General features: G+C 44.7%; 1 protein-coding gene across 1 annotated transcript; it reads right to left on the reverse strand.

Annotated features, from left to right (window-relative positions):
• Positions 1-33,163: 33,163 nt before the first annotated feature.
• On the reverse strand, positions 33,164-41,702 carry LOC122735401 (zinc finger protein 850-like). The gene is made up of 3 exons (XM_043976922.1): positions 41,596-41,702; positions 38,949-39,044; positions 33,164-35,299 (listed from the first exon to the last, which is right to left on the reverse strand). Exons 1-3 carry the CDS (start codon positions 41,627-41,629, stop codon positions 33,282-33,284), a joined length of 2,148 nt encoding a protein of 715 aa, XP_043832857.1. The 5' UTR covers positions 41,630-41,702; the 3' UTR covers positions 33,164-33,281.
• Between the last annotated feature and the right edge of the window lie 26,552 nt (positions 41,703-68,254).

Consider the following 68,254-nt stretch of genomic DNA (forward strand, 5'->3'; position numbering starts at 1 on the left):
ATTGAAGCTTTGACAAACCAAGGCATAATTGCCCCATGCCATCATTCCCCGTGTAATGCTCCCATTTTGCCAATTAAGAAGCCCAAGCCTGGGTAATATGGAAAGCCTGTTTACCATTTTGTACAAGATCTGGTGAGTAATTAATTCCTATGTTATTCGCAATCCCATGTGAAGCAATATGCTTCACAGTGGTAGATCTACACTCTGCTTTCTTTTCAATGCCAGTACATCAGGATTCCCAATACTTATTTGCCTTCATGGTCAGATGGCTGACCACAAAGAGGAAAGCTGAACCTTAGTCTTCTGATCTTCTGGTTAGGTAAGAAATTTCCCCTACCCTGTCCCTTTGTGCCATCTGTAAGGGGCTAAAATTCTAGCTATACTGTCTAAAATATCTGAGTGGTCGCCAATCAATTATAAGCTTTAGCAAGAGTTAGACTTTTAAGCATTTATTAAGGAGAATAAGAATTTGGTGACGAGAAAGAGAAAGGCCTAGATTCATCTATCTATTAAAGGGAGAGCTCATTTTTAGCTCCCTTCTCCACTGGAGTCCTCAGGAAAGAGAGAGAGCCAGCGTGCCAGCCTCCCCCTTCCCCCTCCCGCAAGCCAACGTCTCTTCCTGACGCCAAAGAAAGCCACGTGGTCCTGCCCTCAGAGGCCCTCTCCTCATGGTGGAGCTTTTCTACAGTAAGTCTCCAGCAGGTGGCGTCATTCCAATCGTTACACCTGGAAGAATAGACAGTGGACTTGGACCAGACTCCCACAGGGGTTTGTTGACAGCCCCACACTAATCTCTCAAATTTTGCAGCAGGATTTAGCCTCCATTACCTTTAAGGATTCCACCTTAGTCTAATATGTAGATGACTTCCTGCTGGCTGCCCCTAATGCTGAGATTTGCCAAGAAGACAGTCAACACCTGTTATTCGAGCTGCACAAATGAGGCCATAAGGTCTCTAAGTCTAAAGTACAATGGTGTCTACCTCAGGTGGAATATTTGGGTTTTGTTTTGGCTGCTGGGAGCAGCTGAATATTTCAGACAATGGATATCCTCTTTTGGTGAAATTACTAAGCCTTTTACAGCTCTAACAAAAAATTCTCCCAGAACCTCGACAGCTGGATTCACAGTATCTTTCAGCTATAATAGAATTAAAATGGGCCTCGTTATCAGCACCTGCAGTAGGACTCCCAGACTACAGTAAGTCTTTTCCTCTTTTTGTACATGAACAGAGAGGAGTAGCTTCTGGGGTCCTGACCCCCAAAGTAGGACCTGTCCATTACCGAATAGCTTATTATTCTACTCAACTTGATTCTGTAGCTGCTGGAGTACCACCTTGTCTTAAGGCAGTAGCGGCTACTGCTCTTTTGTTAGAAAAAGCCTCTGATCTGGTCTTAGGTAACTCTCTAATTGTACATTGCCCTTATGAGGTTGAGGCTTTCTTACTGCATCATAGGACACAGACTTTTTCAGATCAAAGGCTCACTAGATATGAAGTAACCCTGTTATGAAATGAGAGAATCACTTTAAAGCATTGTACAGTCCTTAACCCAGCAACACTGCTCCCTGACCTGCCACTCTCAGGAGAGCCTTTGCATGACTGAACCTCCCTAATTGACATAGCTGAGAAACCTCATGATGATCTTTTTGACACACCCTTAGAGAACCCTGATTTTATCTTTTATACTGATGGATCTTGTTTTATGTCTGAGGGAACTTGCTATACAGGTACTGCTGTAGTTTCTGATTATGATATTATCTGGACAGCTTCTCTGCCTTCACATCTTAGTGCACAGGCTGCTGAACTGGTGGCTCTCACACAGGCCTGTTCTCTAGCCAGAGGACAAAGTGCTACTATTGATTTTAGATACATATTCAGTGTCTGCCATGCTGTAGGAATGCTATGGACACAGGATTTTTAACCTCTGCTGGCAAAGCTATTGTTAATGGAGAATTCATTAAAGATCTACTGTCTTGCTTTAAATTCCCATCTGCCTTAGCTATTGTTCATTATCCTGCTCATACTGGAAAAAGCGACCCTGTTTCAAATGGGAATGAATGAGCTGACACTGCTGCTAAGGTTGCTGCTTTGGAAGCCCCTGAACATGTATTTAATCTTCCTTCTTCTGATAATGTTTCCATTTCTCTTATTTATGATAAGTCTGAAGTAGAGAAGTAGAAAAAGAAATTCAAGGCTAAAGAAGTCAATGGGGTCTGGAGGGGAAGCTGCTTCTCCCCTGGAGCTTCTACCATCAGGTATGCCTATGTATTCACAGAAAAGGCCATTTTGGCACGCAAGGAATTATGGACTCAGTAAAAAGGGTTTGGATTGCCCCTGGAGTTACTAATGTGGCCTCTAGGGTTTGTGCCTCTTGTCCTGTCTGTCAGACTTATAATCAACTTGCCTTTTTGGCTAAAGCTTATGGAGGACATCCTTTAGCATATACACCTTTTGAACATCTACAAATTGATTATATTACAATGCCTAAGGTGGGATGTTATAAGTTTTGTCTTGTTATAGTTCATCAACTCACTTGGTGGGTGGAGGCATTTCACAGCCCCTGAGCCAAAGCCGCCTTTGTTGCCAAAACTCTCCTCAAAGATATAATCCCTGGCTTTGACCCATCGGCCACCATTGATTCTGACAAAGGCACATATTTTACTGATTCTGTTCTATCCAAAATCTACTCTTTCCTGGGAGTAATTACAAAATTCCATACACCCTACCACCCACAAAGCTCAGGCCAGGTAGAACAGATGAATAAAGAGCTTAAGAGCATGACTGGCAGATTGTGGCCTGAAACTCATTTGAAGTGGCCTGATGTACTTACTACCCTTGGCACTGTTCTATTTGCACAGCAGGCCGAGAAGAGAGCTACATATATCACCTTTTGAGATGCTTTTTGGCCATCTCCCTATCCAAGCAAAACCTTTTCCCCCAGTATATATATATATCATTGGTGGGGGGAGATACCTCTGTTGCTTCCTATATACAGGAATTACAAGCCAGGCTATGTGAACTCCACGAAGCAGGAGCAGCAATACGGCTTGCCCCTTGGACTTCTTACATGGTTTTGTGATGTTTAAAATCTAAATTGTGTGGTTGCTTTAAATTAGAAGCTTTAGCACCAGTCTTTGGGCATTAAGCATTTATTAAAGCATACCAGGTATTTACGTGGAGTTCAGAAAGTTAAGAAAAGGCCTATCTAGCCTAGAGTTCCTAGCCTGGTTAGGGTCTTCCTCAAGTCCTCAGGCACGAGCCTGCTTCAATCACAAACTCCCCCCAAACTGAGTGTGGAAGCTTTTTATAGGTCTGGAGGAGAGGTGGTCCTTACACGCTGCTTCAAGCTGATTGGTTAGCATCATCAAAATCCATGGGTTCACTGGACTTGAAGGTGGTTTCAAGTTGAGTTAGCTTCTGAGAACAATACCTTCTTAAGGTCCAGCCAGATGTGCTTACAATCTAGTTAACTTGAAGTAGGCTAATCTGCAGTCAATCACTCTCACTTAATTCAATCAGTTTAGATTAATCTCCAGGTGGGCCTTTGAGTATCTGCCAAATCCCATTCTTTTATCACAATTTGAAACCAGGAGACAGTGTATATATCAAAAATTGTCAGTGAAGTAGTGGGACCCAGCCAGCTTGGGAAGGTCCCTTCCAAATATTGCTGATGAGTCCAACTGCCATCAAAATTGGAAAGAAGGATTCTTGGTTTCATTGCTCCCACATAAAACCAGTACCAACACTTGATGAGTAATATATTGATGGAAATTATGTAATAATGAATAATAATGTCAGTTCAAATCTTACATAAGGGATTCTTGTTTATGCCATTGTATCTACATTTTGAAGTCAATAGTATGAGTTTATGTTCATAGAGATTTTCATTCTTTTTATATTGTGTATGTGTGTGTGTGTGTGTGTGTGTGTGTGTGTGTTTAGTGAGGCAATAAGGGTTAAGTGACTTGCCCAGGGTGACACAGCTAATAAGTGTTAAATATCTGAGGCTGGATTTGAACTTAGGTCCTCCTGACTCCAGGGCTGGTGCTCTATCTACTGCACCACCTACCTGCCCCTAGACTGTGTTTTAAGCCAGTTTGAATTTCATTGTCTTTTATTCTTCCATGTATAATTTGTTCTATTCATCAGTCTCTCTACTTTTGAACCAATGCAATATGATCTTGATTTCATAAAACAATATCAAGTCTGGAAGTATTATTCTCCCATATTCTAAACTGTTTGTTTTTCCAACTGATTATTTGATCAAATTATATAAAGTATTTACCTGGTAAATTGATTACCATGGCAAATGTAAATTAATTCTAGAAGTACTATTTTTACTTTTAAAAAGTTACTATTTGGAATTATTTCATATTGTAACATATTCTGAGTCAAAGCAAATTTACATTTTTTTGCGGTCATCATTATCCTCAATTAAATCTATATGAGACTTGGACTGTGAGAACTTACCATTTAAGACATTAATTGCCTTCATTCTGAGTTACCAGATGCCAGTTGACCAAGATGCCCCTCAATCAGAAGAGGAATTCATATAAGAGCAGACATTGAACTGTCACAAAAAGGGGAGACATGCACAAAGTCCAGGTACTGCACTACCTTGGGAAAAGCTGAGAGAACGGCTGTTGGCATGAGTTGAGGTTGGATTCTTTTGGTTTAATTTTCCCTCACATGGCACTGGGTGGCCGGGTTATGCCATCTCATTGTATACCTGACTTCAATTCCCCCTCCTATATGCCTGTTGTCATGGACATCTCAATCCTATGTATCTGATTAAGCCTGACTCAGTTTCCTTTCTGTTCTTTTATGGTAACCCCCATAATTACCTCAGGTGTCATGATGAATACAATGTTGGATTTGGCCTTGACATGTGCTAGCAATTATATTAAATCCTTTACTTTCTCATAATGGCATGAGGATAATTAGGCAGATGATGCAAAAAGTGATGGATCAAAGATAAAAATTATTTTCTAAATTAATATCACAATTGTCTTCTCAATTCATTCTCCACAGGGGGGAGTGTAGTAATATTAAGTTTTAGAGAATGTTTCAATTTTTGTTTTTATTATGTGTTTCATGTGTAATGTAATGATTGGAATGACGCCACCTGCTGGAGACTTACTGTAGAAGAGTTCCGCCCATGAAGCGAAGGTCTTTGAGGGCAAGACCAGGAGTCTTTTCTTTGGCATCAGGAAGTGATGCGGACTAGTGGGAGGAGGAAGAGACTGGCACTCGGTCTCACGCTTTTTCCTTTGGACTCTGGTGGAGAGCGGAGCTAGAATTGTGCTCTCTCTTTAATAGATAGGAATCTAGGCCTTTTCTTCTCTATTTACCAAACTCTTATTCTCCTTAATAAATGCTTAAAAGTCTAACTCTTGCTAAAGCTTATAATTTATTGGCGACCACTCATTGGATATTTTAGACAGACTAGCTAGAATTTTAGCCTTTAACAGTAACAACTGGACAATAACTGTAAAATCTCTAAAAGGATTCTCCTTAGATATGTTTTGAGAACTCCCATTGTTTGATCTGATTATTGGCAAAGCTCAGTTTTGTAGAAAAGTTTCCTGACTGATTACCAGTATATGAAACACCTGAAAGACCTCCATTCCACAACCACACACAGAGGACATCCCAAGAATCATCTGAGAAAAGACTTCCAAAGAATTAAATGGGCATTTTCCTGTTTTCCTTTTCCCCATTGTATACACTGTTTATAATGTTCAACTTAATAAAGGGATGTGCCCCCTTTAGTTTTTCTCTATAATATCCACCTGCTAAAAGGGGAGTGTCCCCTTTAGCCTTTGTTGATGTGACACTCAATTCATTCCCTTTACTTTGTTAGTCATAAGTATGTGTAATGTTATTGCTTCATTAAGGAAATGATTGTTTCTTAACAAAGCACAGGGGGGAATGTGATAAACTAATGGAATTTGGCAGATGCCCAGGGGCCCCCACCTGAAGACTGATTTGTAGTTGATTCAATTGGGTGATACAGAGAGACTGACTGAGAACCTACTCAAGTTGATTAAATCGAGACCACACCTGACTGGTCCTGAGTGGTGTGTTGTTCTCAGAGGCTGTGGACTACGACATCAACCCAAGACCACCCTCAACCAATCAGCTTGAAGGACCTCCCCTTCTGGGGAGGGAGACAGGAAGTAGGAGAGTGAGGCTGGCTCCCTGGAATGGCCCTTTATCATGCCAGGACTGTGGTTTGGTGAGGGCGGGGGGGGGGGGGGAATAGGCTTTTCTTGTGTTATGGTACTCCATGTGTTGTCTTTACTCTTTAATAAATACTTAGAAGCTGAAACTCTTGATGAATTTGTCAGTAAATCTTAGCTAGTTTCCCCCCAAAACTGGGGGGGGGGAAGCAGGTAAGGATACACATTAGGGTTTTGCTTTGTTTTTTTTTTTTTGCTGGGCAATGAGGGTTAAGTGACTTACCCAAGGTCACACAGCTAGTAAGTGTCAAGTGTCTGAGGCTGGATTTGAACTCAGGCCCTCCTGACTCCAGGGATGGTGCTTTATCCACTGTGCCACCTAGCTGTCCCATACACATTAGGTTTTAAATATCCCAATAAGTAAATATAAAATGTTGACAATGACATCTACCTTTCAGGGTTTCTTGTGAGGATCAAGGGAGGTGTTGGTAAGATGCTTAACTCAGTGCCTGGCACTTAGTAGGTGATTCATAATAAATGCTGCTTTTTTCCTTCAGCCAGCCTTGAAAAGCCAAATTGGTCAAATGGAAAGGAAGAACAAAAGCTCTCTGAAGAAAATAACTCCTTAAAAATTAGGATTGAGCAAATGGAAGCAAATGACTTTATGAGAAATCAAGAAACAATAAAGCCAAAACAAAGGAATGGAGAAATAAAAGACAATGTGAAATATTGCATTGGAAAAAAATGGCTTGGAAAATAGATCCAGGAGACATAATATGAAAGTTATTGGACTACCTGAAAGCCATCATCAAAAAAAAAAAAAAAAAAGAGCCTAGACATCATCTTCCATGAAATTGTCAGGGAAAATTGCCCTGATATTCTAGAACCAGAAGGTAAAATAGAAATCAAAAGAATCCACCAATCACCTCCTGAATAAGATGCTGAAATGAAAACTCCTAGGAATATTATAGTCAAATTCCAGAGCTCCCAGGTCAAGGAGAAAATATTGCAAGCAGCCAGAAAGAAACAATTCAAGTATTGTGGAGCCATAGTCAGGATGACACAAGATTTAGTAGCTTCTACATTAAAGGATCATAGGGCTTGGAATATGACATTCCAGAGGGCAAAGGAACTGGGATTACAACCAAAAATTACCTACCCAGCAAAACTGAGTATTATCCTTCAGGGGGAAAAATGGAATTCAATGAAAGAGAGAACTTTTAGGCTTTCTTGATGAAAAGACCTGAGCTGAATAGAAAATTTGACTTTCAAATAGAAGACTCTAGAGAAGCATAAGAAGGTAAACAGGAAAAAGAAATCATAAAAGATATTAAAAGATTAAACTGTTTACATTCCTACATGGGAAGATGATACTTGTAACTCATAAAGAACTTTCTCATTGTTAGGGTAGCTGGCTGGAGTGTATTTAGACAGAGGACACAGGTGTGAGTTGAATATGAAGAGATGATATCTTTAAAAAATAAAATTGGGAGTGAGAAAGAAATGCACTGGGAGAAAGGGAAGGGGAGAGGTGGAATGGGGGTAAAGTATCTCACATAAAAGAAGGAAGAAAAACCTTATTCATCGGAAGGGAAGATGGCGTAGGTATGGGGGAGTGAGTGAACTTTACTCTCATCAGAATTGGCTCAAAGAGGGAATAACATACATACTCAATAGGTCATAGTAATCTATCTTACACTACAGTAAAGTAGGAGGGGAAGGGGTTAAGGTGGAGGTGGTGATAGAAGGGAGGGCAGATTGGGGGAGGGGAGCAGTTAAAAGAAAAACACTTTTGAGTACGGAAAGGGTGAAAGGAGATAGAGAATAGAGTAAAAGACATGGGGAGGGAGTAGTATGGAGACGAATTCAGTAAGCAATAGTAACTGTGAAATGATGAGCAGGATGTTCTCAAAAAGACCTGGAAAGACACATGAGCTGATGCAAAGTGATATGTATTATACATAAAATAACAGCAATAATGCAAGATGGTCAGCTGTGAATGACTTATCTATCCTCAGCAATACAATGATCCAAGACAACTCTGAAGGACTTATAAAAAATGTGATCCATCTCTAGAGGAAGAACTCATGGTGTCTGAATAGAGATTGAAGCTTATTTTTATTTTAGTTTCTTTTTCTTAAGATTTTTTGTCTGTTTTCTTTTACAACTTGACTAATGTAGAAATGTTTTGCATGACTACACATGTATAAGTTACATTGAATGGCTTGTGTTCTTAAGGGAGTGGGGAGAGAGGGAGGAAGAGAAGTTGGAACACAAAGTTTTTTTTTTTTTTTATGAGATATTTTATTTTTTCCGTTACATGTAAAGATAGTTCTCAACTTTTGTTTATACATGCTTTACAATTTCAGATTTTTCTCCCTCCCTCCCCTCCCTCCCCCCTCCCCTAGACAGCAGGTAATCTGATATAGGTTATATCTATATATCTCTATACATATACATATATATATATACACACATATATATACACATAATAACATTAATCCTATTTCTGCATTAATCCTGTTACAAGAGAAAGAATCAGAGAGCAGTGATGCAAAACCTCAAAATAGAAAAAAAAACAACAGCACCCAAAACAAAAGAAATAATATGGTTCAATCAGCATCTATACTCCACAGTTCTTTCTTTCTTTTTTTTTCTTGGATTTGGAGATCCTCTTCTATCATGAGTTCCCTGGAACTCTTCTGTACCATTGCATTGGTGAGAAGAATATAGTCCATCACAGTAGGTCAACACTCAATGTTGATGATACTGTGTACAATGTTCTTCTGCTTCTCCTCATCTCACTCATCAGCCCACGCAAGACCCTCCAAGTTTCTCTGAACTCCTCCTGCTCATCATTTCTTGCAGCACAATAGTATTCCATTGTATTCATATACCACAACTTGTCCAGCCATTCCCCAATTGATGGGCACCCCCTCAACTTCCAATTCCTTGCTACCACGTAAAGAGCAGCTATAAATATTTTTGTACATGTGGGTCCCTTTCCCCCTTCCATGATTTCTTTGGGCAAAAGACCTAAAAGTGGGATTGCTGGGTCAAAGGGTATGCACAGCTTTATCACCCTTTGGGCATAATTCCAAATTGCTCTCCAGAATGGTTGGATCAGCTCACAGCTCCACCAACAATGCATTAGTGTTCCAATTTTCCCACAGCCTCTCCAACATTTATTATCTTCCTTTTTTGTCATTTTAGCCAATCTGATAGGTGTCAGGTGGTACCTCAGAGTTGTTTTAATTTGCATCTCTCTAATCATTAGAGATTTAGAGCATTTTTTCATATGGGAATAGATAGCTTTGGTTTCTTCATCAGAAAACTGCCTGTTCATATCCTTTGACCATTTCTCAATTGGGGAATGACTTGGATTCTTATAAATTTGATTTAATTCCCTATATATTTTAGAGATGAGGTCTTTATCAGAAGCACTGGCCTCAAAAATTGTTTCCCAGCTTTCTGCCTCCCTTCCAATTTTGGATGCATTGCTTCTGTTTGTACAAAAATTTTTTAATTTAATATAATCAAAATCATCCACTTTGCATTTTATAATATACTCTATCTCATGTTTGGTCAAAAACTGTTCTCCTTTCCAAAGATCTGATAGGTACACTATTCCTTTCTCTCCTAATTTACCTATGGTATCACCTCTTATGTCTAAATCATGTATCCATTTTGACCGTATTTTAGTATAAGGTGTAAGATGTTGGTCTAAGCCTAATTTCTGCCATACTATCTTCCAGTTTTCCCAGCAGTTTTTGTCAAATACTGAGTTCCTATCCCAGAAGCTGGAGTCTTTGGGTTTATCAAACACTACATTACTAGTGTCACTTACTACTGCATTTCCTGAGCCTAGCCTATTCCATTGATCTACCACTCTATTTTTTAGCCAGTACCAGATAGTTTTGATGACTGCCACTTTATAGTAAAGCTCCAGGTTTGGTACCACTAACCCACCTTCCTGTGAATTTTTTTTCATTATTTCCCTGGATATTCTTGATTTTTTGTTTTTCCAGATGAATTTTGTTATTATTTTTTCTAGCTGTATAAAATAATTTTAGGTAGCCTGATTGGTATGGCACTGAATAAGTAAATTAATTTAGGCCGTATTGTCATTTTTACTATATTAGCTCTGCCTATCCATGAGCAATTGATATCTTTCCAATTATTTAGATCTGATTTGATTTGTGTGAAGAGTGTTTGGTAGTTGTGTTCATAGAGTTCCTGGGTTTGTCTTGGCAAGTAGACTCCCAAGTATTTTATATTACCTACTGTTACTTTAAATGGAATTTCTCTTTCTATCTCTTGCTGCTGGACTTTGTTGGTCATGTATAGAAATGCTGATGATTTATGTGGATTTATTTTATATCCTGCTACTTTGCTAAAGTTGTTAATTGTTTCAAGTAATTTTTGGCTTGATTCTCGAGGATTCCTTAAGTATACCATCATATCATCTGCAAAGAGTGATAGTTTTGTTTCCTCCTTGCCTATTCTAATTCCTTTAATTCCTTTCTCTTCTCTGATTGCTAAAGCTAACATTTCTAGAACAATATTAAATAATAGGGGTGATAATGGACATCCCTGTTTCACCCCTGATCTTATTGGGAAGGCCTCTAATTTATCTCCATTGCATATAATACTTGCTGATGGCTTTAGGTAGATACTGTTTATTATTCTAAGGAAAGCTCCCCCTATTCCTAAACTCTCTAGTGTTTTTATTAGGAATGGGTGCTGTACTTTGTCAAAAGCTTTCTCTGCATCTATTGAGATAATCATATGATTTTGGTTGGTTTTCTTATTGATGTGGTTGATTATGTTAATAGTTTTCCTAATGTTGAACCAGCCCTACATTCCTGGTATAAATTCCACCTGGTCATAGTGTATTATCCTGGTGATCACTTGCTGTAATCTCCTTGCTAATATCCTATTTAAGATTTTAGCATCAATATTCATTAGGGAAATTGGTCTATAATTTTCTTTCTCTGTTTTTGCCTTGCCTGGTTTTGGTATCACCACCATATTTGTGTCATAAAACGAATTTGGTAGAACTCCTTCTTCACCTATTTTTCCAAATAATTTGTATAATATTGGAATTAATTGTTCTTTAAATGTTTGGTAAAATTCACCCATAAACCCATCTGGCCCTGGGGATTTTTTCTTAGGGAGTTCATTAATAGCTTGTTCAATTTCTTTTTCTAATATGGGTTTATTTAAGGATTTTATTTCCTCTTCAGTTAACCTGGGCAGTTTGTATTTTTGTAAATATTCATCCATTTCATTTAGATTGTCAAATTTATTGGCATACAGTTGGGCAAAATATTTCCTAATTATTGCTTTAATTTCCACTTCATTGGTGGTAACATCACCCTTTTCATTTTTGATACTGGTAATTTGGTTTTCTTCTTTCTTTTTTTTTAATCAAATTAACCAATATTTTATCTATTTTATTGGTTTTTTCATAAAACCAGCTCTTAGTTTTATTGATTAATTCTATAGTTTTTTTGCTTTCAATCTTATTGATTTCTCCTTTAATTTTCAGGATCTCTAATTTAGTGTCTAATTGGGGATTTCTAATTTGTTCTTTTTCTAGCTTTTTAAGTTGCATGCCCAATTCATTAATCTCCTCTTTCTCTTTCTTATTCATGTAAGCATTTAGAGCTATAAATTGTCCCCTAAGCACTGCTTTGGCTGCATCCCATAGATTTTGGTATGTTGTCTCATTATTGTCATTCTCTTGGATAAAGTTATTGATTGTTTCTATGATTTCTTGTTTGGCCCATTCATTCTTTAGAATGAAATTATTTAGCTTCCAATTGATTTTCATTCTACTTTTCCCTGGCTCTTTCTTACATGTAATTTTTATTGCATCATGATCTGAGAAGGATGCATTTACTATTTCTGCCTTTCTACATTTGACTAGGATGTTTTTGTGCCCTAATACATGGTCAATTTTTGAAAATGTGCCATGTACTGCTGAGAAAAAGGTATATTCCTTTCTATCTCCATTCAATTTTCTCCAGACATCTATCATGTCTAACTTTTCTAGTAATCTATTCACCTCTTTCACTTCTTTCTTATTTATTTTTTGGCTAGATTTATCTAATTCTGAGAGGGGGAGATTCAGATCCCCCACTAGTATAGTATTACTATCTAATTCCTCTTGTAACTCATTTAACTTCTCCTCTAAGAACTTGGATGCTATACCACTTGGCGCATACATATTCAATATTGATATTACTTCATTATCTATAGTACCTTTAAGTAAGATGTAATTTCCTTCCTTATCTCTTTTAATGAGATCTATTTTTGCCTGCACTTTGTCTGAGATAAGGATTGCTACCCCTGCCTTTTTTACTTTAGCTGAGGCATAATATATTCTGCTCCAGCCTTTTACCTTTACTCTGTGTGTATCTCTCTGCTTCAAATGTGTTTCTTGTAAACAGCATATTGTAGGGTTCTGGTTTTTAATCCACTCTGCAATTTGCTTCCACTTTATAGCAGAGTTCATCCCATTCACATTCACAGTTATTATTACTGACTGTCTATTCCCCTCCATTCTATTTACCCCCTTTGTACTTTTCCCCCCTTCTTTCACCCTATTCCTCCTCACCGACGTTTTACTTCTTACCCCTGCCTCCCCCAATCTGCCCTCCCTTTTTATCACCCCCCTCTCTTTTCTTTACCCTTTTCTCCCTTGCTTTTGTCCTCCCTTCTATCAGTCCCCCCCTTTCCCTTCCCCTTTTGTTTCCCTAAAGAATGAGTTAAGTTTCTTTATCCCAATGAACGTATATGTTATTCCCTCTTTGAGTCAAATCTAATGAGAATAGGGTTGAAACCATGTTCCCCCCTCCTTTCTTTCCCTCTATTATAATAGGTTTTTTTTCCACCTCTTCATATGATATAATTCATCCCATTCCACCTCCCCTTTCCTCTCCTCCCCATAGACTCCCTTTTTATCCCCTTAATTCTTTTGTATCATCACATCAAAGACAATTTATATTTATACCCTCTATATGAAGTCCTTCTCTCTGCCCAAATACATTTACAGTTCTTAAGAGTTATGAGTATTATCTTCCTGTGTAGGGATATAAACAGTTTAACCTAATAGGGTAACTTTTTTTTTCCCCTCTGTTTACCTTTTTAAACTTCTCTTGAGTCTTGTATGTTGAGATCAAATTTTCTACTCAGTTCTGGTCTTTTCACCAGGAAAGATTGAAAGTCCCCAATGTCATTAAATGTCCATCTTTTCCCCTGAAAGAAAATGCACATTTTTGCTGGGTAATAGATTCTTGGCTGCAATCCAATCTCCTTTGCCTTCCGGAATATCATATTCCAAGCCTTGCGGTCCTTTAATGTTGAAGCTGCCAGGTCCTGAGCAATCCTGACTGTGGCTCCATGATATTTAAATTGCTTCTTTCTGGCTGCTTGGAGTATTTTCTCCTTCACCTGATAATTCTGGAATTTGGCTACAATATTCCTTGGAGTTTTCCTTTTGGGGTCTCTTTCAGGAGGTGATCGGTGGATTCTCTCAATGATGATTTTATCCTCTGATTCTATGATATCAGGGCAGTTCTCCTTAATAATTTCCTGGAATATGGTATCTAGATTCTTTTTCTGGTCATGGCTTTCAGGCAGTCCAATGATTCTCAAATTGTCTCTCCTCGATCTGTTTTCCAGATCAGTTGTCTTTCCAATGAGGTATTTCACATTTTCTTCTATTTTTTCATTTTTTTTATTCTGCCTGACTGATTCTTGGTGTCTCATGGATTCCTTATCTTCCAACTGTCCCACTTTAATTTTTAAGGCATTGTTTTCTTCAGTGAGATTATGCACCTTTTTTTCCATTTGGCTAAGTGAATTTTTTAAGGTACTGTTTTCTTCAGTGAGATTATGCACCTTTTTTTCCATTTGGCTAAGTGAATTTTTTAAGGTATTGTTTTCTTCAGTGAGATTATGCACTTTTTTTTCCATTTGGCCAAATGAATTTTTTAAGGCTTTGTTTTCTTCAGCTTCCTTTTCCAAGCTGCTGATTCTTTTTTCATAGTTTTTTTGTTTTGCTTTCATTTCTCTCCCCATTTTTTCTTCTACCTCTTGCAATTGATTTTTAAAATCCTTTTTGAGCTCTTCCAGGAAGGCTTTTTGTTCTTGCGACCAATTCACCTTCCCTTGTGAGGCTTCAGATGTAGCCAATTTGAGGCTATTGTCCTCATCTGAGTTTGTGTTGGCTTCTTCCCTATTGATACAGAAGCTCTCAATGGAGAGGGCTCTTTTTTGCTTCTTACTCATTATTGCAGCCTATTTATTTATTCTTTAAGTTGAGGTCTGCTCTGGGGGCACCAGGGTCCCTGTTTTGGGCTTCTTGTGCAGGTGTATAGGTGCTGTGTGACCGGGCTTTTACTCTGAGGCCTTTATGGTGTGTGGAGATCCGCCGCCCTGCACTTCCTGTCTGATTGTGCTCGGCCAGCCAGGCGCCAGACCCCGGCGTCTGATCCCGCCGTTCGTGGCCCTCTCGGCCGGTGCAGGTAGGTTTTTCCACTGTCCTTCTTGGCCACCAGATTTTTGAACCAGGTTCCATGAGCCTCAGTTGTTCGGCTGTGGCCCGCAGCTCCTGCTGACTTGCCCCAAATCCCTCGGCGCTGGGTTGCTGCCCTGCGCTGGGCCTCCCTTTTGCCCGAGTCAGACCGACCTTTTCCTGAAGTCTTCTAAATTATCTCTGGTTGGAGGACTGTGTCTCTCTGTCTCTTTGCAGGTTCTGTAGTTTCAGAATTCGTCCAGAGGCTTGATTTAATGTTCGTTTTGAGGGAACAGAAGGAGAGCTCAGGCAGCTTGCTGCTTCCTCTCCGCCATCTTGGCTCCGCCCTCCGGAACACAAAGTTTTTAAAATGGACATTAAAATTTTTTTTACATGTAATTTGGGGAAAAATACAATTCTAAGTAAATGGAAAATAAAAAGAATAAAACAATTAGCACTATGAATTCCCAAACTGGAGACCTATGGAGAATTTTTTTTTTTTTTAATAACTTAGGAGGGGAGAAGAAGGGAGTAGCAAGGTCTGGTCATGAGAAACCAGCCTCCTTCAGTAATTTGAGCTGAGCAGAACCACTTCATTCTGGTTGTTTTTACCGTCTTGCTATAAACCGTAAGAGAAGGGTCAGAAATGTCAAAGGGGCAACCTGGTTCCATCTGGTTTTATTCATCAGGAAAGATTCTGAGGTGGGGCTGGAGTTGGGCATGGGGGGCTTAAGGTGTTGCATAGCTCACCCTAATTTCATTATCCCAATAGTAGGAATATAAGGACCTTAATGGAATTTTGATACTGTCAGGATGAATAGAGGTTTAGGCAGCCCATATTATAATAGTATTAACAGGGGGCAGCTAGGTGGTGCAGTAAGCATTGGCCCCGAATTCAGGAGGACCTGAGTTCAAATGTGACCTCAGACACTTGACACTTACTAGCTGTGTGACCCTGGGCAAGTCACATTACCTTCATTGCCCTGCAAAACAAACAAAGAAAACTCAACAAAAACAAAACCAGAACAAATGAACAAAAAACCTCCCAAATATAATAGGTATGAACTTTTCTCTCATGACATCAACAGTTATATGAACAGTTTTGTCTAGGCTAGAAGAGCCTGGTGTGCTATGGCCAATGAGGTTACAAAGAGTTGGACAGTACTGAACAATGAATTGAATAGTTCCAATAACTTACTATTTCCTCTGAATCCTATCAAACAAGGCAGGTACTAGGAGCTTAACAAATCCTAATGAAATAACAGACTCATAGAGAGGATATGGTTTTCTTTGTTTTCATACAAATCACTTTAAGCATCTTCTTTTTAAAACAATCACCTTTTCTGTGCTTTTTATTCTGTCTCAGGCTCTTAGCTGATCTTACCCCAAACTCTCTGCTTGTCCAGTAGCTCAGGAGGGGAGAATATCCATGTGTGTGTGTGTGTGTGTGTGTGTGTGTGTGTGTGAGATCTGTGGAACTGAAGGACACTGGTGTCAACCTCCTACTGATGATGTGGGTCACACTTGTGAGCGTGTGCCTGCCTGGCTGCAGCCTGTGATGCCTTTCCAAGATTTCACCAGAAAGGACCCGGACAATTGTAGCAACAGGATCCAATAAGGGAATGTATATAAGGTGCATATAACCAGCCCCAGCCCCTTTTCCAGTCTTCTTACACCTCATATCACTCTCCTCCTCCTCCTCTCTGACCCAGGGTCACTGGCCTCCTGGCTGATCCTTGACCAAGACCCTTCCTCTCCTGACTCTGTGCCCTTCCAGTGGTGGTCTCCATGCTGGGAATGTTCTCCCCACTCACCTCAGGCTTTCTTCAAGTCTCAGCTAAAATCTCACCTTCTGAAACCAAAAAAGTGTTTCCCTGTCTCTGAAACTCTCAGAGTACCTCCCTTCTACACTGTGTAGAGCTTGTTTAGACACAGCTGCTAATGTGTTGTCTCCCCATTAGACTGGGAGCTCCCTGAGGGTAGCTTTGTACCCGCTGAAGTTTTGAACTATGCCTGGCACAGAATTGCCACTTTCCAAATGCTTATTGACTGGCCCAAAGAACTGGTAAAGGAGAGGGCCTCATAGAGAGCTGGGAAGCTTGTGTGACCTGAGGCAGAAGGACATGAGCAGCAGCAGCAGGACAATCTCTGTTTGATGAACACACTGCAGAGGACAAGACCTGGGAAGGCTTCAGGGCTCTGCTCCAAGCATGTGCAGACAAGACTCAGGTGGAAAGGGGTTTTCTGGACTCTCAGCTGCTACAAGGGAGAGCTTGGCCAAAGAACCAAATAGGAGGGGGAGAAGTTGTAGGTAGGGGAGGGGGTGCTAGGAGGCACAAAGAGCAAAGACTTGATGCCTATGGAAGAGAGACTAGTGAGTGAAGTGGTTGTCCTTGTGAGGCAGTTGTAATGAGGAGGAGGGGAAGAGACCAAAGTGCTGATGAATCAGTTGAAAAGATAGAAGAGAGGAGTGCAGTGTGATGATTACTGTATTAAATCTCATGCCTATTTTTGTAAGCCAATGATCCACAGGTGAGAGAGATTGCCAGCTTCAGAAAATCCTCCATGTCAACGGAAATAGCCTCAAGGGCTGATGTTGGTCAAGTCTGTGGCTGGACTACACTGACTTGGGGTGGGTGGGGGGATCTGCAGCTCCTATAGGTCATTCCCTCTGTCTTGAGACTACCTGGCTGGGTCAAGCCTTGGTTTTTTACAGGCTGAGCTAGGGAAGGAGAAGGATGCTGGAGGGGGAAACAGCTTTCTCCTTGCTTGCCTACAGGTATTTATGGGGGTTGGGGGGGTGGGGAGACACACACACACACAGAAGGATAAATAGAAATAGGGGGAAAATAGAGTGGCAGTAAATACATACTAATTATAACAGTGAATATGAATGGTATGAACTCTCCCAGAAAATGGAAATAGCATAGTGGATGAAAAAACAGAATCTTACAAAATATTGTTTTAGAAGAAAGACATTTCAAGTTAGCGATGGTGACCTGGGGCATTTGGGTTCTGATTGGGAGTCTGGATAAGATTTAGGAGCAGGGAACTCAAGCAGTGACTAGGCTGAGGAGGGAGGCTGGTTCTTGATGGTCACAGAGGATGCTCACCAGGAGGTCAGAAGGGGAGAATGAGAACCAATGGAAAGAGAAGCCAGTACAAGTCCGGTGCCTTATAGGATCCACACCTACCTGGGACCTGCACCCTCCTAGACAGTAGTGATCTCAGCTCCCTAGGGCTCCTCTTTAAAGACATCATACTGTGGGTGGGTCCTCTCTGCCCTACAAGCCCCACCTTGTCAAGCCCTTGAATCCCCAGGATGGGCCCTTTTCTCCTATGGGACCTCTGGGCAAGGACCTCAGGACCCTGCTCTTCATCTCAGGGAATTCCCCAACCCTCTTTCCAGTGTTCTTATACTTCCCTCCCCTCCACTTTCTCTCTGACCCAGTGACCCTGGTCTCCTTGCTGATCCTTGGTCAAGACTCTCCATATCCTGACTCTGTGCCTTTCTAATGACTACCTCCCGTTCCGGGAATAGTCTCCCTTCTCACCTGGGCTTCCTGGATTCACTCTTCTCAGCTACCATCTCACTTTCTGAAAGAAGCTTCTCCTGGTCCCTAAAAGGGCTAAAGCGTTTCCTCTGAGAGTCCTAGACTCTGTTCTCTACAGACTCCTCCCAGACCTCCACACTTCACCACAGGGCTGAACTCCACCTGGGCCACTACCAACCAGGTTATCTCTGGAAGCTCTGTTTCCCCGACCCGTTCCTCTACCTCCCTCCCTTTCACCCTTCTCTGGGTCTCAAACCCTCCTCCTTCTAAGCGGAAAGACTGCCTTGATCAAACTTGGGCAGCAAAGTAACAGAAAGTATTGAGCCCCATACTTTGAGGTGCTGGTAGCAAAGGACACAGTTCTTTTTGTAAATGTCATTCCAGACTGGATGGGACTGAGTTTGTCATTAGAGTTAAACTCTAATATGCTATCATTGAAAGTCACTTGTGTTTTCTTATTAGAATAATTGTGATGTTTGACATTATACATAGGTAGGTCATACCTTAATGCAATATAGGCTTAAATTTTGACATAAAGGTGATTAATAGAAATTGTAATAAGAATTTATCTGCCCTGGGAAAAAATAAAAGTAATTGGATCGAAATGATGCTATACTGGCCTCTGAATACAATTATTCTAGAGTGTCAAGTTGATAGATGCATGAAATGATTGTCTATGAAATAATTTGTAAATGCATTCAACTGAATCAATGTCATTTGGCCGCCAATAATTTTATTTCATGTTTTAAATGCATAATATCATTTTTATGATTATCTTTAATTTTTCTTATACTGGGTCTTTTTCTTAATCATAAAATTTTTAAAAAATTATTTTCTAGTTACATGTAGAGATAGTTTTCAACATTTGTTTTTGTAAGATTTCTAGTTTCAAATTTTTCTCCCTTACCCCCCTCCCTCCTTCCTCCCCAAGACAGAAAGCAATCTGATATAGATCATCTATGCACAATCACATTATGTCTTTTTAGAAACTATTGTCTAATTAAAAATGATTTGTAGAGGTTGGTACAATTATTTTTATTGTTTGGTCATCCAGTAACGTTTGACTCTCTGTGATCCTGTGGATCAGAGCACACCAGGCCCTTGTATCCTCCATCTCCCATGCTTCTGTGACACTATCTTATCCTCTGTCATCCCTGTCTTTGAATTTTTGAAACAAAACATGCATTTCCATAACACAGGGGTGTTAGGAAAATTTTTAAGTCCGACGGAAGAACAAAAACAACAAAGTTTCCAGGCTGAAGCAAATAGGTTTATTGAGAGAGGTTTAGTCCCCCAACAAATCCAATAGGTTTATTGAGAGGGTTTTAGCCTCCCAATAAATCTGGTCATCCAGGCATTGGGCCTGAAAGACCCAGAATTACAAAATTCACAGGTTTATATACCCTTCCAAAGTTACACTTGTACAGTATTATATCATTAGTTGTACTTCTAAAATTAAAACATATTCTTAGGAAATATGAGGAACTACCTAAATGACTATAAATGACAGCATTATGATAACAATAGGGTGGGTCATTGTCAGGTCACTGGTCAGCAACGTGAACTCTTTATAGTGTACAAAAATTAATTATTAATAACTATAACTAACCTGGAAAATTATATATAATTGGATTTATGAAAAATTATGTTTATATGAAGAATGATAAATTTAGAAAAATTGTAATTGGGCCGTAAGTCCCTTCGTGGTCGCCATTCAAATGTAAAATTTTTTTGATGACTAGGGCTAATTTTAGGGGGACTAAACTATTGATGACTAAACAGGGGACTTTTGACTATTTGGCTATCTGACTTCATTAATTTAATGTGGGCCGTTTGTAAAGTTCCACCACACTGCTCCACTCCCAAAATGATAAAGTAAAGATTAAAATAATCAAAGCAGAGTTTATTTATGAGATACTATTTCAAATTGGGAATACAGGGAAATAAAGTACAACCTGACTGCTTTCCTGTGGTCTCTTTCACACCTGCTGTGCTTCGAACTTCTTGAATACAATAAGGGCCTTAGCCACTTCCGGCCTCAGGGTACGTTACACTTTCCCTGGTTTGTCTTAAGGCCTGTAACCTTGTCAGACCCGTTTCTCCTTTTCCGAACCGCACTCTCCTCAGTCCTTGTCCGGGCTCCCCTCTAGTCAGCCCCTCTTCTTAATCTTGTCTCTCTATCTAGTCCATCCTCACCCCTTCTTTAGTCTGTCTTCCCTCCCCTGTCTCACTCCCAGGTCTATATATACCTTTTCTTCTCTCCACTCAAATCTCGGGGCTTCCTTCGACCCCACAGACCAAGCTAATCCGCCAGCCAGGGCTGCAGCTGGGGGGGGGTGGGGGGGTGGGGGGGTGGGGGGGGTGCCTCACAGGCTATCTTTCAGATAGCTCCGCTCAGGTCGGAGGAAGCTGGGGGCGTTTCCCCCCCCCCCCTGTCTGACCTGGCGTCTTGTATAGCCCACAGGGCTTTTTCTCCTCAGCTGAAGATGAGGAGGAGGGGGAGAGACCCTGAGGGCTTTCTAATCTCAGCCTAAAGGTAGGGTCCCCAAATCAAAATAAATTTCCACAATAGAAAAGTATGTCACTCGTGATTATTAAAATATAGCATTGCTGACTACTAGATCTTGTGATATTACCTAATGCTTGACATTGGAAAATTAGGAAATATGAGAAAAGACTTAACCTTCTGACCTTATGTAATCTATATTAAATAGAATAAATCAAAATTTTTTAGTTAATATATTGATTATTATCTTAAATCACTTATAACTATGGTAAATCTCTTATAACTAAGGGATGGGGAAAATCTCACTCACAGGGGAAAAAAGGATGTTTGTACATGAGACTGCAAACCTATTATGTACATCTTGCTATTCCTTTTAAATACATAAAAAAGTTATCATGTCAATTTCTTTTTTCCTTTTTATCTTCCCTTCTATCCCCCACCTCCAACTGAGAAAGGGCTACCATTAGATGCAAACATTGCAAAATTGTTGGATAGATATGTCTATTGATCAGGTTTTTACCTAGATGCAGATATGTGATGAAGGAAAATTTTCTGAGAGACAGAGTTTCTCGTAACTAATCAATTTCATAATCAGTCTAGCATATAATTATTAAATTGATTGTCATAGGTCTCCCTTGGCACCCAAAAGACCAACTTAGAATGCTTAAAAGGCTTTAGAAAAGGGGGTGCCTCTGAGGGAAGAAATCATCTTTGGTCTACCATTAATGAGAAAGAATATCATAAGAGGTGGATTTTTTTTAATGAGGCACAAGGGGGCATTACTCCAATCATGTCAGCACTCTTCTAGACATTCTAACCCCAGTGATCCATAAAAAAGAATCTATTCTCCACTAAGTCATACCTGGTAGGGTTAGAGCAAGAATTCCACATAGAGTAGATGGTCTGGGTGGGGTGAATTCTTGGAACAAACATTTTATTTTATCTTCCAGTTACATGTAAGGGTAGTTTTCAACATTAATTTTCATAAGATTTAAAGTTCCAAATTTTTCTCCCGCCTTTCCTCCCTTTCCTCCCTCCTCCACAAGATCACAACCAGGCTATATATGTACAATCCACAAAGGTTCTTTTTGTAAGTTCTTTCTATAGGGGTGCATAGTAAGCTTCCTCATTAGTTCCTTGGGATTGTCTTGGATCATTGCACTGCTGAGAGTAAAGTCATTCACAATTGCTCATTGAACAATCCTGCTGTCACTATGCACAATGTCCTCCCAGCTCTGCTCACTTCACTATGCATTGATGTTCATTAGTCTTTCCAGGTTTTTCGGGATCATCCTGTTTGTCATTTCCTGTAGCACAAGACCATTCCACTATAATCATATAGCACAGCTTTTCCCATCATTCCTCAATTGATGGACATTCCCTTGATTCTCAATTCTTAGCCTCCACAAAGAATTGCTATAAATATTTTTTGTACAATTTCCCCCCTTTTCTCTTTTTCATGATTACTATTGTTAACTGTTTCCCTTCCATCCTATTCCCTTCCCCCATGATATTTATTCTATTATCCATCTTCTTTCATCCTATCACTCTTCAAAAGGGATTTCCTTCTGTCTGTCCCCTCCCCCACTCTGCCCTTCCTTCTTTTGCTCTTCTCTCTTTATCTCCTTCCCCTCCTATTTCCTGCAGGGTTAGAGAGATTACTCCACCCAATTTAGTGTGTACATTATTCCCTCCTTGAGCCAATTCTAATGAGATTGAGGTCTTTGAGTTAATTCTGATGAGTTTTAGGCTCATTTACTGCCCAGATTAAAAAGATTACTCCACCCAGTTGGGTGTGTCTGTTAGTCCCTCCTTGAGGCAGCTCTGATGAGTTTAAGGTCTTTGAGCCTTTTCTGATGAGTGTAAAATTCATTTACTGCCCTGCTCCTCTCCCATCTCTTCCCCTGGGTGGGGTGAATTCTTTAGGCAAGGTCAGAAATGTCCTTGAGAGACCAGGCTTTGAATATCCAGACAAAACAGAGAGGATCTTTGGGTCCCATATATGAGTCATTATAATAGCAAAATAATCATTTTTCTCAAATAGTGCTTTTGTGGTTAATTTGGGTATTTATGATAGTCAAAATGACTTAATCACTCAAAGTTGTTCATGAAACAACATTGTTGTCACTGTATACAACATTCTCTTGGTTCTGCTCATTTTGCTCTTCATTTATTTGTGCAAATCTATGTTTTTTCCAAAATCAACAAGCTCATCATTCCTTATAGCAAAGTGGTATTCCATCACAATGATATGTTACAACTTGTTCAGTCATTCCCCAGTTGACAGCATCTCTGCAACTTCCAATTCTTATCCAGCACAAGGAGAATTGTTATAAATATTTTAGAACATAGAGGTTCTTTTCCTTTTTCTCAAATCATGTTTGGAAAGAGCTAGTAGTAGTATTGCTAGGTCAAAGGTTATAGGCAGTATAATAATCCTTTGGGCATAATTGCTCTCCAGTGTGGATTCTCTGATTTAGAGCAATAGTGTCTCTCCATGTAAAAGCCTTTCCACATTTCCTGATGGCCCAGGGCTGATAACAGGCCCTAGTCTCTACCTCAGTCCCTGTACTCTCTCTCCTAGTTGTGAAATTCACATTCAGGCCTCAGTCCTGTTTCTGTCCCTTTCTGGCACTCAATCACGTCTAAGTAGTCACCTTTGTCAGGTCCTAACCCTGACAGAACTTGAGAAGACCCAATACTGAAGGTCTCAGAGGCTTCTTTCTGGCTCCTGAAGGATCTCATGCTCTGGGATACCTGCTAGTCTCTACCTCCCTACACTGACCAACAATTTTCCAAGAATGGGACAGAGATTCAGGAGTCAGAAAAGGGACTTGGGCTGATGATTTATTCAAAGCTTAACCTTTTATGACTTCCAAGGAAGGCAGTAGCCTTCACTCCTACTCACGTGTTACTGAATGAGGGAGAGAAAATCATGAAACCAGGATGCCTGGGTCCTTTACACATCTAGGCTCCTTGCTCTCAGCTGGGCCCTCACTGTGGCAAGGCCCTTTTAGGGACCAGGAGAAGCTTCTGAGGTGGTACCTCAGAATAGTTTTAATTTAAACTTCTCCAATCAATAGTGATTGAGAACATGTTTCCATATGGCTGTAGAGAGTTTTAATTTCATTGTATGAAAACAGCTTTTTCATATCCTTTGATCATTTCTCAATTGGGGAATGACTTGTATTCTTATATATTTTATTCAGTTTTCTATACATTTTGGGTATGAGGCCTTTAAAACAGTTTGCCAGCTTTTTGCTTTCCTTCTAATCTTGTTTGCACTGGTTTTGTTTGTGTAAAACCTTTTTAATTTAATGTAGTCAAAATGATCCACTCTGCACTTCATAATGTTCTCTATCTCATCTTTGGTCATAAATTTTTCCCTCTCCACAGTTCTGACAAGGAAACTATTCTTTCCTTTTCTAATTTACCTATGATATCACCCTTTATGTCTAGATCTTGTATTCATTTTGACTTTACTTTGGTGTATGGTGTAAGATGTTGGTCTAGGCCTAGTTTCTGCCATACTATTTTCCAGTTTTCAGAACATTTTGTCAAATAGTGAGTTCTTATCCTGGAGGCAAGAGTCTTTGGGTTTATCAAATAGGAGATTGTTATATTCATCTATTGCTGTGTTTTGTGTGCCTAACCTATTCCACTGATCCTCCTCTCTATTCCTTAGCCAGTACCAAATAGTTTTGATGATTGCTGCTTTATAATATAGTTTTAAATCTGGTACTGCTTGTGGAAACTTATTTTGATTTGGGGACCCTGCCTTTGTGCTGAGATTAAAAAGCCTTAGGCCCTCAGGATTTTTTTATGTGAAAGAGGGGCTAGGGCCCCTCCTCCTCTGCTTCAGCTAGAGGGAGGCCTCTGAGCCAAGCTAAACTGTACAGATGATAACCCCAAGCCACAGGTGTGGCACGGCGCAGCCCCGTTCACACAGTGGAAAGGCCCATAAAAACCCTCAGGGACGCTGGGGTTTGCTTTGCCCAGCCCCAGCTGTGGGCTCACGAAGCATGGGGCTCAGCTGGCCCTGGGGGCAGCGAGCCCGGGTTTCACCTGGGAGAACAAGGTTAATTAGGAGAGGACAGTACAAGGAGAGAGGCCAGAAGATTAAGAGAACAGCAGATGGTACAAGGAGGTTGGAGAAGACAGTAAGAGAGGAGACAGACAGAGGAAGGAGTGATACAGAGTAATGGGCTTTTCAGGGGTTCATTTCTAAGGTAATGAAAGAGAAGTTAAAGAGTGAAGCAGGGGGCTATTCAGTGGGCATGGTCAGCACAGGGAGACTGGAAGAATAAGAGAACAGAAGGGGGGCTCCGGAGGATAGAGAAAGGAAAGATGCTGAAGGGGGTGGACAAGAGAAGGACTCTGTAAAAAGAGTATGGAGCAGGGGGGCTTTTCTGTGAGGAGAACGCTAGAAGGTCTGTTGGTATGCAGGAGGAGGCTAAAAAAGTTCCAGGCACGGCAGGTGGAAAGAGACGCACCAGAAAGCAGTCAGGGTGTACATTTTATTTCCCTGTATTCTTAAATTTAAATTGTATCTCATAAATAAACCCTCTACTGTTGAAATGGAAGAGGCTTCTTAATCTTTTGCTTATCAATTTGGGAGGAGCAATTGTGGTGGAATTTTATAAATGGCCCATATTAAATTAATAGCAGTCAGATAGTGAGCCAGTCCTAAATCCCCAGATTAGGTACAACAGTCAGATTAATCCTCCAGTTAAATTAGTAGTTTAAAATATTTCTTACAATTGAATGGCACCCCAGATGGGACTTATGGCCCAATTATATTTTTTCTAAAATTATAATTTTTCTTATAAATTTTTTCATATAAGTACAGTTATATAATTTTTCCAGATTAGTTATGGTTAAGTTAATAATTTTTTTCCAGCTAGACCACCTTCCTTAGCATTTTTTCCCATTAATTCCCTTGATATTCTTGACCTTTTGTGCTTTCATATGAATTTTTTTCCTAGCTTTATGAAATACTTTTTTTTGGTAGTTTGAAAGTGCAACACACTTATGCTAAAAATATAATGAAAAGTATAGAGTTGGTGGGACCATTTTCAGTATCATAAAAACATATATCTGAAATTAAAAGTATCATATGAAATAGGGTTATGTTAGGATCTTTTCTAAGAAATGCAGAGGTGAAGCAAGGATGGTTATTCTCCCCCCCCTTTTGAAAACACTAGCAATAGCAATAAGAGAAAGGAAGTAAAGGCATAAAGACAGGTAAAGAGCTTAAATTATCCCTGTTCACTGATGATATGATGGTTTACTGGGAAAAACCCAGGCAATCAACAAAGTATCAAAAAGACAATTAATAGCTTAAGCAATGTTACAAGTTACAAAACGAATGTTCAAAAGTTACAAAGCATTTCTAGATAATAATAACAAATGACATAATTGAAGTAATAATTGAAAGAGAAATCCTATTCTGAATGAGTAAAATATGCAAAGGATATCTGGGGATCAATCTCCCAGAGCACACAAATGAGTTGCATAGATTCAATTACAAAGGAATCTCCAAAGAAATGAAGGCTAACCTAAAAGCTCAAAGAATATTGAGTGTTCATGGCTAGGTTCTCTCAATATAAGAAAAATGACAGTACCCAAAACCATTTACAGTTTTAATGTTATGTTAATGTCATGAGTGAAATTTTATAAAAAGGGTCATCTTGGGGGAGACCTTAGTCCACATCAAGCCTCAAACACTAAATAGCTGTGCAACTCTGGGCAAAATCCTTAATATCTGTCTCAGTTTTCTCAACTTATGGAACCAAGGATAATGTCTCTGGGGTTGGCAGAATGAGAGGGAGCAATGCACTCATAACAGGTCTGGACAATGCACCCTAGTGAATCTTTTTTTTTTAAAGTAATAAACATTTTTATTTATAGTTTTGAGTTCCAATTTTTATCCCTCCTTCCCTCACTCTTCTATCCCCTTCCCCTCTTCCTGAGGTGGTAAGCAATCAGATATGGGTTATACATATATGACTGTGTAAAACATTACCCTTTTAGTAATTTTGATTTAAAAAAATAAAAGTGAAAAATAGCATGCTTCAGTTTGTTCCATCAATATCAGTTATTTTTCTGGAGGTGGATAATGTTTCATCAATAATAGTCCTTTGGGATTGTCTGGGATTATTGTATTGCTGAGAATAGTTGTCTTTCACAGTTCTTCATCAAACAATATTGTTGTCTCTGTGCACAAAGTTCTCTTGGTTCTGCTCAGTTCACTATACATAAGTTCATACAAGTCTTTCCAGGCCTTTCTGAAATCATCCTGTGCTTGTAATTTCTTATAGTGTAATAATAGAGAATGCTATCCCTAACCGATGAGGGACTGAGAGACATAACTGATTTTGTCAGCACTCTCCTAGATCATGTCACCTCCAGCAATCTATGCAAAGCATTTATTTTTCACCTAGTCCTACCTGGTGAGGCTAGAGTAAGAATTCCACCTAGATAAGATGGTGTGGGTGGGGTGAATTCTTTGGGCAACATCAGCAATGTCCTTGAGAAAAAACGTTTTGAATAGTTAAGCAAAAATGAAAGGATATTTGGGTCCTGTATATAAAAATCATTATTAATGTAATAACAAAATAATCTTTTTCTCAAATATTGTCTTCATGGTCTTTGTAGTCAATTTGGATATTTATAACAGTCAAAATGACTTAACAGATTTGCTATATACAACATTCTCGTAGTTGTGCTTATTTTCTTCCTCATTATTTTTTGCAAATTTTTCCATGTTTTCCAAAACCCAAACTCATTATTTCTTTTTTTAAAAATTTTTTTGTTGGGGGCAGCTAGGTGGCACAGTGGATAAAGCACTGGCCCTGGATTCAGGAGTACTTGAGTTCAAATTCAGCCTCAAACACTTGATACTTACTAGCTGTGTGACCCTGGGCAAGTCACTTAACCCCAATTGCCCCGAAAAAAAAATGTGTGGGGCAATGAGGGTTAAGTGACTTGCCCAGGGTCACACAGAAGCTCATTATTTTTTATAGCACAGTGGTATTCCTTCTTCACAATCATATATTACAATTTACCCAACCATTCCCCAATTGATAGTACCTCTGAAATTTCCAGTTCTTTTCTAGCACAAAGAGTTGCTATCAATATTTTAGAACATATAGAATCTTTTCCTTTTTCACAAATCATGTTTGCAAAGAGATAGTATAGTGATATTGCTGGGTCAAAGGTTATAGGCAGTTTAATAATTCTTTAGGCATAATTGCTCTCAATGTGGATTCTTTGATGTAGAGCAACAGTATCTCTCCATGTAAAAATCTTTCCATATTGATTACATTCATATGGTTTCTTGCCAGTATAGATTCTCTGATGCTGAGCAAGAGTGTCTCACTGGGTAAAACTCTTTCCACTGTAAGAAAAATTAATTATTAATAAATGTATCTAATTTGAAAAAATATAACTGGACTTATATGAAAAATTATGATTATACGAAAAATTCTAAGTTTAGAAAAATTATAATTGGGCCATAAGTCCCTTCGCAGCTGCCATTCAAATGTAGAAATATTTTAAATGACTAGGCCTAATTTGGGGGGCCTAAAGCTGATTGGGGTACTTAATCTGGAGATTTTGGATTAACTGGCTATCTGACTGCTATTAATTTAATGTGGGCCATTTATAAAGTTCCACCACACTGCTCCACTCCCAAAATTGATAAGCTAAAGATTAAGAAGCCTCTTAACTAAATAATCAAAGCGGAGTTTATTTTATGAGATACAATTTAAAATTATGAATACAGGGAAATAAAATATACAACCTGACTGTATTCCTGCAGTCTCTTCCCACCTTTTGCATCTGGAACTTTTTTAATACAATAAGGGCTGTTGCTGCCTCTTGCCTTTGGGTATGTTCCACTTTCACTACTCAGGTCCTTTATTCTAATTCCCAGCCCCTTTCACTTTGTCTGTCCCCCTGCTTCTAACTTTCTTCTCCTTACTGCCATTGCTGAACCCCTGTGTTTCTCTCTCACTGACCTCTCCTTCCATTCTCCTTGTGCTCCAGTGTCCTTCTCTGTTCTGTTTGTCTCGCCCAGCCCCCTGCTGTCTCTAGTCTCTGGAGTTCTCCTTAATCTTGTCCTTCGGCCTCCCCTACTGTTCTCCTAATCTTGTCAGTCCCCCCTTCCTCCTGGTCCTTCAGCCTCCCTTTGCCATCTGACTCCCAGGTCTATATATATATCTTACTTCTCTCCACTTAAATCTCGGGGCTTTTTTTTTTTTGGCATCCCCATACACACCAAGCTAATCCACCAGCCAGGGCTGTGGCTGGTGGGGAGGCGGGGACGCTCAGGTGTCTGGTGAGTGCCATACCCAGGGCTCCAGGGGCCCGTGCCCCTGCTGCACACCTGGGACCTCGGCATGGGCTATGCTGGAGCCCAGCCTGGACGAGCCTGGGATCTCTTGAATATATCTGCTCAGGGAGGAGGGAGCTGGGGTTCCCTCCCCCCAGCTGTCTGACCTGGCATCTTGTACAGCCCATAGGGCTTTGTGGCTCAGCTGAAGCAGAGGGGGAGGGGCACCGGCCCCTCCCACACAGAAGAGACCCTGAGGGCCTAAGGCTTTCTAATCTCAGCCCAAAGGTAGGGTCCCCAAATTAAAATAAATTTCCACACCACATTCATATGGTTTCTCTCTTGAGTGGATTCTCTCATGTTGAGTAGTATGGGGGTTCTGTGTAAAAGTCTTTCCACATCAATTACCTTCATAAGGTTTCTCCAAAGTGTGGATTCTCTGATGTTGAATAAGAGTGTTTCTTTATAAAAGCCTTTCTACATTGTTTACATTCATAAAGTTTCTCTCTAGTGTGGATTCTCTGATGTACAGTAAGACTAGATTTCTGTGTAAAAGCCTTCCCATATCAATTACATTCATACGGTTTCTTTCCAGTGTGAATTCTCTGATGCACATTAAGACCAAACCTCCTTGTAAAAAACTTTCCACACTGATTACATTCATAAGGTTTCTCTCCAGTGTGGATTCTTTGATGCATATTAAGACTGGACCTCAGTGTAAATGTTTTTCCACATTGATTACATTCATAAGGTTTCTCTCCAGTATGGATCTTACAATGTGCAGCAAGACTCTTTTGAAAGCCTTTCCACACTGATTACATTAATAAGCTTTCTCTCCAGTATGAAATCTCTGATGGGCAGCAATATTGGAGCTGGATCTGAAGGTCTTTTCACATTGACTACAGTCATACAGTTTCTCTCCAGTGTGGATTCTCTGATGCACATTTAATTTAAACTTTATTGTCATGTCAAGATAATGGAATGTGGTAGATGAGGGAGTAACGATTGGAATGACACCACCTGCTGGAGACTTACTGTAGAAGAGTTCCACCCATGAAGCGAAGGTCTTTGAGGGCAACACCAGGAGTCTTTTCTTTAAAAAAGGAAGTGACGCAGGCTAGTGGGAGGAGGAAGGAAGAGACTGGCGCTCAGTCTTGCGCTCTTTCCTCTGGACTCTGGTGGAGAGCGGAGCTAGAAATGTGCTCTCCCTTTAATTGATAGGAATCTAGGCCTTTCTCTCTCTCTTTACCAAATTCTTATTCTCCTTAATAAATGCTTAAAAGTCTAACTCTTGCTAAAGCTTATAATTTATTGGCGACCACTCATTAGATATTTTAGACAGTTTAGCTAGAATTTTAACCCTTAACAAGGGGTTCACCTTGAGATTGATTTAAACTGACTGCTGACTGGTGCATTAGAGTGTAAGCACATTTGACTGGTACTTAAGAGTACTTAAGAAGCCAAAGACTTTGAAATTTACATCGAGTCCAGTGAACTAATGAATCTGAATGACACTGGCCAATCAGCTTGAGGAACCTCCCATTTCTGGGAGGGGAACATGAAGCAGGAAGCAGATCCTGGGGAGAGGCTTCTTCCTCTTTTAGTGCAAGACTTGGGCATGGTGGCAGAGGACTTCAGATGTGAGAGGTTTAGGAAGGTGAGGATTTCCAGGCTATAAGAAATCTGTTCTCAATCTTTCTCTTTCTTTTACTGTCTTTCAATAAACCCTTAAAAAAACTAAACTCGTTTATCACTAATTTTAGTTAGTTTCCCCCCAAAACTGGGGGGACAGATTAGAATCTATATTTAGAATTTTAAATAACACATTGTAAAAGACTTTCCACACTGATTACATTCAAAAGGTTTCTCTCCAGTATGGATTTTGTAACAGAGTAACGCCACCTGCTGGAGAGTTACTGTAGGAAAGCTCCGCCATGAGGAGAAGACACGTGAGGGCAAGCCATGTGGCTTGGGAGGTCAGTTCCTTGGCATTAGGAAGTGACGTTTGATGTTTCCAGGTTGGACAGGAGGCTTGTGGGATGAAGAAGGGGCGGTTCACTCTCTTTTGTCAGTACTCATGGAGAGTGGAGCAAAAATGCTGGCTCCCTGAGATAGATAGATATATACCTTTTCTTCTCTCCACTCAAATCTTGGGGCTTCCTTCGCCCCCACAGACCAAGGTAATCCTCCAGCCAGGGCTGTGACTGGTTGCGGGGGGGTGCGATGCACTCCCACTTCATGTGCCTCAGCACAGGCTATCCAGGATCTTTCAGATAGCTCCGCTCAGGTCGGAGGGAGCTGGGGCTTTTTTTCCCCCCAGCTGTCTGACCTGGCATCTTGTATAGCCCACAGGGCTTTTTCGCTCAGCTGAAGATGAGGAGGAGGGGGAGAGACCCTGAGGGTCTAAGGCTTTCTAATCTCAGCCTAAAGGTATGGTCCCCAAATCAAAATAAATTTCCACACTACTTAACACTGAAAAATTTACAAATTATCCTGCACTTTGAGTCCCCCAAAGATTTAATATATTGGGACCTGTGGAATAAAGCCAGCAAGCTTTTACAGGAAGAGAAGGCACTTTTTTCAAATTCTAACACTAAGAGTTTCTCTCCTTTTGCATGCCTGGAGGCAACGACTCAGGTGGGAGAAGGGGAACCTAGGCCTGAGTTCAAAACCAAGCCTGATTCAAATTGCCCTAGTCCCTCCCGCTGTGCATCACATGGGAGAGGTGGTCCTGACCCCTCCTCTCAGGACTCCACCCCCTCTCCCTCCTCTGGGGCCACCTCCTATTCCTCCCATGGTCATTCTCCTTGATTCTCCAGCCTGGTAAATCAAGAGATCTTTCTCAGGTCCTGATCTTGCACATGAGCACCCCTCTCTACCTGCGTTTCCAGCTTCTACTGTTACAAGAGCAAACAGCCTCAACCCTACCCCAGCTAAGCTGTGATTTTGACTCAACCTGCTGTGGTTCTCCCAAACCAACCTTAGGAAACCCTTTAAATTCCAGATATGCTCATTTTGTTCATAATTTTGTTAATCCGCTTTTGTCTTTAATTAGTAACCTTATAAAGCATTTGTATTATGAAAGGACTGACAGAGAATATAAAAGGGGTTAAAAAACAAGAGACACTTAAGCTGAATACAGATGTACAAGACAAGCCTCATCATCATAGTTCAAAATTCTGCTTCTTTTGCCATGGAGGGGTACATATTTTGCAGAGATGTAGAAGTAAACAGCAAGGTATTAATACAAGCGTTGGGGATTTTAGATATCGGAATCAAGTGTTCCAAAATCACTAAGAGAAATAATGTCAGTTCAGAGGTTACATGTGATTTCTATGCTATTACATCTACATTTTGAAATTACTAGTATGGATATATTTTCATAGAGATTTTCATGCTTTTAAGATTGCGTTTTATACTTAACTTTAAAAAAGGGGAATATTTATAAATGCTTTTATAGTCATGTGGTTAAATTCATATTTTGTAATGCTCTTATTAATGTTAAGCTCATATTAATTTATATTTCCCCAGTTTGAATTTCATTGTCTTTTATTCTTCCATGTGTATTTTGTTGTATTTATCTCTATTTTTGAAACTATGCAAGATGGTTTTGATTTTGTAATACAATGTTAACTCTGGGAGTATTGTGCTCCCATATTCTAAATTGCTTGTTTGTTTGTTCTTTTCAGCTGATTATTTGATCAAACACTGTAAAGCATTTCCATGGCAAATTGGTTGCCATGGCAAGTGTAAAATGATTCTAGAAGTATTATTTTTGATAAGCATATTTTTTTAAAAAAGAGGGGTACATTTGCAAAAGTTTTTTCTTTTCTCATATTTATGTAATCTAATTTATTATTGCCATAAATAGTGATATATTGTATAATATAATAATATGCTCTTTGGGTATTTTATATATTAAAATTTTTTTAAAAAGTCAGTTTAAATGTTGCATAAGGGTTTCTTTTTGTAAAAATTTTTATTCTTTTAAGATTGTGCTGTGTTTTAACTTGCATTTAAATATGTTCTGACTTTTTACAAAAGTAATTGTATACTTAGTAAAAAAAGCGGGGGGTATTATTTGAAATTATTGCATAATTGTATATTATATTCTGAGTCAAGGTACATTCACATTTTGTGCGATCACTATTATGCTCAATTTTGAAATCCATATAAGACTTGGATTATGGGTGATTACATTTAAAAGGTTTCTCTCCACTTCTCTGATGGTTAACAAGATAAGACCTCCATCTAAAAGCCTTTCCACATTGCTTACATTCAAAAGGTTTCTCTCCAGTGTGGATTCTCTGATGCTTATTAAGACTAGAACTCTGTGTAAAAGCCTTTCCACACTGCTTACATTCATAAGGTTTCTCTCCAGTGTGGATTCTCTGATGTTGATCAAAATTAGATGATCTAGTAAAAGCCTTTCCACACTGCTTACATTCATAAGGTTTCTCTCCAGTGTGGATCCTCTGATGCTCAGTAAGACTAGACCTGCTTGTAAAAACCTTTCCACATTGCTTACACTCATAAGGTTTCTCACCAGTGTGGGTTCTCTGATGCACAGTAAGACCAGACCTCCTTCTAAAAGCCTTTCCACACTGCTTACAATCATAGGGTTTCTCTCCAGTGTGGATTCTCTGATGCATATGAAGTTTAGACCTGTTTCTAAAAGCTTTTCCACACTGCGTACATTCATAGGGTTTCTCTCCAGTGTGGATTCTCTGATGTTCAGCAAGACTAGACTTCTGTGTAAAAGTCTTTTCACATTGATTACATTCATAAGGTTTCTCTCCAGTGTGGATTCTCTGATGCACAGTAAGACTAGACCTGTTTGTAAAACCCTTTCCACACTGATTACATTCAAAAGGTTTCATTCCAGTGTGGAATCTCTGATGCTTATTAAAACTAGACCTCTGTGTAAAAGCCTTTCCACACTGAATACATTCATAAGGCTTCTCTCCAGTGTGGATTCTCTGTTGATCAAAATTAGATGAGGTAGTGAAAGACTTTCCACATTGCTTACATTCATAAGGTTTCTCCCCAGTGTGAATTTTTTGATGCTTATTAAGACTAGACCTCTGTGTAAAAGCCTTTCCACACTGCTTACATTCATAAGGTTTCTCTCCAGTGTGGATTCTCTGATGCTCAGTAAGACTAGACCTGCTTGTAAAAACCTTTCCACATTGTTTACATTCATAAGGTTTCTCACCAGTATGGGTTCTCTGATGCACATTAAGGCTAGACCTGCTTGTGAAAACCTTTCCACATTGCTCACATTCATAGGGTTTCTCACCAGTGTGGGTTCTCTGATGAACAGTAAGACCAGACTTCCTTCTAAAAGCCTTTCCACACTGCTTACAATCATAAGGTTTCTCTCCAGTGTGGATTCTCTGATGCATATTAAGTTTAGACCTGTTTCTAAAAGCCTTTCCACACTGCTTACATTCATAGGGTTTCTCTCCAGTGTGTATTCTCTGATGTTCAGCAAGACTAGACTTCTGTGTAAAAGTCTTTTCACATTGATTACATTCATAAGGTTTCTCTCCAGTGTGGATTTTCTGATGCTCAGTAAGACTAGACCTGCTTGTAAAAACCTTTCCACATTGCTTGCATTCATAAGGTTTCTCACCAGTGTGGGTTCTCTGATGCACAGTAAGACTAGACCTGCTTGTGAAAACCTTTCCACATTGCTTACATTCATAAGGTTTCTCACCAGTGTGGGTTCTCTGATGCACAGTAAGACCAGACCTCCTTCTAAAAGCCTTTCCACACTGCTTACAATCGTAAGGTTTCTCTCCAGTGTGGATTTTCTTATGCATATTAAGTTTAGACCTGTTTCTAAAAGTCTTCCCACACTGCTTACATTCATAAGGTTTCTCTCCAGTGTGGATTCTCTGATGCCCATTAAGACTAGACTTCTGTGTAAAAGTCTTTCCACACTGATTACATTCATAAGCTTTCTCTCCAGTATGAATTCTCTGATGGGCTGCAAGATGGCCGCTGGATCTGAAAGTCTTTTCACATTGATTACAGTCATACAGTTTCTCTCCAGTGGGGATTTTCTGATGTGTGGCACAGATTTTTCTCCAAGTGAAGTCACAGGGGCTGTCACTTATGAGTCTTTGCTTGCGAGTTTCTTCCAGAGAAAGACTTATCTCTGTACTACTTTCCTTCATTTCAAGTCTGATCTGGCCTTCTGAAAGAAACAAACAACAAAACAGAAATACACTGACACTCTATTTTTATATTCCCTTGCCTTCACTGGCAGAACAAAACCTCATTTACATTCTGTTTCTCCAGGCAAAGAAAAGAATCCTCAAACGTACATGGGAAAAATCAATGATTATAAAATGTCATTAGCTCATATCCCAATGATGATTTAATTTACAAAGAACTTCACACGCACATTGGATCCTCACAAGAAATGTGTGACACAGGATGGGCTGGCATGTTCATCACATTCACCACTCAGGCCATGACCTCAGAATGGCTGGGTGACTTGACCCATATCCCAGCAGCTGAGACTAGAATACAAATCTTGTGACTGGGCATGCTCTGTCCACAGTAATAGACTTATTGTCTCCACTTTTATTCTTCCCATTTCTCTTTCCCTTTCATTGTTTGCACTAGATTCTGAGCTCCTTGACAGCAAGGACTGTCTTTTGCCTTTCTTTGTATCTTCATGGTTTAGCACAATGTATAAAAACAGAAGGTGTTTAATCAGTGTTTCCTGACTGGGCCTGTGACTGATAGCAGGACCCACCCCTCCCTTTTTTTTTGGGGGGGGGAGCTCAGTGAGGGTTAAATGACTTGCCCAAGGTCACACAACTAGTAAATATTAAGCTCCTAAGGTTGGATTTGAACTCAGGTCCTCCTGCATCCAGGGCCAGTGCTTTTTCCACTGTGCCACCTAGCTGCCTCCAGGGCCTACCCTTTACCTCAGTCTCCATATTCTGGTCTCTCTCCTGGTTGTTAACTACACATTCAGGCCTCAGCCATGGTGATTTTTTTTGGGGGGGGCAGGGAAATGAGGGTTAAGTGACTTGCCCAGGGTCACACAGCTAGTAAGTGTCAAGTGTCTGAAGCTGGATTTGAACTCAGGTCCTCCTGAATCCAAGGCCAGTGCTTTATCCACTGGGCCACCTAGTGGCCCCCCTCTGCCATGTTTCTCTTTTTTGTGTGTAATCACCTCCAAGGAGTCACCATTGTCAGGTTCTAGCCCTGATGAAACCTGACCAGAGCCAATACTGAAGATCCCAGAGGCATTGTTCTGGATCCCGAAGGATCTCATGCAGTGGGATGCCTGATAGTCTCTACCTCCCAGCTTCCTACACTGAGGTGGTGGTTACCTCTGTGAACCTGGCCAACAATTCTCCAAGGAAGGGACAGACACTGACCCACAGAAATCAGGAAAGGGACTTGGGTTGATGATTTATTCCTTGGATGACTTCAAAGTAAGGCAGCAGCTTTTACTCCACCCTCAGGTGCTACCAAATGAGAGAAAGAAAATCATGTATCCAGGCTGCCTGGGTCCACTACCCATTTAGGCTCCGTAATCTCTGCAGGGCCTCATCATGGCCAGCCAATACTGACTCCCTGGGCCACTCAGCACAGTAGCTTTTCTACATCTTTTCATTCATCCCCAGCCTTTCCTTATGGCTTGCTTCCACCACAGCCCCCATCCACACCTTCTCACTTTGAGGGCAAGACCAGGAGTCTTTTCTTTGTCGTCAGGAAGTGACGTTTGCTGGTGGGAGGAAGAAGGGGGGGAGCTTGGTGCTCTGACTCGGGCTCTTTCCTGGGGACTCTGGCGGAGAGCAGAGCGAGAAATGCGCTCTCCCTTTAATAGACAGATGAATATAGGCCTTTCTCTCTCTCTCTTTACCAAATTCTTATTCTCCTCAATAAATGCTTAAAAGCCTAACTCTTGCTAAAGCTCATAATTTATTGGCGACCACTCATTAGATATTTTAGACAGACTAGCTAGAATTTTAGCCCTTAACACCTGAGACCTTGCTCTCTTTTTTTACTGGAAAAAAAAATGGACATTTATCCAGGGCTATCTTCTCTCATCTCACATAAGTCAGATGTCTTCTTTTCCTTTTTGGCCCAGTCACAGATGAAAAGATCATCCCTCTGCTTGCTAAAGCAAACCTCCTTATGTGTGAAAATGATCCCCTTCAACTCCTTCTTCTGTGTCAACATACTTCTTCCTCTAATATCCCCGTCCTTCACCCGTTTTCAATCTCTCCCACACTAACGATTCTTTCCCTATTACCACAAATAAAACCCTTTCTGTCTCAGGGCACCCTCCCATGATCCATGCCTCCCCAGGAGAGACTGTCCAACATCTTTCAGGAAGAAGCGGCTGGAGATTGCCACTGCCCATGGGTGTCTCCGATGCCTCTCCCCGGCTTTCTCTGGAACTCTGCAGTCTAGCTCCCAACTTCACAGTGCGACTGAAAACCTTTCCTCCGAGATCACCAATAATCCTGAAATTGCTCAATTCAACGGCCAATTAATAAATAAAAAATAAAATAAATAAAAATAAAAATAATACTCCTGACTCCGGGGCCGGTGCTCTATCCACTGCGCCACCTAGCGGCCCTCAATAGCCATTTCTTAACCCTCTTGCTTCTTGACTTCCCCTGCAGGCTTTGACACAGTCAATCACCCCCGTTTCTCGATAATCTTCTCTCTAGATTTTAGTGACATGACTCCCTGCTGGTTCTCCTTCTACTATATCCAAAATGAAATTCTTCCTGCTTTCCTAATAATTTCTGGGGTATCCTTCCAATGGTGTAATCTTGCATCTCACTGCCTCTCACACATTCACACTCCTTGCCCCCATATTCAGTCTGCCTCAAAGTCCTGTGATTCCCCCTTTGTAACATCTCCTCCAACACTGTCCCTTTCTTCATTGGGGACTCAATCATCTCACATCTGAGATCCTGCAAGAGCCTCGTGGTTGGTCCCATTGCCTCAAGCCTCCCCCCAATCCAGTCACTCCTCCCCCGCAGTTGTCAAGTTCATCTTCCTAAAGCTCTTACCTGACCAAGTCACCACCTACTCCGCAACCTCCAGTGGCTCCCCAGCAAAAGGATCAAATAGAAAATCCTCTCTAGGCCTCTGCTATTCATACAGGCTTCTCTCTGCCTATTCTCCCCTCCTCCCATATATGGTATCATCCAGGGATATGGGCCTCCTTTCTGTTCTGTGAACAGAACACTCCACTTCAGGACTCCAGGAGTCTTCCTCCCTCTCCCTGTTGCCTGGAATCCTCACCCTGGCTTCCCTGAAGCCCCAGGTAGAGCCCTCCTGCCCCAGTAATTTCCCATTCCCCTTTAAATTTAGGACCCTCCCTCTCTTGACCGCCTCCAATTCATCCTGCGTGTTGTCTGCCCAAGCAGACCGTGAGCTTTATGAGAACAGGGGATGTGCCCTGCCCCTCTTTATACCCCTGGTGCTTGACAAAGGGCCTGGCATGCAGCAAGCACTCAAGTGTTTTTAGACTTGAAGAAGTTCTAAGAGAGAACTGATAATGGACAGCCTCATCCCTTTACCCACTTCCAGGAGAATTCCATGCCCACAGATTCTAAACAATGACTTCTTACAGGATCCCTGAGGATTACTGGAAGCCAGCTAAAAGGACATGAAGTCCAGTCCCCTCATTGTACAGATCCGGAAACTGAGGCTCAGTGATTGGCCCGGGAAGCCACTACTAGGAAGTATCTGAGAAAAATTCCCAAGGTCTTTATGCACCCAAATCAAGCCCTTGCTTCCCCCCAACCCCTAGAGATCTCCTGTCATCCAAAGTCTCCTATACCTGCTGTCACCTCACTCACCTGCACAGCAGTGCCTCAGGCCTTCTTGCTCCAGCATCCATGGTGCTTCCCTTGGCTCCAAAGAAGAGATCCCATCTTCTCTGGGAACTGGAAGCCCTTGGCAGGGAAAGCAGTTAGAGATGAGGATGGAGAGAAACGTCTACTTTAGTTTTCATTAGGGAAAGGAGAGAAGATGCAGGGCCACTTGATTTTGAGGTTCACCCCATTATGTTCACACATGTGAGTCTATACTCCCCCATTAGTGCTTGTAATGCAAATAACCCAAAATAGGAGGTTTTGTACAACCTGTTCTGAGAAACAGACAAGTCCCCACCCCCCACTCCCATCCTGTTATGCTCCATTCTGGAAGAAGCTTCTAAACTCAAAATTGGGTAAAAAGGGTTACTAGGCCAGAACAGCCTTGAGCCTGATCAACAGGCACCTTGGAATAAGAAAATGTGGGCTTGGTGCACCTTCTCCAAAGAAAGATGGACTCCTTCCATAGGTTAAAGGGAGCTGGTAGTGCAGTAGAGAGAGCCGTGGGCTCAGAGGCAGGAAGACCTTAGTTTAAATCCAGCTTCATACAGTTCCTAGCTTCATGCCCCATGGCAAGAAACTTAGCCTCTGTTTGCTTCAATTTCCTATCACCTAATTTGGAAGGTTATTGTGAGGATCAAATGGCCAAACATTTTTTAAAATTTTATTTTTAATTTGTGAAATGAAAGAAGTATTTCTATAACATAGTAGAACAAAGAAAATCATTTCAGATGAAAGTTACATCTCCTGTGCCTAACGTGCTGTTCTTGTCAATTAGAAAACAAGATTATCATGTCAATTTTTTCTTCCCTCCCACCCCCCCAACCTAGATAATTACCATTACAGAGAAATAGATATGTGTTAGATGTGTGTGTACACACACACACACACACACACACACACACACAACAAAATAATTATTAATTGTTTTTTGGGGGGGACCCAGTGACCCTACCTCAAATCAGAAACTCTGACTGGTTTCTCAAAGCCAGCCTAGAGTCCTTAGAAATGGAAATCAAACTCAATAGAGACAGTAGAAACCACCTCTACCTGAAAGCCTTTGCCCTCATAGAAAAGGCTTAGACTTAGAGCTCAGTCCAGCACTGCTCATTTTGATATGGACCCCTCTTAGGCCCTGTCTTTTTTTTTTTTTTTTTTTGTGGAGCAATGAGGGTTAGGGTTGCCCAGGGTCACACAGCTAGTAAGTGTCAAGTGTCTGAGGCCACATTTGAACTCAGGTCCTTATGAATCCAGGGCCAGTGCTTTATCCACTGCACCACCTAGTTGCCTCTTTTCTTTCCTTTTCTTTTTTTTTTTAAAGGTCCTATCAACCAATGGATTTGAATGAAGCTAGCCAATTAGCTTTGAGCAGTGTGTAAGGGCTGCCTCTCCTCTAGACTGAAAGAGGCTTACACTCTCTCATGCACTCTCTCGTCCTAGGGATGCTGAAGGAAGCAGCAAGGCATCCCCCCTTGGTCTCTTCTCTATCTAGGTAACATAGAGCTTCCGAAATTGGGAGCTATGTGCTCTCTCTTTACTAACATTTAATATGATTTAATAAATGCTTAATGCCCAAACCACTGCAATAACCTCTAATTTAAAAGTAGCAGTATATTAGAAACCCCAGCTAAGTTGCTCAGTAACTTAGAACAGAGACAGGTTCAAATAACACATACATACACATATACATATATACCTATATGTAAAATTATTTTATATACATTTTTGTTTATTGGTTTTTTTCTGTGGATGGAGCTAGCATCTTCCTTCATATGTCATTTAGAGTTAATCTGGGGGACAGCTAGATGGCACAGTGGATAGAGCACCGGCCCTGGAGTCTGGAGGACCTGAGTTAAAATCCGGCCTCAGACACTTAACACTTATTGGCTGTGTGACCCTGGGCAAGTCACTTAACCCCAATTGCCTCACTTAAAAAAAAATAGAGTTAATTTGAGTTATTTATATTAGTTCAAATAACTTATTTACTAAAAGTCATTCATAAAACAATATTGCCATTACTGTAATAGAAAGAAAGCACTTGCGAGAACACGTGGTAAATGATAGGTGGAAATCAATGTTTATTCCCTTCTGTTCTTTCCCACCATCTGTGCTGGAATTTGAAGGCAATAGGAAGGAAGATTAAGGACAAATTTCTTAGAGTAGGGATGAGTGCTTTAGGCTACCAATTGAGGCTTGTTACAAAGAAGACTATTATAAATACAAGACCCATCCCCAAGTGGAAGGGTGGGAAGGAAAAGCTGCCTGAGCAGTTCTCAGAGATTTGACAGACAACATTTACATCTGGGTAGAGGTTAAACTGAGTAACCTCTGGGATTAGTTCCATATCTGAGACACTTCCACACTGATTTGATCTTGGATCTGAGACCACCTAGAATTGGTAAGAGACAACTTCAGGAGCCACAGAGGAGACCCTCAGGTTCTTGTTACACAGTTCAAAGACTTTCTCTAGGAAAACCAGGCAGCAGGAGGGCCCTGTGTCTTGGACCCAAGAAACTAGCACTTTTCCCATTCTAGTATTTCATTAATGTTTCAAACCCTACACATTGAGGAATGAATCTTCATTCATTTCCTTTGACTGCAGACTCAGAATTACCAGGGGAAGTGTCCTTACCCAGGGAGAGCAGGTTCCGGGCATTCTCCAGCATGACCTCCTTGTACAGCTCCTTCTGAGGGGGGTCCAAGAGGCCCCACTCCTCCTGGGTGAAGTCCACAGCCACATCCTTGAATGTTACTGTCTTCTAAATCATCAGAAGTCAGAGGACAAAGAGCTGAAAGACACTTCAGAATCAAATATTCCAGCAGGAAGGGATTTGCCCAAAGGTTCTTAGCCTTGATGAGAGTCAGAACCAGCCCTTACTCTCAGAATAATGTGGATCACTGTTGGTGTCAGAGAACACTGCTCTATGGTAGGGAACATCCTTTCCTGCTTGTTTCTTTCTCTTGTTGACCTTTATTATTCTTATTTTTGGGAGGGTAATGAGGGTTAAGTGACTTGCCCAGGGTCGCACAGCTAGTAAGTGTCAAATGTCTGATGCCGGATTTGAACTCAGGTCCTCCTGAATCCAGGGCCGGTGCTTTATCCACTGAGCTACCTAGCTGCCCCCTCTTGTTGACCTTTTATTTGTCTTAAACATTTTCCTAGAAGTCTCAACCCTGTGTCCAAGCTCTCCTGGTCCTCTAAGTGCTAGTTGCCCCCAGGGCTGGCAATTCCACCCACTCCCACTCCAGGACAAGTAGACTTTTCAGGCATTGTATATAAAACATAGAGCTATAAAGGCAAGGCAAGCCAACAACACCTCAAAGGGCACTATTCAGTGCCTACTACTTTCTACCTGTAGTTGCTTTGTTCTCAAAGAGGCCTGATTCCAGGAGTCAACTTAAGAGGTGTGAAGAAGCTGAATGAGGGTAGTTGCAGTATGCATGAAGAAAGGGTTAATGTAAACGCTCTAATGGTCAGAAAAATGACAGGAGACAGAGGGGGCTCGGGACCCCCGTCAGAGCAGCAAATGACTCCTGAGTCAGAGCTCCTCTTCTCTGCATCCCCTCTCCCTAGCTATCCCACACTATCTAGACAACAGACTGCTTGACTTAGGAGGGACTGAAGCCAGGGAAGGCTGAGGATGGGGAGGGCTCTGAAATGGGGCCTCCAGGGAAACACCAGGGGAAGCCTGAGACCAAAGCCCCAGACAGGGGGACAGGTAGGCATCCAATGGCTCAACAAGCTGTGGTCTGTGATGGCAATGGAATATGATGGTGCTACAAGAAAGGACAAGCAGGATGATTTCAGAAGGGCCTGGGAAGACATGTAGGGCATGATGTCTAGTGAGGAGAGCAGAACCAGGATGAGGAGGAACTGGGAAGGACTTAACTCTTCTCAGGGAGACAACGATCTAAGACTATCCCAAAAGACTCATGAGGAAGCAGACTATCCACCTCCAGAGAAAGAACTGATACCTATTTTTCAATTAAATAATTAATTTATTTAGAATTTCCCCCACTTTACATGTAAAACAGATTGTAACATCGGTTTTTAAAACTCTGTGTTCCAAATTCTCTTCCTTCATCCCTATCTCCCCTTAAGAACTCAGTATGTTATACATGTCCAGTCGTGGAAAACAGCAGACAAACACATTTCAGGAAAAGCAAGTAACCACTACTGCCTGTGGTGGCACTTCCTTCCATCTGTGTTCAGACACCATCAGTTGACAGGACTGATATTGAGTGAACACAGACTGAAGCACACTATTTTTTCACTTTCATTCTTTCATTTTTTCTTTTACTGGAGTTTTCTTATATGAAATGACTAATGTGATAATGTTTTACGTAATTGTACATATATAACCTATATCTGAGTCCTTACCACCTCAGGGAAGGGTAAGGGGAGGGAGGGATAGAATTGGGAACTCAAAACTTTAAATGAAAATCTGTATTTAAAACCCAAGGAAGTGGGGGCAGGGAAGCAGGAGGCCTGGGGAAGGGGGGCAGAGGGAAGATGACAGCTGAGCTCGGGAAAGCAGGATGTCTGTGTCCTGAGGTCTAACCAGGAGCTGGGGAAGACTCCTGGGACCCTCCTGTAGAGGTCAGGCTTGGAATCCCTCAAAGGACCCTGGAGGTAGGAGAACTCACGCCTGGGATCTGATAGACAAGCAGCTCAGGAGTCCTGTGTTCAAATCAGGGGGGCCAGGACAGAGCTTTGGGTCCTACAACCAAGGTGGGGTCCTCAGACATGGCAGAAGCCATGGATCCTTGCAGGGGCTGGGTCTGAAGGCAGGAACTGGGGGCAGGGAGACAGAATCCTGGGTCCTTCTGGGAAGGTCAGAGCTGGGATTTCTGAGTTTCCAGAGGCAAATTCTGAAGTTCGGGAAACTGTGACCCAATGGTCAATCTGGGGAGGGCGACCCTGGACTGGGAGGCTGGAAAAGAGTGAGGGGCGGGGCAGGCCTGGGAGGGAGGTGTGCACCTGGGGGCCTGCAGGGCACTCACCATGAGGCCAGACGAGGCGCGGTGGCACGGACAGCAGAGAGCGGGCAGTAGGCAGCAGACAGCGGGCAGTGGGCAGCAGACAGCGGGCTGTAGGCAGCGGGCGGCGGGCAGCAGGCAGCGGGTAGTAGGCAGCAGACAGCGGGCAGCAGACAGCGGGCAGCAGGCAGCAGACAGCGGGTAGCAGGCAGCGGGCAGTAGGCAGCAGGCAGCAGTCAGCGGGCAGTAGGCAGCAGGCAGCAGGCAGCGGGCAGTAGGCAGCAGACAGCGGGCAGTGGGTAGCGGGCAGCCGGCTGTAGGCAGCGGGCGGCGGGCAGCAGACAGCGGGCAGTAGGCCGCGGGTAGCAGGCAGCAGACAGCGGGCAGTAGGCAGCAGACAGCGGGTAGTAGGCAGCGGGCAGTAGGCAGCGGGTAGCAGGCAGCAGACAGCGGGCAGCAGGCAACAGGTTGGCTTCCAGAAAACAGAGAGAGCAGCTTCAGGCGAGGCAGCTCGCAGGGAAGAGGGCGGGGCTTCCTGCTTTCAGACAGTTTACTCTGGGAGGGCCTCCTGCACCTGGCCCAGCCCCTGAGGCCCCGGGACCAGTCCTCTCCTCCCATCACACCCGGGCCCCAGCTCAGGACCCCGCCTTCCTCTCCCTCTCCCAGCCCTGTCCTCCCACCAGGCAGGGCATCTCGGAGAGCTGCTCCTCCCCCATCTCCCTCTGCCCCTCAGGCCCGGAGCAGAAAGACAGCCACTAGGCTAAGTGAGAGGAGGGGGCTGCAGTCAGATGGCTCTTGGGAAAACTGGGATTCTCTGTAGCATTTGTAACTGCCAGTCCCGAAGTCACTGGAATGAATGTCTCCTCATCTGCATTAGAATGTGAGCTCATGGAAAGCTTTCTCCCACAGCCATAACTGGGATGTTCGACCCTCAGGTCAGATGTGAAGGCAAAACACACTTAGAAGTGAACATTATGTTTTCCAGCAGTTTTTGTCAAATACTGAGTTCCCCTCCCAGAAGCTGGAGTCTTTGGGTTTATCAAACAGTAGGTTACTACAGTCATTCACTACTCTGTCTCCTGTGCCCAGCCTATCCCACCGATCCACCACTCTATTCAAACCAAATGGTTTGGATGACTGCCACTTTGTAGTAAAGCTTCAGATTTGGTACAGCTAGTCCACCTTCCTGGGCATTTCTTTTTTCATTAATTCCCTTGATATTCTTGACCTTTTGTTCTTCTAGATGAATTTTGTTATTTTTTTTTCTAGCTCTATAACATAATTTTTAGGTAGTCTGATTGGTGTGGCACTGAATAAGTAAATTAATTTAGGTAGAACTGTCATTTTTATTATATTACCTCGGCCTATCCATGAGCAACTGATATTTTTCCTATTATTTAGATCTGATTTTATTTGTGTGAAAAGTGTTTTGTAATTGTGTTTGTAGAGTTCCTGGGTTTGTCTCAGCAGGTAGACTCCCAAATATTTTATATTGTCTAGAAATGAAATTTCTCTATCTTGCTTCTGAGCTTTGTTGGTCATGTATAGAAATGCTGGGTTTCTTATATTCTGCAACTTTTCTAAAGTTGTTCATTGTCTTAAGTAGTTTTTTAGTTGATTCTCTAAGTATATCATCTACAAAGAGTGATAGTTTTGTTTCCTCCTTGCCTATTCTAATTCCTTTAATTCCTTTTTCTTCTCTTATTGCTAAAGCTAACATTTCTAGTACAATATTAAGTAATAGAGGTGATAATGGATATCCTTGTTTCACCCCTGATCTTACTAGGAATGCCTCCAACTTATCCCCATTACATAAAATGTTTGCTTATGGTTTTAGGTAGATACTGCTTATTATTTTAAGGAAAGCTCCACTTATTCCCATGCTCTCTAGTATTTTTTAATAGGAATGAGTGCTCTATTTTGTCAAACGCTTTCTCTCCATCTATTGAGATAATCATATGATTTGGGTTAGTTTTCTTATTGATGTGATTGATAATATTGATAGTTTTCCTAATGTTGAACCAGCCCTGCATGCCTAGTATTAATATGGGAAAATATGGGCGATGAAACTGAGGCCGGAGTTGAGGCCCCCCCAAATGAATGTAGAACATACTGTTTGTTCCCCCTGAAGTCTGTGGTTTAATACCAACTTCCTGACTTATGCCTCTGTTTACTGAAATATGCCTTCCTGTCTGCCAACTAGCTCACCACAATGTACCTGTGAAAACCTGCATGTATTTCACACTTAAGAGATATAACTGCAGCTTGGACACTTGTTGAGGGCCCAAAGAATCAGAGCCTACTTTGCTTTGGGCCAGCATGTCAATAAATTGCTCTTTCTTATTCCTGAGTTCCATTTGGGTTTCTCCGTTGAAATTTCCCAGAACAGTATAAATTCCACCTGGTCATGGTGTATTATCCTGGTGGTGAATTGCTGTAATCTCCTTGTTAACTTTTTATTTAAGATTTTTGCATCAAAATTCATTAGGGAGGGGCAGTTAGGTGGAGCAGTGGATAAAGCACCCTGAGTTCAAATCCGGCCTCAGACACCTGACACTTACTAGCTGTGTGACCCTGGGCAAGTCATTTAACCCTCATTCCCCTGCAAAAAAAAAAAAAAAAAGTAGCTTAAAGCAGAAAACTAGAATTTATTTATTTGTTTATTTATTTTTTTTTACAACAAGTACGTCTGATAAAGACCTCATTTCCCAAGAGGAATGAGGGAACTCTCCTATCCTGGGCGGTTTTCAAGTAGAGGCTGGATGACTATTTCTTCTTCCTAGTGGGGATTCATTGTGGGTGTCCAATGCTCCTATTGTGTGCCACAGACAGCCCCATGGGACAGATCATCTAGTATATGTTTGAAGCAGAGAAAGAGGACTCCAACTGGGAAACCAGCAGTGTGGATTAAGCATTTACAGTGGGCAAAGCTTGGTTTGGGATTCAAAGGCAGAAGGGAAAGGGTCCCAATGGAGGAGACAATAGATAAGGAAATAACTACCTATAATGATAGCCCACATTTCTAGATCATTTTCAGGTTTGCAAATTCCTTTGAGAGCTGACACAGCCACCACTTTGGGGCATGCCCTCATTACCACCTACCTCTCTTATTGCAACACCTTCTACGTGGGTCTGGTGGCCTCAAGTCTCTTTTCACTTCATTTTTCCATTCAGTAGCTACTGATTTTCCTAAGGTGTAGGTCCTATCATTTCACCTCCTCATACGCTCAATAAGTTGCAATAGTTCCCTATTTCCTTGATGAAATACAAAATGCCTCTTGGCATTCAAAGCTCCTATTAACCTATTCCCCTCCTACCGTTTTTTGGGGGGAGGGAATGCAAGAACTTGTTTATTTTGATAATTACATAAGACAAAAATTGTAGCTGTGTTTATAGCCATTTTATCTATACATTCGCTTCTGCTGAAGTTTTCAGTTTTAACAGTTTGTGGACTTATTTCTTTTCTTTTCTTTTCTTTTCTTTTTCGGAGCAATGAGGATTAAGTGACTTGCCCAGGGTCACACAGCTAGTAAATGTCAAGTGTCTGAGGCCAAATTTGAACTTAGGTCCTCCTGAATCCAGGACCGGTACTTTATCCATTCCACCACCTAGCTGCCTCCTTTATAGACTTCTTTCACATAATTTTATTTTATATATTCAAAAACAATGTCACAGGGAAATAGGGTAGGAGGTTTTGGGATAGGGGTAGGGGTCCCTAGGAATTCTTCTTTAAAGAATTACACCCTTTTGCACACAAATGCAGTAGAATAGGATAATCATTTATTTAGGGTCTGGGTAAGGGAAACCAAGAGAGAAATCCTTGGACTTCTCATGGGGAGAAGGCATGGCACAGAGCATGGTTCTGAGATACCAATCTCCTCGAGCAGGAGACAGGCAGATTGTTTTATAGAAGACTGATGGGGGTGATCATCTGACTGTGGAAAGTTCCGTTATTGAGGGAGGACCATCCTCCAATGGTGGTGGCTGGGGGAGTTGGGTGAGAGGTGGCTGCGGATCTCTTAAGCCATCTCTCTGCTCCTCAGGCCACAAAGGCAGCAGCCACACCTAATCTTATCTCCCCAGGGGTGAGGGAGACTGTAATGAAGGGTAGGGGTCCCAGAGCTAGCTCCTTCTAGATCCAGTTCCACTTATCTCTTTACGTTTGTCTATCCTTTGGTTTAGTTTCTCAAGGAGAAGGTTCTTTGATGTATCCCAGAGAACTTCTGGGGTGGCCTGGTCCCCATAACAATAAAATAATTTGATCTGTATTTGTCATATTGTGATATAAACTATATCCTGTTTGCCCAAACAAGGATGCTTTGTAACAATGTACAGTCTACATAGTATTCTGGAAAAGATAGAATGCATTCTCAGCCAGGCATCAGGCCATCTCCACTGTAATACTTGGGTAAGGGTTGTAGTCTTCAATCAGGAAGTCCTCAGCCTTGAAATCATCAATGATTTCAAATTTTTGAAGAACCCCTGCCTGTCCAAAGAGTCTCAAGATCCATTGGCATCCCAGATTTTCACTCCCTTGGCAGAAAGCTCCTTGGCATTCATAGAACCCTTAATAAACCACAGCAGTTCCTCCAGAACACCCTTCCAGAACATGTGCTTGGTTTGTCGTGGGGAATCTCGACAGAGAAACCCAAACGGCACTCAGAAATAAGGAAGAGCAGTTTATTGATGAGCTGGCCCAAAGCAGAGTAGTCTCTGGTTCTTTGCGGCCTGAGCAAGTAAGTGTCCAAGCTGCAGTTACATACCTCTTAAATGTGAAATACATGCAGGTTTTCACAGGTACATTGTGGTAAGCTACTTGGCAGACAGGAAGGCATATTTTAGTAAACAGAGGCATATGTCAGGAAGTTGGTACTAAACCACAGACTTCAGGGGAAAAACAGTATGCTCTACTTTCGTTTTGGGGGTCTCAGCTCAGGCCTCAGTTTTATCCCCTTTACTTACCCATATTAGGTTGTCAGCAAAGGAAACTCAACCTGCAGGTTGTAGCGGACTTGCAAGCTGAAGACAGATACAGTGCCGATGCCTGGGATCTGCAAGCACAGAGCTGCCCCGCCCCCCCCCCCCCCCCACACACATCTTGGCTTTTGCTGGCTGTCCTTTCCATTGGGTCTCATCCTCCAGGTCTGCTGTTAGCATGCCTCCCTCCCAGGCCTGGCTACTGGACCAGCTCCCCCATATCTGTTCTAGACTTGATGTAGGAGGCAAAAAGAGGTTAATAGAGAAACCTAAGATCCAAGATCTAATTCAGATATTAGCTCCAAAAGGGAGTCAGACCCCAGTTAATGGATAACTTATGCTAGATTCTTGTACCCACATAAATCAGTACCCACAACAGGAACAGAGGGACCTAGGCCATGGAGACCTGAAGACCAGCAGTACCCGTGGGCACCTGTGTACGCACACAAAAAAGTCAGTAATGCTAATGTGACCTTTAACCTTAGCAGTTGAGGTTCTCTCATATATTTACTGGCTTATGTTGAAATTCTGCCTATTTTTCAGACTTACTGGCAATCACCCCATCTCCATGAAGCTTTCCCAGAGCCCCTCTGACTTCACTCATCAGCTTTCTTACAACTTTGTAATGTATTATTTTTTATTATAGTGATGTGCATGTGTGCCATGCCTTCCTCCTTGTAGATGCTCTGCCGCTTACAATCAACATCATTTAACCACGTCACGTGACAACTTTAGTCTTCTGCTTCCTTATATATAAAACAGAAAGGCTGGATTAAATGAACTTTAAGGTGCCTTCCATCTCTGTTAGTGACAGAAATTCTAAAAAGGCTAGCTTTTTGCCTGGGCTTATAAGGTTGGGAGTGGATTTGTACTTCAGGTTCTCATCACTTTGGATTTGATTGGTTAAAGATAGTCTGGTTAATTAAAATCATACTATACAATTTGGTCATAATTTGTGGTGTTAGTGATCCTAAGGATGCATGTAAGAGATGGATCTATGGCAGATTTCTCAGATATTTCAAAAAGGTTGATATATACCTCAGAAAGAACTTGTTTGAAGGAATTTCTAAACTTGACTTTATTAAAATAGTTACCCTGAAAATCTGAGGTCCCAAATGGAATTGGTATGACTGATTGTTCAATTAGCACGTGTGGAAAATGTGTGATATTCACTATATCATGGTACACCTACTATGATATACATTTATATAGTATGTTCAACTTTCCGAAGCATTTTATGCAATAATTCTCTGACACACATAATGTGAGTATCAATCTTCATTTTGTAGAACTGAAGACAAGTGCCTTAACTGGGCTTTTCAGTTAGTGTCAAGGGTAGATTTTGAACTCATGTATTTTTTTCTGATTCCAAATTTATCTTTCTATTCACTATATCACACTTCTCTCTCTCTCTCTCTCTCTCTCTCTCTCTCTCTCTCTCTCATTTATTTTTTGTATGGGACAATGAGGATTACGTGATTTGCCCAGGGTCACACAGATAGCAGGTGTCAAGTGTCTGAGGCCGGACTTGAACTCAGGTCCTCCTGACTCCAGAGCCAGTACTCTATCCACTGCACCACCTAGCTGCCCCTAAACATTACTTTTCATATTTGAAATAAACATTTATTTTTTAAAAATGATGCATACAATATCAAGGAATTTACTGTCAACAGGGTAAGAATTGATGGCGAGGCAAGGGACAGAAAAAGATTATAGAAGTAAAGCAGACAATTTTGATTTCATAAAATGAAAAAACCATTCCAAAAACAAAATCAGGAAAGATGTGGATTGGGATATATCTGTAGAAACATCTAAATAAAAAGACTGGCATCCTAAATCTGTAAATAAAAGAAAATTATGCAATTAGGTGGTTAAAATATGAACAATTTTCAGAAGAAATAAACATAACAATCATATGAAAAATGGTTTCAAATCACTAATATGAAAATCAAAACCACTTTGATGTATCACCTTAAGTTTATTAGACTAGAAAAAATGGAAAAGGTAAAAAAAAAGGTAAATGATATTGGGGCTGAAAAAAGATATGATAATTCATAGCTGATAGAACCTCAAATTAGTCTGCCTGTTCTGGAAAATAATTGAAAATTTTGCAATAAAAATTGCTAAATTATTTATATTCTTCATCTGTGCTTTTTATTCACTTATTGGAGTCTGATTTGTGTTACACTTATTTATGTTTTTGTCTTATCATTCCTCCCAAATTGTATATTCCTAAGGGCAAGAACCACATCTTATTTATTTTTGCATCATTCTCAGTGCTGATCATAGGATTTTGCATATATTTTAGCTCAATAAATATCTGTTGAACTGACCTAAGATACACACACACACACACACACACACACACACACACACACAAGTAAGGGACACTTTTGGTTCAAGCAGCAGGGAAATACTAGAGGGACACAGTGTTGGGGGTGAAGTCCATTTGAGCAACTACTGAGTTTTGCTTATCTTCCAAAAATAGGGCAATCCATGACACCAAGATGATGACCTCTGAAGAATTTATGGGAATATATAGAAAGAAGAAAGGGAAATACTTTACAGACTCTTTAATGGCCTCTTGTACAGGTATAACATAGATAGCCCAATGTGACCCTATGGTATAGGGGAGGCTAACTTTACTTTGGCTTTGATCAGCATGCAAAACAGTTATAGGCCATACGTAGTATAGAAGACAAGCACTGATTTCTCTCTAGGTTAGTAGTGAAAAAAAATAATTATTCACTAGCTATATCTAATTTGGAAAATTATATAATTGGATTTATGAAAAATTATGATCATATGAAAAATGATAAGCTTAGAAAAATTATAATTGGGCTGTAAGTCCCTTCATGGTCGCCATTCATATGTAGAAATATTTTGAATGACTATGACTAATTTTGGGGGGCTAATCTGATTGGGGTACTTAATCTGGAACTTTTGACTATTTGGCTATCTGACTGTTGTTAATTTAATGTGGGCCATTTATAAAGTTCCACCACACTGCTCCACTCTCAAATTGATAAGCAAAATATTAAGAAGCCTCTTAACTAAATAATCAAAGCAGAGTTTATTTATGAGATACTATTTAAAATGAAGAATACAGGCAAATAAAATGTACAACCTGACTGCATTGCGGTGCGTCTCTTTCCACTGCATCTCTTTCCCACCTGCTGCACTTGGAACTTCTTTAATACAATAAGGGCCTTAGCCGCCTCTTGCCTTAGGGCACTCAGGTCCTTTATTCTAACTCTGAGCCCCTTTCACTTTGTAAATCCCCCTGCTTCTAACTTTCCTCTTCTTACTGCCACCGCTGAACCTCTGTGTTTCTCTCTCACCGACCCACTGTCTGTCTGTCCCGTCAGTCTACCCTTTGGCCTCTCTTTTCTCTGCTCCTGGTCCTTCTCGTCTTCTCCTGCATTCTTGTTGGCCCCTGTCTGTCTTCTTCAACCTTTGCCATCTCATCAGCCACCCTAATCTTGTCAGCCAGCCTCCAGTCCTCTTCTCAGTCCCCCGTCTCCTTGTCCGATCCCCTCCTCAGTCTAACCCCCAGGTCTATATATATTTTTCTTATCTCCACTCAAATCTTGGGGCTTCTTGCACCCACACACCAAGCTAATCCACTAGCCAGGGCTGTGGCTGGGGCTGTGGGCATGCTCGAGCATCACGTGCCTCAGCACAGGCTATGCCAGAGCCCAGCATCTCTCAAGTACCTCCGCTCAGGTTGGAGGGAGCTGGGGACTTTTCCCCCCAGCTGTCTAACCGGGCGTCTTGTACAGCCCACGGGGCTTTTTGGCTCAGCTGAAGCTGAGGGGGAGGGGCACCAGCCCCTCCCCCACAGAAGAAATCCTGAGGACCTAAGGCTTTCTAATCTCAGCCTAAAGGTAGGGTCCCCAAATCAAAATAAATTTCCACAGTAGTATAATGTCAAGAACATGTGACATGGTCTCAGAGGACCTGGATTAGAATCCCATGTCTGCTGTGTACTAATGCAAGTCACTTAACTTCTTTCAGGTTCACTTTCCTCTACAAAATAAGAGAAATGATCTCTAAGGTATTTCTAAAGCTTTAGATTGCTTGATCTGTGCACTAGTGATGCATATAGTGTTCTAGGCAGTTAGAGGAACTCTATACTTCTTTTCCTCCTTATTTTAATTGTTAAGGCTTTCCTGACCTTACCTTGTTTTCCTGGGATAAGGAGTAATAAATAACATAAAGGTATTAGGAACCTCACAGAATTGCCTTGCAAGCAGTATCCTAAAGTAGATAGAATCCTAGACTTGGAATAAAAAAGATCCAGGTTCAAACCCTCCCTTATTCACTTACCTAGCTATGTGACCTGGGCAAGTTGTTTAACCTCCCTGGCCTCAGTTTCCTCATCTGTAAAATGAGAGAGCTGGATTCAGTGATCCCTAGGATCCCTTTCACCTTTAAATTTATGGTCCTGGGGGCAGCTAGGTGGTGCAGTGGATAAAGCACCGGTCCTGGATTCAGGAGGACCTGAGTTCAAATCCAGTCTCAGACACTTGACATTTACTAGCTGTGTGACCTTGGGCAAGTCACTTAACCCTCATTGCCCCACAAAAAAATAAAATGCAAAAAAAATAAATTTATGGCCCTATGTTATTTTGTTTCAGTCACCAGCTTTTGGGGAAAACTAGGTGGCACAGTGGATAGAGCGCCGTGCTTGAAACCAGAAGGTCCTGAGTTCAAATGTGACCTGGCACTTACTAACCGTGTGAGCCTGGGCAAGTCACATAACCCTTTTTGCCTCAGTTTCCTCATCTGTAAAATGAGAAGGAAATGGCAAACCACTCCAGTATCTTTGCCAAGAAAACCCCAAGTTGGGTCATGAAGAGTTGCACATTCCTGAACACCACCACCAGATCTTTAGATGTTAAGTTTGTTGCTCCCTTTAACCTCTCTCTACCCCTTCAATGATGTGTTTTACTCTCCTTTTCTGTTGTGGAGGAGCATACGATCACAGGTTTAGAACTAGAAGCTACCTTCACAATCACCTCTTTGTCAACGCATACTAAAATGTGCCAGGCACTGTGCTAACCACATCCTCATTTAGACAATGAAGAAAACTGAGAAACTGTGACTTGTAGGAGGTAGTAAATGACAGAACTGATTTTTGAACCCAGGTCCTCTACTTTCAAATCTTCCCCTGTTTCTCTACTATGGCCAGCCAGAGTATAGCATACATTTTAAAGGTATCAATTCATTTCATTGATTTTTAAATTTTTTTCTCTTCTGTAGGATGGCTCTGTATATTTTTGTTATTCAGTCATGTCAGACTCTTTGTGACCCCTTTTGGGGTTTTCTTGGCAGAGATACTGGAATGGTTTGCCATTTCCTTCTCTAACTTATTTTACAAATCAGGAAACTGAGGCAAACAGGGTGAAGTGACTCACTCAGGTCACGCAGCTAGTCTATATCTAGTCTGAGGCTAGATTTGAACTCAGATCTTGCTGCCTCTGGGCTCAGAGCTCTATCCTCTGAGTCACCTAACTGCCCTCATCTGTGGATAGTAAAGCATTATAGAAACGTAAACCATCTATTGGTCAAGGCTCTTAGAGTGAACGGGAGGGGGCCAGAGGGATCAGATCTCATGGGGGCCCTTCTGTCCAGCAGCACTGACTGGTAACACCTTTGGCATTTTCTCATCCTTGCCCTTCTTGTCCAGTAAGCTCTTCCTTTTTCTATTTTTTTCTTTTTCTTTTTTTTTTCCGTGAGGCAATTGGGGTTAAGTGACTTGTCCAGGGTCACACAGCTAGTGAGGTTGGATTTGAACTCAGGTCATCCTGACTCCAGGGCCAGTGCTCTATCCACTGTGCCACCTAGCTACCCCTCAGTAAGCTCTTAAGCCTCAGATACATCACTGTAAATTCGGGATGATCCTGGCATTCGCTACCTATCAGGGCTTTTGTAAGGAAAGCCCTATATCCATTAGAGTTCTACAGAAACAGGAGGTGTTCTCTCATTATGATTGTTTCAAGGGCTCTCTGTCCTGGGAATAGGAGAGAAAGGAGAGGCAGGCAACTAAGAGGAAGCTTTAGCAAGGACCACGAATAGACTAAAAGTGAGTTTCTAAGTAGCAAGAAACATTAGGCATGAGGGGAAACTGAGCCCTGGGAAGGATAGCTTTCATAGTAAGGATGGAAAGGAAGCCTGGAACCTGGGCCAGCAAGAGAGGGTCAGGGGCATTTGCGAGTGAGAGCAAGAGAGGTGAGAAAGAATTTCACATATCACTCAAAAGAAGAGAGCCAGAGAGCAAAGCCATGGAGAAAAACCTGCCCCAACCAGAGGTGAGACACTGGTGCTGCCTCAAGATCCCTGAAGACACTGAGCGTGCAGGCATTATAAAACTGATGTCTCTCCAAGAGGAGAAAGCAAGAAAGAGATCTGGCAATAAGGAGATCATGAAGACATTGCAGAAAAGGGCCTATGGGTAGCAGAAGGTGCTCCTGGGAACAATATCTGGGGCCCAGCATCTGTGCCCCTATGGAGAAGGGATTGTTCAAAGGCACTAGTGTGTTTGCTCTTGAAAGAGAGGATGCAAACTTTCTAGGAGAGAAGAGTAAAGAAATGCAGATGCCCCTCATCACAACCCTATGAAAGCAGTGCCAAAGCACACAGTTCACAGGCACCTTGAATCTTATTCCTGGAAAGGATGGAGAGTCAGCCTCTTATTTTGTCTCTGATATACAATGAAGCCTCTCTATGATCTCCCTGACAAGCAGTCTTCCAATCTATGCATGGAATCCTCCAAAAATGGGGAACTCACTACCTCTCAACCTAGGTCAATCTTTGGAAAGTTCAGTTGTTTACTATGTTAAGACAATTCTGCATCCCTGTCACCAATCCATTAGTCAATCAATCACAAAAATATTTATTAAGCAACTACTATGTGCCAGGCACTTTATTTTTACTTTTGATTCTAGATTTTCTTTCTGAAGCTAATCCAAAGTGTAATCTCTTTGCCCTGTGACAGTTCTTCAGATATATGAGGACATCTCCCATTGCCCTCTGCTGGGCATACTTAAGGACTTTGTCGGTGCTTGCACTTGTCAGTTGTGTGACTGTAAAGATACCTGCCCATTCCCTTCCCGCACATTCATCAAACGTGTCCTCGATAAATGTGTAGATTCATCTCATAGTATTTGTAGTTTGGGTTTGCCATTGGAGAGTAGTAAGGTTAAAGATGTTTCCTTTTGAGCACTTGGTGCTCTTCTTTCACATAGCTTGAGAAGGGATCATTCCACATCTTCACAGTGGTTGACACAAACAGCCTGGGTATTCTGTGACTGGGCACTTGGTTGGACTCTGCTGCTTTTCTCATTTTGTCAGGGTTAGTGCCACTTCTGCTTCCTCATGTGGCACATCTAAATGGGGTGGCTCTACCACATTGGTGGTGAAAATCATTTGTCACTGGCATATTTGCATATTTCAATTTTTCATATGCACATTATCCTTTTTCTAGTTTTATCACTAAACATGTATCCTTGGGATAATCTGGTTTACTCAGGTATCTCACCATTCTCTTTGTAAATTCCCCCCCTCTGTTGTATATGAATTTTATGAAGTGATACCATTCATATTCTTCCATTACCATCTTCCTTGGTAAGATTATACAAAAGTCCATATTCTAGATCAGTGTTGCCCTTAGCTGACATATCTCTAATCTTTTTTTTCTTTTTTAAAAAATTTAATTTAATTTAATTTTACATATAAGGTTTTTATTTTTTCCGTTACATGTAAAGATAGTTCTCAACTTTTGTTTATACAAGCTTTACAATTTCAGATTTTCCTCCCTCCCTCCCCTCCCTCCCCCCTCCCCTAGACAGCAGGTTATCTGATATAGGTTATATCTATATATCTATATACATATAAATACATATATATACACACACATATACATACACATAATAACATTAATCCTATTTCTGCATTAGTCCTGTTATCAGAGAAAAAAAATCAGAGCAATGATGAAAAACCTCAAAATAGAAAAAAAAACCCAATAGCACCAAAAACAAAAGAAATAGTACGGTTCATTCAGCATCTATACTCCGCAGTTCTTTTTTTTTTTTTTCTTGGATTTGGAGATCCTCTTCTATCATGAGTTCCCTGGAACTCTTCTGTACCATTGCATTGGTGAGAAGAATATAGTCCATCACAGTAGGTCAACACTCAATGTTGATGATACTGTGTACAATGTTCTTCTGCTTCTCCTCATCTCACTCATCAGCCCACGCAAGACCCTCCAAGTTTCTCTGAACTCCTCCTGCTCATCATTTCTTGCAGCACAATAGTATTCCATTGTATTCATATACCACAACTTGTCCAGCCATTCCCCAAGTGATGGGCACCCCCTCAACTTCCAATTCCTTGCTACCACGTAAAGAGCAGCTATAAATATTTTTATATATGTGCGTCCCTCTCCCCTTTCCATGATATCTTTGGGAAAAAGACCTAAAAGTGGTATTGTTGGGTCAAAGGGTATGCACAGCTTTATCGCCCTTTGGGCATAATTCCAAATTGCTCTCCAGAATGGTTGGATCAGTTCACGGCTCCACCGACAATGAATTAGTGTTCCAATTTTCCCACAACTTCTCCTACATTTATTATTTTCCTTTTTTTGTCATTTTATCTCTTGGGCCCAGCCCGTATCCTTCTCGCGGCAGGAATGCGCATTTAAAGGGTCAGCCACTCTGGGAAGCGGGGAGCCCAGAGATCTGCTGGCTCTCGTCGGGGGAGGCGCTGCACTAAGCTAGGAGAGTGCTCTGGAGGGAGGCTCGGGGAGAGAGGGGAGTTGTGGGCCCGGGTCCCCATAAGGATTCTTTGTCATTCTCTCTGGTTTCCCATCTCACTTGCCCGCCCCCCAAGCCCCCCCCCCATCCCCGAAACTGTAATGAAACGAATCTGTCGGTTGGGGTGTGGGTATGTGGACCCGAGAGATTCTGCACGGGGCAGGGAGGTGGGCTCTATGCTAGTGCGAGGCAGACCAAGAACATCCTGGGGGAAGATGAGTGGATGTGGGAAGAGGGTCCATTTGAGACTCTCAGTGTCTCCAGAGGATATTGCCAGCGTCTCAGTCTAGGAAGGTATTGGCTTCTGGAAGGAGAGACGCCGTTTCGGACTTCATGCCTGTCGGGGCCATCCGCACACAAAGATACGTATTTATTCCTTTCTTGCCTTCTGAATATGTGTGTTCCTGGGAAGGGGTTTCGGGGTGAATGCCCAGAGGTAGTTAGGAAGAGCACGTAAAAATTGAAAATAAAAGCAGAAAGAAGCACTTGTCACTTTTTCTTCTGGAAGGCATCAGCCTCACGAGGCAGGGAGGGAGGGATGGCTTGGACAGCTGCAAGGAGGAAGGTTTCAGAATTCCACCATTTTCCTGGGTGAATGACAGCAACCTGCTGGCAGGGGCAGGGGTGCTGGTAGAGCCTCCCGTGCCTATGCCGCACACTGTCCCGCACGCCCCCCGCCCCCCCCCCCCCCCCCGCCTGTCCCGCACATTCTTCCGCTGGGGCAAGGACAGGACGACTGCGCTCCTGGGATTTGGTGTTGTGATCTCAGAAATTCCCGCTTTTGGTTGTCTTCCCCCTTCCTGGTCCATCCCCGCAGTCCCATGTCTTAGTTCATTTTAGCTCAGTGCTGTTTAGCTGCTTGGAAGTCTTGGGGGGGGGGGGACTATCAGCCGGTAACTCTTGGCCCCAGTCCTTATTTTCGTGGTAACGGCAGGAATGAGCCTTTAAAGGGTTTGCCACCCGGGCGGGGTGGGGGGGGGGGCAGATACCTGCTGCCTCTCGTCAGGAGAGGCGGTGCCCTAAGCTGGGAGAGCGCTCTGGAGGGAGGGGCGGGGAGAAAGGGGCGGATTGGGCACGGGTTCCCATAAAAATTCTTTGTCATCCTCTCTGGCTTTCCATCTCACTTTCCTGACCACCACCCCCCGCCCCCGAAGCCGTAATGAAAGGAATCAGTCGTTTGGGGTGGGGGTATGGGGACCTGAGAGATTCTGCAGGGGGCAGGGAGGCGGGCTCTATGCTAGCGAGAGGCGGACTAAGAGCGTCCAGGGCGAAATTGGTTGGATGTGGGCAGAGGGTCGGTTTGAGACTCCCCGTGTCTCCACGGGATATTGCCTGTGACTCTGGCTCCTAAGGTCTTGGCTTCGGGAAGGAGAGAGGACGTCTCGGACTTGGTGCCTGGCGGGGCCGGGTCGGAATTTGTTCCTATCTGGCTCGGCGAAAGCGACCTTGCAGCACTACCTTGACGGGGCTCCCAGCAGATTGCCCTCTGTTGTGGGGTTTGTTGGGGGTCGTCCCAGGCAGGTGGCCGGCTCTCGGCCCAGTGGTTCTGTTTACTCGGTGGAATCGCTCGAGTCCGGAAGTGCGATGGGGTGAAACTTGCTCCAGTCTTCCCGGCTGGGATTCCAGGAGCTCGGCTAGATTTCTAGATTCGTCTCGGGGCCGTGACGGGTATTTGTTTTGTCCGAATATGCGTGTTTGTGCATGGAGAATAGTGAGGAGCAGTGCTCCGGCCACTGTAGGCAATGGGGAGTCCAAAATAGAGGATACCGTGGGGCTGTTTTGTAGGCCGCCCGAGACCCCTGACATCCTGGGCACCGGTGGGTATCTTTCCCGTTCAGATGCCGGTCTTTTTTCCCCGGAGCCTTGGCCTTGAAGGTGGAGCGTTCTGCTCGGCCTGCGGTCTTGACTCTCCTTCAGAGAAGAGTCAGTCGGCCGCCGGTCTTCACTCAAATCGTTTGTCCACGCGCGGAGGCGCCGGGTGTCGAGCTGTTTGTCTTGTGTGCTTCGTTTTCACCTGTCGCGCGAGGGAGTGACGCCGGGCAGACCATGATGGGAGAGTACTTTATGATGGTAGTTCACGCCTGTCCTGCACTTCCCCCCTGCCCGGGCGTTGGGGGTGGGGTGGGGTGGGTGTGTCTGGGTGAGCGGCGGTTCCTGCTCTAGTGAAAGCGGACCGTGCACTGATCGCAGGGCTGAGTTCTCCGGCGGCGGTGGTTCCCCTGGGGGGATCGGCGTTGAGTCGTGTGTGTCGGGCCTCGTCGCTGGACGTTGGCCGGCCGGCTCTCCGCCTCGCCTCCGCCTTTTTCGCGATGCCTCCCCTGGCCGGGCTCGCGTGGCGTAGACTTTTCAGGTGCCCGTTGTCGATGGGTGGTCGGCTTCTGGGTCACCCGTCGCTCGTGTTCCTCTCTCCATGTGCATCCTTGGAGAAAAGAGCATTTGTGTGTGGTGCGTGTTGCTGGGTTCCCGCTGTCCTCGGAGCCGTTTCGCTTTTATAGCATACCTTCGGTCCCCTCCGGTCATTTCCTCTGTTTCCGAGGTGGGAGGAGGGGGGGCAGAGGTGCCCCCTTCAGGAAGGGTTGTAAAGGGGTCTTTGTTGCGTGCTGCTCTCCGGCGTTTACCCTAGACCCCCCTCCGTCGTCATCACAGCTCTGGCACTTGTTCGTTCCCTCCCTCCTCCGGTGCGCAGTCCTAGCCCGCGTGGGCGTGGGTGGGGCGAGGTGGAAGGGGAATGGAGGAGGCTTCCCCACTCCCTTCTCCCCCCCCCCCCCCTCCGCTCCCTTGCAGGTACCTAGCGCGTTCCGGCGCGGAGGTTTAAAGATTCGGGGGTTGCTCTCCCGCTCTGGCGGGGTCGGTTCCGCTTTCCGTCCCCCCCCCCCAAGCTCTTTCCGACAGTCTCTGGCCCACTCTTGCCGGGAGCGGCAGGAGGAGGGGTGGGTACCCCCAAGGCGGGAAGGGCCGGAAGGGAGGGCGGGCGTCCGCCCCCTGGGGTTGCAGATGGTCCTGAGGGAAGAGGAGATGGCTGGCTCCGCCTTCTCTCGGCTTTCCCGGTGCATTTGGTGGGCTTTGGAGCTCCCTGCGGGCTTCTGAGGGGGGGGGCAGTCTAACCGCCTTCAGGCCGACCTTCCGTCCCTCTCCCTCGCCTTCCATCACCCTTACCCTGCCACCGTCCCGGGGGTCCCCGGGCGCCTGTGGAGTCCATCCCTCCGCCTTGGCGAGGGGTGGGTGGGCTCGGGAGAGAGAAGGGGTTTGCCCGGCCGTGGCGCGCGGGAGCGGTGCCCGCGCTGCCCTTCTCCGAGTCGGTTCGGCGCCGTCGGCTCGGAGACCGGTCCCTTTCTCCGTTGGGTCGTTGCCGTCGTTTCTCGGCCATGTTTGGTCTAGTTTGCTTTTCCCGGGAAGGCGTGAACACCTTTCCAGAAATGGAAAAGTCTGGGATGACTCCCAGCAGTGGACAGCTCCCGGGTTGCTCCGGGGCTAAGGCTGTCTGAGCGTCGCTTTAACGTTCAATCCCCCGGTTCCCGTTACCAGTGCCCGTTACAAGACGCGCTCCACGACCGCCCAGGGTTCGCCGCGGGGGGTGGTGGTGCGGGGGGAGGGTGGAAGAGAGGAGGAGAGGCGTTGCTGAGGGCTCTTTCCGCGCTACCCCTACCCCTAAACCCTCATAGGTATGTGGGCTCGTGTGTCGGCACGGTCGGTGTCGGGCGGCGAGACGGTCCCGGCGGCCAGGCGCCGGGAGCCGTGTCCGTTCGTCGAATCGGGCCGGTGTTGGTTCCCTCCGTCCCTCCTCCGGTTAGCGGTCCTAGCCCACGAGGGGGTGGGTGAGGGGAGGGGAAGGGGGATGCAGGAGGCTCCCCCCCACCCCCGACCCGTTGCAGGTATCTAGCGCATTCTGGCGCAGAGGTTCAAAGACCCGGGGGGACTGTCCCGCCCCGGCGGGGTCGGTTCCGCTTTCCGTTCCCCCCCTGCAAAATCCCCCTTCCAACTGTTTCGGCCCCCTCTGGCCGCGAGCGGCAGGAGGCGGGGTGGGTACCCCCGAGGCGGGAAGGGCCGCAGGGGAGGGTGGGCATCCGCCCCCTGGGGTTGTGGACGGGCCGGAGGGAAGAGGTGATACCTGCCTCCGGCCTTCCCGGTGTGTTTGGCGGGCTCTGGGGTTCCCGACGGGTTTCTGAGGGGGGGGCAGTGTCGCCGTCGTCAGGCTGGCCAGCCGTCCCTCCCCTTTGCGCCCCGTCGCCGCCGTCCTGCCGCCGTGACGGGGTTCCCGGGCGCCTGCGGGGTCCATCCACCCCGCTCGGCGCGAGGGGTGGTTGGGTTCGGGAGAGAGGAGGGCTTTGCCTGGCCGTGGTGCCGGGAGCGGTTCCCGCGCCGTCCTTCTCTGAGTCGGTTCAGCGCCGTCGGCTCGGGGATCGGCCCCTTTCTCCGGTGGCTCGTCGTCCCCGTTTCTCGGCCGTTGTTCGGCCTCGGAATGGTGTCAGAGGTGGACCGCTTCCGGGGTCCTCCCGTCACCACGCCCGTCTGAGAGTCACTTAATGTTCATTCCTCTGGCTCCCGTTCCTGGGGCCCCGTCGCGTCGTCAGAACGTGGTCCGTGACAGCCCGGGATTCGCCGCAGGTGGGCGTCCTGGGGTTGTGTGGTTTTTCCCGAGTTCCCCCGCGGGTCATGTGGGGTTTGGGGTAGGGTGGAAGAGAGAGGAGGAGAGGCCTTGCCGAGGGCTCTTTTTGCGCTACCCCTAACCCTCATCGCTACGTGGGCTCATGCATCGGTACAGTCGTTGTCAGGCAGCGAGACGGTCCTGGCGCTCAGGCGACGGCAGCCTCGTCTGTTCGCCCAATCTGGCAGTTGTTCGTTCCCTCCCTCCTCCGGTGCGCGGTCCTAGCCCGTGTGGGTGGGGCGAGGTGGAAGGGGAATGGAGGAGGCTTACCCCCTCCCACCCCCGACCCGTTGCAGGTACCTAGTCGGGGATGTTTAAAGACTCAGGGGTTGCTGTTCCGCTCCGGCGGGGTCGGTTCCGCTTTCTCTCCCTCCCCTCCAAGTTCCCTTCCGACTGTCTCCGGCCCACTCTTGCCGGGAGCGGCAGGAGGTGGGGTGGGTACCCCGGAGGCGGGAAGGGCCGGAGGGGAGGGCGGGCGTCTGCCCCCTGGGGTTGCAGATGGTCCTGAGGGAAGAGGAGATGCCTGGCTCCTCCTTCTCTCAGGGTTTCCCGGTGCGTTTGGCGGGCTTTGGGGCTCACTACGGGCTTCTGAGGGGGGGGCAGTCTCGCTGCCTTCGCCCCCCAGTCGCCCTCGCCCTGCCGCAGTGCCTGGCGGGCCCCCGGGCGCCTGTGGAGTCCATCCACCCGTCTTGGTGAGGAGGGTTTGGGCTCTGAAGAGAGAAGGGGTTTGCCTGTCCTTGGCGCGCGGGAGCGGTTCCCGTGCCGCCCTTCTCCGAGTCGGTTCGGAGCCGTCGGCTCGGGGGCCGTCCCCTTTTTCCGGTGGCTCGCCGCCCCCGTTTCTCGGCAGTGTTCGGCCTCTGACGGGTGTCAGAGGTGGACGGCTCCCGGGGTCCTCTCGGGGCTACACCCGTCTGGGAGTCGCTCAACGTTCAATTGCCCGGTTTCCGTTTCTGGCGTTCCCGTCGTCTCGACACCATGCGGCCCTCGACCACCCGGGGTTTGCCGCAGGTGGGCGTCCTTCAGGAGTGTGCCTTTCCCCGAGTCCCCCCCGCGGGTCGTGTGGGGTTTGGGGGGGGGTGGAAGAGAGCCCTCGGCAACGCCTCTCCTCCTCTTTTTCCCTGCCATCCTCAAACCTTAAACCCCCATTGCCACTTGGGTTCGTGCGTCGGCGCGGTGGGTGTTGGGCGGCGAGACGGTCCCGGCGGCCAGGCGCCGGGAGCCGTGTCCATTCGTCGAATCGGGCCAGTGTTGGTTCCCTCCGTCCCTCCTCCGGTGAGCTCTCCTAGCCCGCGTGGGGGTGGGTGGGGCAGGGGGAAGGGGGGAAAAGGAGGAGGCTCCCCTCACCCCCGACCCGTTGCAGGTATCTAGCGCGTTCTGGCGTGGAGGTTTAAAGACCCGGGGGGACTGTCCCGCCCCGGCGGGGTCGGTTCCGCTTTCCGTTCCCCCCTGCAATCCCCCTTCCGACTGTTTCGGCCCCCTCTTGCCGCGAGCCGCAGGAGGCGGGGTCGGTACCCCCGAGGCGGGAAGGGCGGCAGGGGAGGGCGGGCGTCCGCCCCCTGGGGTTGTGTACGGGCCGGGGGGGCGGGGGGGGGAAGAGATGGTACCTGCCTCCACCGCTCCCGGCCTTCCCGGTGCATTTGGCGGGCTCTGGGGTTCCCGACGGGTTTCTGAGGGGGAGGGGCAGTGTTGCCGTCGTCAGGCCGGCTCGATGTCCCTCCCCCTCGCCTCCCCGTCGCCCTCGCCCTGCCGACGTGGCCGGGGGGGCCCCCGGGCGTCTGCGGGGTCCATCCACCCTGCTAGTCGAGGGGTGGTTGGGCTTGGGAGATAGGAGGGGTTTGCCCTGCCGTGGTGAGCGGGAGCGGTTCCCGCTCCGCCCTTCTCCAAGTCGGTTCGGGGACCGGCCTCTTTCTCCCGTGGTTCGTCCCCGTTTTGTCAGCCATGTTCGGACACTACTCGGTCCTCGATCGCCCGGGGTTCGTCGCAGGTGGGCGTCCTCCAGGGGTGTGCCTTTCCCGAGTTCCCCCCGCCGGTCGTGTGGGGTATGGTGGTGGGGGGGAAGAGAGCCCTCGGCAACGCCTCTCCTCCTCTCTTTCCGCGCCATTCTCAAAACTTAAACCCCCATCGCCACTTGGGTTCGTGCGTCGGCGCGGTGGGTGTCGGGCGGCGAGACGGTCTCGGCGGCCAGGCGCCGGGAGCCGTGTTCGTTCGTCGAATCAGGCCGGTGTTGGTTCCCTCCATCCCTCCTCGGGTGAGCGGTCCTAGCCGCGTGGGGGTGGGTGGAGCAAGGAGGAAGGGGGATGCAGGAAGCTTCCCCCCACCCCGACCCGTTGCAGGTATCTAGCGCGTTCCGGCGCGGAGGTTTAAAGACCCGGGGGGACTGTCCCGCCCCGGGGGTCGGTTCCGCTTTCCGTTCCCCCCTGCAATCCCCCTTCCGACTGTTTCGGCTCCCTCCTGCCGCGAGCGGCAGGAGGCGGGGTGGGTACCCCCGAGGCGGGAAGGGCGGCAGGGGAGGGCGGGCGTCCGCCCCCTGGGGTTGTGGACGGGCGGGAGGGAAGAGATGATACCTGCCTCCCCGGTGCGTTTGGCGGGCTCTGGGGTTCCCGACGGGTTTCCGAGGTGGGGGCAGTGTCGCCGTCCTCAGGCCGGACCGATGACCCTCCCCCTCGCCGCCCCGTCGCCCTCCCTCGCCCTGCCATCTTTCCGGGGCCCCCGGGCGCCTGCGGGGTCCATCCACCCCGCTCGGCGCGAGGGGTGGTTGGGTTCGGGAGAGAGGAGGGGTTTGCCCGGCCATGGCGAGCGGAAAGCGGTTTCCGCTGCGCCCTTCTCCGAGTCGGTTCGGCGCCATCGGCTCGGGGACCGGACCGTGCCCTTTTTCCGGTGGCTCGCCGCCCACGTTTCTCGGCCGTGTTCGGCCTCTGACGGGTGTCAGAGGTGGACGGCTCCCGGGGTCTTCTCGGGGCTACACCCGTCTGAGAGTCGTTCAACGTACAATTGCCCGGTTTCCGTTTCTGGCGTTCCCGTCGCCCCGACACTATGCAGTCCGCGACCGCCCGGGGTTCGCCGCAGGTGGGTGTCCTCCAGGAGTCTGCCTTTCCCGAGTCCCCACGGCGGGGTCGTGTGGGGTTTGGGGGGGCGTGGAAGAGAGCCCTCGGCAACGCCTCTCCTCCTCTCTTTCCGCGCATCCTCAAACCTTAAACCCCCATCGCCACTCGGGTTCCTGCGTCGGCGCGGTGGGTGTCGGGCGGCAAGACGGTCCCAGCGGCCAGGCGCCGGGAGTCCTGTTCGTTCGTCGAATCGGGCGGGTGTTGGGTCCCTCCTCCGGTGTATCCCGGTGGGGTTGGTTCCGCGTTCCGTTCCCCCCTGCAATCCCTCTTCCGACTGTTTCGGGCCCTCTCTTGCCGCCAGCGGCAGGAGGCGGGGTGGGTACCCCCGAGGCCGGAAGGGCCGCAGGGGAGGGCGGGCGTCCTTCCCATGTGGACGGCATCTCCTTTCCTCCTCTCCGCATTGCCCTCAAACCTCAACCCACATCACCACTTGGGTTCGTGTGTTGGTTCAGTCTGCGGCGGCTAGACGGTGCCGGCGGCCAGGGGGGAGCCGTGTCCGTTTGCCGAAATCGGCCGGTTTTCGTTGGCTCCATCCGTCCTCCGGTGAGGGGTCCTAGCCCATGGGGCTAGGATTATCAGACCCGGGGATTTGTTTTCCGTCTCCAGCTCGGTCGGTTCAGCTTGCCCTATAACCCTGCAAGCCCCGACTGTCTCGGGCCCCCTCTCTCCCCGAGTGGCAGGAGGCGGGTTGGGTACCCCCGAGGCGGGAAGGGCCGCAGGGGAGGGCGGGCGTTCGGCCCCTGGGGTTGGGGATCCTGTGGAGGGAAGAGGAGATGCCTGGCTCCTACTTCTCTCTGCTTTCCCCGTGTGCCTCTGGAGGTCGGCCGTGGCCGAGTCGGTTCTGTTGCGGGGTTCCTATCTCCTGGACACTACGCGCTCCGCGACCGCCGGGGGTTTGCCGCAGGTGGGCGTCCTCGAGTGGGGAGACGGTCCAGGACGGTCAGGGGCAGGTAGCCCTGTCCGTTTTCTAATCGCGCCATTGTCCAGTCCATCACTACCTAAGGGTTAGGGTTAGGGTTAGGGATCGCATTAGGCATTAGGGTTAGGGTTAGGGTTAGGGTTCGCATTAGGGTTAGGGATCGCATTGGGGTTAGGGTTAGGGTTAGGGTTAGGGTTGGGTTAGGGTTAGGGTTAGGGTTCGCATTAGGGTTAGGGATCGCATTAGGGATCGCATTAGGGTTAGGGATCGCATTAGGGTTAGGGTTCGCATTAGGGTTAGGGTTAGGGTTAGGGTTAGGGTTAGGGTTAGGGTTAGGGTTAGGGATCGCATTAGGGTTAGGGATCGCATTAGGGTTAGGGTTAGGGATCGCATTAGGGTTAGGGTTAGGGTTAGGGTTAGGGTTAGGGTTAGGGTTAGGGTTAGGGTTAGGGTTAGGGATCGCATTAGGGTTAGGGTTAGGGATCGCATTAGGGTTAGGGTTAGGGTTAGGGATCGGCATTAGGGTTAGGGTTAGGGTTAGGGTTAGGGTTAGGGTTAGGGTTAGGGTTAGGGTTAGGGTTAGGGTTAGGGTTAGGGTTAGGGTTAGGGTTAGGGTTAGGGTTAGGGTTAGGGTTAGGGTTAGGGTTAGGGTTAGGGTTAGGGTTAGGGTTAGGGTTAGGGTTAGGGTTAGGGTTAGGGTTAGGGTTAGGGTTAGGGTTAGGGTTAGGGTTAGGGTTAGGGTTAGGGTTAGGGTTAGGGTTAGGGTTAGGGTTAGGGTTAGGGTTAGGGTTAGGGTTAGGGTTAGGGTTAGGGTTAGGGTTAGGGTTAGGGTTAGGGTTAGGGTTAGGGTTAGGGTTAGGGTTAGGGTTAGGGTTAGGGTTAGGGTTAGGGTTAGGGTTAGGGTTAGGGTTAGGGTTAGGGTTAGGGTTAGGGTTAGGGTTAGGGTTAGGGTTAGGGTTAGGGTTAGGGTTAGGGTTAGGGTTAGGGTTAGGGTTAGGGTTAGGGTTAGGGTTAGGGTTAGGGTTAGGGTTAGGGTTAGGGTTAGGGTTAGGGTTAGGGTTAGGGTTAGGGATAGCATTAGGGTTAGGGTTAGGGTTAGGGTTAGGGTTAGGGTTAGGGTTAGGGTTAGGGTTAGGGTTAGGGTTAGGGTTAGGGTTAGGGTTAGGGTTAGGGTTAGGGTTAGGGTTAGGGTTAGGGTTAGGGTTAGGGTTAGGGTTAGGGTTAGGGTTAGGGTTAGGGTTAGGGTTAGGGTTAGGGTTAGGGTTAGGGTTAGGGTTAGGGTTAGGGTTAGGGTTAGGGTTAGGGTTAGGGTTAGGGTTAGGGTTAGGGTTAGGGTTAGGGTTAGGGTTAGGGTTAGGGTTAGGGTTAGGGTTAGGGTTAGGGTTAGGGTTAGGGTTAGGGTTAGGGTTAGGGTTAGGGTTAGGGTTAGGGTTAGGGTTAGGGTTAGGGTTAGGGTTAGGGTTAGGGTTAGGGTTAGGGTTAGGGTTAGGGTTAGGGTTAGGGTTAGGGTTAGGGTTAGGGATCGCATTAGGGTTAGGGTTAGGGTTAGGGATCGCATTAGGGGTTAGGGTTAGGGATCGCATTAGGGTTAGGGTTAGGGTTAGGGTTAGGGTTAGGGTTAGGGTTAGGGTTAGGGTTAGGGTTAGGGTTAGGGATCGCATTAGGGTTAGGGTTAGGGTTAGGGTTAGGGATCGCATTAGGGTTAGGGTTAGGGTTAGGGGATCGCATTAGGGTTAGGGTTAGGGTTAGGGTTAGGGTTAGGGTTAGGGTTAGGGATCGCATTAGGGTTAGGGTTAGGGTTAGGTTAGGGTTCGGGATAGGGTAAGTGTTAGGGATCCGCAATTAGGGAT

The sequence above is a fragment of the Dromiciops gliroides genome, chromosome 1, assembly GCF_019393635.1.
Source record: "Dromiciops gliroides isolate mDroGli1 chromosome 1, mDroGli1.pri, whole genome shotgun sequence".
NCBI lineage: Eukaryota > Metazoa > Chordata > Mammalia > Microbiotheria > Microbiotheriidae > Dromiciops > Dromiciops gliroides.

What these genes read in the sequence shown, in the direction of transcription:
- LOC122735401 (XM_043976922.1), bottom strand. Translation starts at nt 41,629, where the DNA reads ATGCTGGAGAATGCCCGGAACCTGCTCTCCCTGG. An exon ending in CCGGAACCTGCTCTCCCTGG is followed by an intron (nt 39,045 to 41,595) that starts GTAAGGACACTT and finishes TTCCCTGCCAAG; the next exon opens with GGCTTCCAGTTCCCAGAGAA. An exon ending in CCTGAGGCACTGCTGTGCAG is followed by an intron (nt 35,300 to 38,948) that starts GTGAGTGAGGTG and finishes TGTTTCTTTCAG; the next exon opens with AAGGCCAGATCAGACTTGAA.